General features: G+C 32.7%; 3 protein-coding genes and 3 non-coding genes across 6 annotated transcripts; 3 read left to right on the forward strand and 3 right to left on the reverse strand.

Annotated features, from left to right (window-relative positions):
- Positions 1-3,003: 3,003 nt before the first annotated feature.
- Positions 3,004-5,237, reverse strand: LOC118063564 (cationic amino acid transporter 8, vacuolar). Its single transcript, XM_035077625.2, has one exon. The coding sequence runs from the start codon at positions 5,011-5,013 to the stop codon at positions 3,199-3,201; it is 1,815 nt and encodes a 604-aa protein (XP_034933516.1). The 5' UTR covers positions 5,014-5,237; the 3' UTR covers positions 3,004-3,198.
- Positions 5,238-23,682: 18,445 nt separating this feature from the next.
- LOC118063565 (heavy metal-associated isoprenylated plant protein 47) lies at positions 23,683-24,775 on the reverse strand. Its single transcript, XM_035077626.2, has 3 exons — positions 24,673-24,775; positions 24,511-24,589; positions 23,683-24,177 (listed from the first exon to the last, which is right to left on the reverse strand). Exons 1-3 carry the CDS (start codon positions 24,676-24,678, stop codon positions 23,915-23,917), a joined length of 348 nt encoding a protein of 115 aa, XP_034933517.1. The 5' UTR covers positions 24,679-24,775; the 3' UTR covers positions 23,683-23,914.
- Positions 24,776-34,977: 10,202 nt separating this feature from the next.
- LOC118063566 (heavy metal-associated isoprenylated plant protein 47) lies at positions 34,978-36,096 on the reverse strand. The gene is made up of 3 exons (XM_035077627.2): positions 35,985-36,096; positions 35,802-35,880; positions 34,978-35,481 (listed from the first exon to the last, which is right to left on the reverse strand). The coding sequence occupies exons 1-3, from the start codon at positions 35,988-35,990 to the stop codon at positions 35,210-35,212; spliced, it is 357 nt and encodes a 118-aa protein (XP_034933518.1). The 5' UTR covers positions 35,991-36,096; the 3' UTR covers positions 34,978-35,209.
- Positions 36,097-68,578: 32,482 nt separating this feature from the next.
- Positions 68,579-68,653, forward strand: LOC118027508 (small nucleolar RNA snoR64a). Its single transcript, XR_004683832.1, has one exon. It is a non-coding gene; the product is annotated as a small nucleolar RNA snoR64a (small nucleolar RNA).
- A 69-nt stretch (positions 68,654-68,722) lies between these two features.
- On the forward strand, positions 68,723-68,812 carry LOC118027509 (small nucleolar RNA snoR20a). The gene has a single exon (XR_004683833.1). It is a non-coding gene; the product is annotated as a small nucleolar RNA snoR20a (small nucleolar RNA).
- Positions 68,813-68,896: 84 nt separating this feature from the next.
- On the forward strand, positions 68,897-68,981 carry LOC118027510 (small nucleolar RNA R38). Its single transcript, XR_004683834.1, has one exon. It is a non-coding gene; the product is annotated as a small nucleolar RNA R38 (small nucleolar RNA).
- Positions 68,982-72,089: the final 3,108 nt, after the last annotated feature.

A 72,089-nucleotide genomic window follows, 5' to 3' on the forward strand; every position in this document is an offset into this window, starting at 1 on the left:
TTCATCTAGCCACTACTTGATAAGTTAGATCTCTTGTAGGGTAATAAAATTTATTTTTTGACATTCCAAGATCAAATTATGTTGAGAAAGTCATAGAAAAAAGTTGTATATCTCCTGTTAGCTTTCTCCTAAGACTAAGATTGCTTAATTTAGATAATTGTAGAGAAAGTTATGCATAATCTACAGATGCTTATAAAATTTATGGTAAAGAAATTCTTTATTCTTATAATAGCTATTTTTTGAAACAAAATTAATGGATAATTAATTATACTAATTAACATAATTAATTCTCCTTGTTTTGTATTAATTACTTATAAATAAATATTATACATATAAATGAATATCATACTTAAACTAAAAACCTGTTAAAACATTGAAATCTGACAAAGCTAAAAATTATTGTTATTAATAATTAATATTCTATTTTTAAAGTTTTAAACAAGCACAATGGAATCAATCTTCCAAGATTTTAATAACACTATTTTTAAAGGATGGATTTCTTTTAAAAGTATATGAACCACAGAAACATGGGAACTCAAAAGCTATAACCTAAACACCATGTAAAAAGTACATATTTGTTTTATTATTATGCTCTTCGTCCCTAGTTAAATTATCAATAAATTTTTTGTCGGTGATCTATTTTCATAGGCGTGTTTTTTTTATTAGGATACTGTTTTTCAATTTCCATTATAAAAAAAACGAGACACGTAATTTACTCCCTTTTGTATTCTTAGAGAACATATGATAAATATGTTTAATATCTACAATACTGTATATTTTCAAGGTTTCTAGAATGATGAAGAAAACCCTCTGATTGACCGGGAAAAAAGAAGAAGCTAGCATATAGAAGAAGATTGCGTCATGCTTAACAAAACTTGATCCAGAAACAGAAAATACTTCAGCTCAGCACTGAGTCTTACAATATAATCTACCAGTAAAAAGAAGACTTGAAATACTTTGCGAGATATAACCTACCAGTACCATACCTTTCCTTCAAAAATCAAATGTACTCAACTACTTTCAAAACAGTAAAAAGAAGACTTGCAATATAATCTAGTTATTTCATATAAACGGTATGTTATGCTCACAATCCTGGTAATTTAAGAGCAATGATTCATGCAGTTGAGCAGCTAAGAGCCAAATGATCATGAGAATAAGATGAAATGATATCGATGCTAAAATTTTCAAATGCTGAGGTAATTCCAGCAAACAAGTCAAAATATTCACAATCGACTTTTGGTCAGAGCAAGTAATCCTACAAACATCAAAGAATAAACTGAAACAAGCATTTGGAAAGTAAAAACAACATAGAATTCAAGAGATTCAGCTGACAAACATTCTGAAGTCCTTTCTATCGGAAGCCAAAAAGACAACAGATACAGTTTATGGAAGAAAGTCCTTTAAAAACATTCCAGGCCAACATGACAAAAATGATGAAACTATGTTAAACCCAGTTGCCTAAAAGTAATAGCATGAATTCATTCAATGAGATTATCAACAAAATTAATCTAACATGTGCATACAGCTTTAGTAGACTTCAAATTTTATGTAACATGAGCTAGAGACTTTCAATGCAGCTATAGCATTATAATGAAAACAATCCCTTAAAAAAATACCAATGAATGAGGGACCACATCAACCATTTTTTTTTTTCTGATTTTTTTTACTTGCATGAAGAGGATGACTGACAGATAAGAATGGAGATCACTCTGTAAATGTTCAGAACAGATAAGGCATAGAAAAGCTAATTCTTTTTGGTGGCCGTCTACAAGTAGATGTTACTTGATATGGAAGCTCAAGGCTAAGACCTGCATCCTACATTATAGGTCCTCGTTGCATCACAACTAGTATTATTGCAATACAGTAGGCATCCCCAGCTCTCTAGCATCCAAAAGGCAGCAGAGATCATCCTGTGGAACACCTCAGCACTGAGTCTAGAATCAATGGCTAAATTCAAGCATAGATCCCAGTACATGTGATAAAACAGATGTCAAATGACCTACTAAATCTCAAAAAATCACAGAAAGTGAAATTCCCAGCAGCATAATACAGGAGAAAAGGAGACAATATACCAGTTCAGGTCTCCTATTAAAAATCACAAAGAATGTGAAATTCCCAGCACAATACAGGAGTGAAAGAGACTACATACCAGTTCAGGTCTCCTATTAAAAATCTTGTAATTTATGAATTTTATTTTCCCCGAATAAAGGTCCAATGTCATCTACACAGGGTTTTACCATCTAGTAGTAAGGTTCAGTTTGATATGAACAATGTTTATTAATGCAAAGGACAAAGTAAAAGACTCGATACGACCATTTCAATTAATGTCAAGACTGAAGAAGAGTGGCAATGTACTAAAGATCCTATAACATTCCGGATATTATTGCAAAGCATTTCAACAGTTCATCTCAAATGGCCTTGGAGATTAAAAGTAGCAAACATTAAAACAGAGATGCTGAATGGGGTGAATTGGGAAAGACCCTTACCAAAAGAATTCCTCTGAATTGAACTTTCAGAAATCAAACCGGAAACCAGTCTATATCTTTGGAAACTTGAACTTTCCAATCAGCAAACACCCATCAGCTAGAGATAACTTGGTTCTGAAGTTGCCCCTTAGAAATTTCAAAAAAAGGAAAGCTCAAGAAACAAGGTCATGTCATTAAACAAGCCACTTGCAGTTTATGAAGCTCCAATCATAAGATTGAGAGATTCTGCCTTCAGGCCACAGATAACTATGCAGAAACCAGAACCACATTTCAAGTTTCCTCTAAAGCCTATGCCCTATTGGTGTACTTTTGCTGAACTTTTTGAGCTGCAAACCACACGTGGTTAATCTTGAGTCTGTATTTGCATAAATGGATGAGCAGATCTGTATTGATGGATTAATGAATACTCAAGGACCCCTGGATTTATGCTGGATTGTACATAAATTAGTTTCAATGAGATGTTTATTAGCATAATTTATTGAATATCAAGTTGCAAGAAAAACAGTCAACGAAGAAATTCAATGAACAATCAATTTATTTGAACATAGTACTTTCCAAACACAAATTTGTCTATGTTCCTGATTCTCTTAAACCATATTGTTTACTTTATAAGATGCTAAATATTCATTAAATATCTGAGCCAATAATATGAACATTATCATCATAGATAACAACATCAATTTGTTAAACATGCAGTAGAAATACATACACCTCATCTACCCTCTTCAGCCTCTGTTTCTTTTGGGTTCTGATGAGCCACATCATAAGTTGCATGGACACCAACCATCAGGTAGTATAATATCATCACCGCACTGCAAATAATGAACCTCAGGAACGCTTGATAATCCAATGATCCAAGTAGAAACACATTCATTGCAATTGACAATGACGGCAACCATGGGACAAGAGGAACACCCCAAACTTTAGGAACACGGTGCTTGTGCAGCAAAGAGATCCCCAAAGTACCTGAACACCAAATAACAGAAGCCACCACATAACCAATCCACCCTCTCACACCTGAATTCCAAAGTGCAGTAACTCCAATTGAAGAACCAACAATAGTGAACAGGGACACAAAAAATGTAACTGAATCATTCTTTGATGTAACATCTTTCACATAATATCGCCTCACAAGCAATGCAACAGCCAATAACATGAAAATAAGTAGCGTACAAATAGAAAATACACTCGATAACACATCCAAACTGGAGAAAAATGCTACAATAGCACTAAGAATAGTTGTTAGAAGAGTAGCATTGATAGGTGTTCCAGTTTTGGGATGAACCCGAGCAAACCAAGGAGGAATCATATGGGATCTCGCTATTTGAGTAGTGTATCTTCCTTGTCCAAGTGATCCAACCATTAAGCTTGTAGTCATTCCCTTGAGTGCACAAATACTCACTAAATACGAGGCCCAATTCATGCCAATTTGAGCAAAAGCAACTGAATACGCAGCATTTGGATCAATCTCTGTATATTTGACCATCCCTGTCAATGCCAAAGCCATCAAGCAATAAACCACAGTGATTATAGACATTGAACCAACCAAGCCAATTGGTATATCCTTTGACGGGTTCTTGGTCTCTTCAGCCATAGTAGCAACCATATCAAACCCAGTGTAGGCCCAATACACAACAGCTGCAGATACAAAAACACCCTCTGCCCCTTTCGGAAAATAGGGTACCAAATTTGAGCTCTTGAAATGAATAAACCCAACAACAATAATAAAAGCAATGATAAAAGCAGTAGCAATAGAGGCAATCCAATTCAAGAAAGAAGTCCTTTTTGTCCCACTCATCGCTATAGAATTAGCCACCAAGAGGACTACAACTGCTAATGGATCTAAAAGATTAAACCCATCAGCGAAAGAGTCAATTTTAATTCTCAAAAAGTCAGGGTTTTTAGAATTAATCATGCTTGCAAAATATGAAGACCAAGACCTCCCTAACCCCGCAGCACCAATAACTGCCTCTAAAAGTATATTCCCAGCAGCAAGATATGCAATAAAATCACCTAACTCAACGCGAAGATAAGAGAAAGAACCTCCAGCAGCAGGAATCTCAACAGCAAACTCAGTGTAACAAAAAACAGAAAGCAAAGCAGAAAACCCTGAGAGTGCATAAGAAAGTACAATAGCTGGACCTGCATTATCACGAGCTTCTTGTCCTGTAATAACAAAGATACCAGAGCCCACAACAGAGCCGAAGCTCATCCACATGAGGTCCCACCAAGTGAGACATTTTTGCATAGGATTTTCACTCTCTCTTCGTAGAGTAACGAGCTCATGGGTTTCAGTTGAACGAGAGAGAAGACGGTCTTTCAAACGAGGGCAGATCTGAAACAGTGCTGTCCTGTAAGAGGACAAATCTTTGAAGGATGGTTCTGGGAAAAAATCTTGCTTGCTACATCTCCAGTAACTCTTTCTTGGCGAGTCTTGAACATCCATTGAAGTTATTGTTGGGTTCGAATTGTTATGGGGATATAGCAATGGCTGGTTTGTTTCTGTTGATGGTAGAATTTGAGTCATAATTATAGTTCAGCGTCAGTAGGAGTTGGAATACAATAGAAAAGGCATCGCCAGTTTCTCTGATAGAGTAGGAGTGTGGTCCGAATGGTTTTTTCTTCGCCTGGCTCGTCGGAATTGGAATTAGAATTGATTTGAGGGAGGTGTGTTGTTTCGTAGTGTGTTTGGTAGAGAAGCCATGGGAAACACGAAAGGCCACCTCGAAGTAAAATCAAAAGCTTATGGAGTTAATTATAAGTTAGCCCCACTAATTTTATAAAACAAATTAATTAATTAGTCTCTTAACCATGCTTAATTCAATATTACTTTATTTCAAAAAAATTATTATTTTCTTTCATATCATTTACTTTGTTTTTCCTTTTTTAAAAAAGAAAAAAAAATTAAAAAATAACATGAATGGACAAAAAATAATTAATTAGTTTTCAAAACTAGATGAACTAATTTATATTTTACTTAAAACTTATGCTAATGAACATTCATGGTACATTATATATATATAAAAAAAACACTCTGAATTTTGCATTAAAAAACTAGGAAAAAGACAACAAAAAATAAAAATTGAGTTGTGTTTGATAGTGACAAGGGATATAAGACACAATAAAATACAAAAAGAAGAATAAAATTATTTTGCCATTGATGTTGATGTGTATTACATGTATTACCATTAAACTTGCAATGTTTTAAATAATAATATAGATTGTTATTTTCACTTTATTTTATAATAAGCATTAATTCTTCTTACTGACTTAAAATAATAAAATTTCTCCAGGCATCCAAACTATGTAAAAAAAAAAAAATGTAAGCGTCTTAAAAAAGCGAATTCATTGCTAAAAAGATAATATAATTATATTATGAATTACTCTATAATTAAATTATTTCTATAAATATATTTAATATTAAATAAATAATTAAATCATTTATATGTTAATTGAAGAAGCAACATCCCAAGACAAAGGCGAACAATCCTAGGTCTGAAACACGTTTCTTTCTTACGCAAGGATAGCTCAGTGTCAACTGCAGCTATTTTGACATTAATTGATGCCATAGGTTATTTTAATTGCTGCATATTAACTGGAAAAATGATTTATGTGTTGCTTAATATCAATTAGTGATGAAAATGGTGAAGCAGCATCGTGTTCATCTGAACCATGATTCATGTTTTCCAGTTCCTATGCAATTCCTCTAGAACGACCTTCTGTTATTGAACTTTCTTCATAATACAAAAAGGTTTTGGACTCATTGTCAATAATTACTGAAAAATGTGATATGTGATGCCTTTTAACGTTATTTACGGCCTACATTCCTATTGGTTCAGAATCAACCATGTCCTTCTGATAGATCCCAACAAATATTAAATTGTTTCTCTCTCTGGGAGAGAAAAGGAGCACAATTTCGATGAACATTTTTCTCATACGTCATTGATAAATTCTGGATGCTTAAATAAGCAAAGCTACGTATAAGAATGCTGAAAATAAAGGGAAATTAGTAGCTGACAACGGGAACTTCCACTACCAGAAAACCAGTGAAAACTAGCGGAATTACTGATAGACTGTTTTCATTGATAATTTTTACCGACGGAAATAATTCAGTCTCTCATTCTATTAATATATACTGACAAAAAATATATGTCAGTGATACAGTCAGTATATATAGACGGATTGTTTCTGTCGGTATATACCGACTGTATCACTGACGGATTATATAGTTTTTTTAAAAGTTGTAACGGTGCGATGATGTGGATTTTTTTCAAATGATTTTACCAATAGAATGACCGAGGTATTCAAACTGAGATCTTCGTATAATGACGTGACACATTCACCGACAGAATCACGAACGCGTATATCGACATAACGTGTACGTTAGTGATTCTATTGGTAAAAACCAATATATACTATGTCGACACTCTCTTTCTCTATTTCCCCTTCTTCTTCCCCATCCCACCTCTCCCCTCCCAAACTACAGCTAACCACCCATCCCACCTCTCCCCCTCTTCTCAACACAAGCTAGCACTCAAGTTTCTTATACTTTTGTACGTGGTCAGAACAATATCCATTCTTGTGGATTTTATTATTTTTTTGTAAGTAAATCTATCATTTTTAGTTTTAACATTTAAATGTGAATTTTATTGTTTTTTTAGTATATGTTTTTTGTTAACGTATGTACTTGTTTGATTGTCATTTGTCAAAGAAACTTGTAGTATGAATGTATAATTTTGTAGTTGTTATAGTTTGTTTTAGATTTTGTCAAATTATATTTGTTTGTAAATTGTTGAAACTTTATTTGAATTACACCGAATTAGATGTGTTGTGATGAAATAAATAATAATTTATTTAACGGGTCCGTTTTAATTTTTATCAATTCTATTAGGAAGTTGTGATTTCCGTAAATTTATATATGTATAAATTTGTATGGACGTTGATAGTTGATAGTTGATAATGAATATTTAACATAAGTGTTTTTTTAGTTTGTTGGATAATGTTGGGGCAAACCAATATTTTTGTTATGTTTATTTATGTAACATAGTTAGTTAATACATATTGTCGTCATAATTTTATAGAGGTTCAATAGAAGTCATGGATGATCGTTCATGAATGTATCAGGACTCACCCCAAGGATTGTAGAGGATGGATTATTGTAACGGGGTTCAGGGTTTTATTAATTTCACAACATCTATCTCGAGGAATTTTACCAATGGCAGTATTAGGTGTTCATGCAAGAAGTGTAAAAATAAAAAGTTTTTGCATCAAGATGTTGTAATGATGCATCTTCTAACCAAAAGGTTCATGGAGGATTACCTATGTTGGTATGCACACGGGTAACTATTTGTTTCCAATAAGAGCATGGTAAAAAAGGTGGTTGGGTCAACTTCTAGTGCTAGCAACATGCATGAAGTTGGAAATGACAACAATAATCCTTACAGGAATATGGTTATGGATGCAATGAGAATGAGTGAAGGTCATGTCAGTAAATGTCCAATCGTAGAAGAAGAACCTAATTCAGATGTAGCAAGGTTTTTTGATATGTTGAAAGATTCTGATGAACCATTATGGAATGGCTACACGAACCACAATAAATTATCGGTCGTAGCACAGGTGTTCACCATCAAGTCAAATCACGAGTTAAGTGAGGCCAGTTATGACAAGATTATCGAATGAGCGAGAAGCATTTTACCTGAAGGGAACAAGCTAAAAGAGAACTTCTATGTTACCAAGTTCATGATAAAACCCTTCGATTTAGGATACCAAAAATTGATATATGCCCTAACTTCTGCATGTTATACTACCTTGAAAATATTGAGCTAACCAAATGCATGACATGTTGGCATTTTCGTTACAAACCCAGAACTGGTAGAGGGAAGACTCTCGTGACATGTAAAAACCTTAGATACTTCTCAATCACACCTAGACTATAAAGGTTATTCATGTCACCAATGACTGCTGAGCATATGATATGACACCAATCACATCATATGTTCCAGCATAAAAAACTTAGATACTTCCTAATCACACCTAGACTAACGAAAACCAATCATTTCTTTAGAGATATATGTTCCAGCAAGTTGAATGTTGATCACATTGAGAGGCTTGAAATGAATATCGTCAAGACAATATGCAAACTTGAGATGGCCTCCATCATTTTTTGACTCAATGGAGCATCTACTCGTACATTTGCCATTTGAGGTAAAAGTTGGAGGACCGGTCCAATTCAGATGGATGTATTCATTCGAGAGGTTAGATATTATAGTTGCTATGTAATTCATAATTAAATGTTTTTATTTTTTATTTTTTTAATTGATAATTTTTTATTAATTATATATGTGCATGTACTTGTTCAATCTTAAAAAAAAGGTTGAGAATAAGGCGCATATTGAGGCATTGTCACATCTCATATCTTGTGATCCGTTGTTTGTTTTATGTGATTGACTCGGATATAATAATATCATCTTGATTTAGTAAAATAAAATATAATACAAAGGATGAGGAGAAATGATTAAATTGATCCTAGAGCTACCTAAATTAGTGCCCTGCGAATGGGTAATCAATATAATTAGTTATTATTAGATAAGATTGGTGTACTGATAGGTGGGAAACTATAGAAATTGATGATAAATGAATTAAAAAGAAAATTGTTAGCGTAATGAAAAATATACTAGATCATCTTAATACATGGGTGTTCCCTCTGTATAGTCACTTAAGTTAATAGAAAGATGGAAGAATTTTCTTTTGGATTGTATATAACAATACTTCTAACTTATATATATAAAGTTATGTAGTATTATTTTGTTAAAGCTTTAAGTAGTAATTTGAAATTTAGAATCTTCATTATGCTAATGTATGAATGCAATTATGATGATTAATTAATGGTTATCTCTTAAATCCTATGATTCTTATTATTTTTATAACTTGATAATTGTGTGAATTTTTATCTTAAAAGTTTGGGGTGTTACAGTTTAAGACTTGGAATGATTGGATTGTGTATGAATAATGAATACAAGACGTATGTACAAATGATTTGTTGATAACCTAGGACCTCCCAATATAGGGGAAACTCTGCCAAAATTTTAGTAGAAATTTCAATAAACTTTGTATGAGTTCAACATAGAAAATAAAGTAAAATGAAATTACTATGTTTTTCTTTTTTCTTTCTTTTTTTTTGTTTGATATGTTGGTTTCGGTAATAGGGATGTTACACTAGAAGTCTCCAGATTAGTTTTAAATTGGCATAACAACTCTTCTCTAGACATGAGACTTTGATCGACTTCATGCTCAAAAGCTAAGTCACTATGATAGATGGGAAGTGGAGGAGGCAACGCTGATTAGTACTTAAAAGTGTATTATCAAGGTTTTTTATCGTCATTTTGCACTTGAAGTATCAATAACTCCTAAACGAAAGCATGTTTTATAATAACAAGTCTGATGCTATAAGATACCTTAATTTATGGTAAATGTTCATCTTAATTGCAAGTCTATCACATAAATCAAAGAATTGATTAATGAATTCAACTACTGAAATTGTGTAGACAAAGAGGGTGAAGCTTAGAAAAGTGTTGATGGTTTAGTCCAAACTAGGACACTGTTTGGTAATTGGGTCATATATGGAGCTGTAAATCTCAGATTTAGGTCTGCTTTATATGGATGGAAAGATAAGACATAGGCCTAAAACTTTCATATGGAGTTTAGGATTTAAAAAGGTCATTTTCAAGTTCAAGTTCGAATTTATCTTGCAGCCCAGATACTATTTAGTGTTCAGCCTATCTCTCGAGTTTTAGAAGTTCAAATGACCTCAATGTTTTTTTTCTAGAAAGCTGAGACAACTTCCTAGAACTTTCATGAGTAAAGTTGGTTCAAATTATGACATTAGCAATGACATTTTGTTTAGACAAGAAGATAAGGATTGTCACCAAGTCAAGATGTGGCCACCCACTCAACAATTATTCATCAAATCAATGGTTTTAAATTTTGGCCTATAAAAGGAGGCATTTTCCATGCATTTAGGCATCTTAGTGTTCAGATCAAGATCATGCTCTTACTCTCTTTCTTTATATTTTTTTTGTAATGCTCAAGTTTTATTTTATATTATATTAATATCTTGTTTATGCTTTTCATTTCCTTTCCTTTATTTATATAATTATGTTCTTATCTTGTTTATTTATATTTCTTTCTTTCATTATGTTTAGCTGAATTTATTATGTTAATGTGAAAAGGTTACACTAATGGTGTAAGAATAAGTATAGTATAAACTTAACATGGACTTTAATGTTTGATATTAACATGTTTTATATTTATTATCTTGCTCACTTTTGATACCTTGCTTGTTAAATGGTTCTTCTAGATTTGTGTTGAACAACCCTTGGTACAACAAATACTTGACACTTTCATAGCTCAACTGTATGGTATAATCGACACCTGTGCTATTCAAGGAACTTGATTTGTTGTTAACATAAGTTATCACCATGAATACCTAATAATATTTCCAAGTATTGCCATTACTCGAATAAGATAATTAATGTAATCATGTTAACAATTTATAATCCAATCAGAACCTCCTTTGTGTGTTGTTTCTAGTTGAGTAATAAGAGTTTATACTATACTTGTTTGAGATACCATTAGTAGATCCTCTAACATTGACATTTGTTTTTATCATTGTTTAATCCTCACATTAATCTTACATCTCAAAGTCTTTATTATTATTATTATTATTATTATTAAACGCCTAGAGTGGGGTCATTCTCCTAGATACATGGTAATCGTATTATACCACAGTTTTGCCCACAGAATGTAGGTGCTCTTTTTTTTTGTGGCCATTGGTGAACAAAGTAGTGGAGATATTGCTTTGCATAATGATTGGCCACTTCTGTTTATCTATCGATTTGTGGATGGTAGGTGAAGCTGAGTTTCAATTTAGTACCTGACATTTGGAAGAATCCTTGCCAAAATTGGCTAATAAAGATAGGGTCCCGATCACTAATGATTGATTTGGGAAGACCATGTAATTTGATAAACCCCTTTAAAAAAATTTCCAGCCATGCCTTTAATAGTAAAAAGATGAGTTAAAGTTAAGAAATGTGCAAATTTACTTAACCCGTCGACAACTACTAAAATTGTACCATTGTCATTGGATGTTGGCAAGCTTTCAATTGTCGTTGAATGTTGGCAAGCCTTTAATGAAGTCAAGAGTGATATCATCCCAGACTTGACAAGGAATGGGCAAATGTTGCAGGAGTCTCGCAGGGGAAAGTGTTTCATACTTCATTTTGTGGTAGACTTCATATCACTTAACATAATCATGGACTACTTGGTACATTTGAGGCCAAAAAAATTATTGAGCTAGACTTTTAAATGTCCATAAGACTTCCGAGTGCCCCCTAATTTTTGTGTCATAAGCATCATATATAAGCTTGGTCCGCAGCACCTCATGAGAAGGAATAACCACTCTTTCTTTGAATAATAAGAGTCTTTGGCGTTATGAGTGATGCCCTTCGGTTTAGGCCTTAGCCTTCTAATCTACTAATTGTATATATGAATCCCCTTCGTATGCTCTTTTAATCTCATCTCACATAGTGATAGAGGGCAAATGTAGATGATGAAGAATGATTTGTGAGGCTTGTGTGAAAAGGTGTTTGTAGCTGAGTTCACACAGCTTGGACGATAAGTAATTTCATAGTTATAGCCTATTAATTTGGCTACCCACTTTTATTGCTTGGTTGTTGTTGCACGTTGCTCCAAAAAATACTTGAAGTCACGCTAGTCAGTTAGGCTGAAAAAATTTCTTCCTAGTAAATAAAGATGCTATAAGCGGAAGGCCTCCACAATTGCAATCATTTCTTTAGCATAGATTGACCAAGATTTTTTTGTAACCCCAATGGCTTGACTCATAAATGCAATAGGCTTGTCTTGCTGTGATAACACTATGCCACTTCTGTCTCTCAAGGCATCGGTTACAATGGTGAAGGAATCATTAAAATTAGACATAGCCAAAATGGAAATGGTGGTCATTGCTTGCTTAAGAGCCAAAAAGGTTGTTTCAGCATCGTCATTCCATCCAAACTTTCCCTTTATGAGTAAATAGGTAAGAGGTCATGTGATGATGCCAGAACTTTGAATGAACTTCATATAATACCTTTTCAAGCCTAAAAAACACGCAACTCAGAAATATTATTAGGTTAGCGTCATACGAGCATAGCTGCAATTATTTTTCATCAACCTTTACTCAAGACGTGATGATATGCCCCAAATACTCTAATTCTTGTTGGTCCAAAACACATTTGTTTATCTTAAAGAAAAAATTATGTTGCCTTAAAATCTCTAGGGTTTGTTCAACAACAATCACATGCTTATCCTAAGTAGTACTATATACGAGAATATCATCGAAGAAAACCAAGAAGAATTTTTTAAGGTAATGTCAAAATATAGATATTCGTAATTTTTATAATGGCCTGAAAAGTAGAGGGTGGCATTGTAAATACCAAAAGACATTAGAAGATATTGTAATGGCCATTATAAATATGGAAAGCAGTCGTAAAGATATTGGAAGATTTACTCTTACTTGATGAGATCCAGCCTATAAATCCAATTTTGTAAAATAAGAGGCACCATATAATTCATCGAGCATGTCGTCCACCATTGGGATAAGAAAATGATCTTTGATGGTGGTGATATTAAATGTGTGGTAGTCCATATAAAATTGCCAACTTCCATCTTTTTTCTTCACTAGCAAAACTGGCAAAAAAAAATAAAAAGAGGTTGGTGCTAAGATGAACTAGCCTAGAATTCAACATCTCTTGAACTTGCTTTTCGATTCAACATCCTCACATTAATCAACTCGGTGCCTTCTTTAAGTGTAATGCAGTGATTTACCTCATGTACAGGTGGTACACATGAGGTTTACTGGAACATGTCCCTATACTTGTGTAGTACCTATAGTAAGTCTAGCTATTTTTCTTCGTTAGCTTCCCTCTATGATGTGGTTTCTGTGGTTGAAGGAAAGCTTACTGCAAACAATACATGGTCTCTTCGGTAGTCTTTTATTATTTCTTGTAATATGATCATCCTCCAGCATTTGTTTATTAGTAATGTCCTCACATATCACATTATCCGTATACCCCTCCAAGAGACTGTTGTAAAACATTTATTACAGTTGAAACAAAGACCTTATGCTTTATTCCTTTGCATTTCCTCCAAAGAAAAACGCTTAATGGATCCCGCAAGTGTAGCAAGAGCTACACAAGTGGCTGGTGGAAGAGTTAATGGAGCTCTCACAGGTGGTAACCTCATGAACTTTCTAATGAAACCACATGTCCTTATTCATGTAGCATCCTACGAAGCCACTGTCACTATTGGTTGGCCTTCTCTTCAAGGTCGTAAGCAGCCATGGGCACCTTTTGGTTTTTTGTCGTGCCCTGGTATTCAAAGAATTGTTCCATACAGTTGGAGCATTCGGTTAGGTTATCCCCTGAAAATCAAGGGAATTTCAACTTCTTCAATTTGGAGGAGATGATCTGTCAACCCCATCTTTATCGTCTTAGTGATGTTTGTCATGGTTGGGATTCTCCTGATTTGTAATCAACATATTCGAAAGTCAATTAAAAGCTTCCTCCAAATGGTGGAGTTTGTCATTCATCCTAAACGCCATTCGTTGAAGTCCTTTTTAAACTACACCAAGCCCAGACTCCAAGTGCTCAATACACTTCTTGTTAGTTCCCATTAGTAATCAAGCTCTGATACTAATAATAGGTCCTGACAAATATTACAAATGCTAATGTAAATTGTTTTTTTTTCCCCTTTGGGTGAGAAAAGTACCAAAATTTGGATGAATATTTTTCTCATACTCCATTGATAAATTCTAGCTGCTTAAATTAGCAAAGCCACATACAAGAACGCCAAAAATAAAAGGAAATTAGTAGCTAACAACTTGAACTTCAAACAGGTAAGAAATAGAGCATAACAAATGGAAATAACATGCAACAGAGGAAAACATGTAAAACTCTCAACTGTGATGTGAAACTCTCAACTGTAAAAGACCCAATCCAATCCTGCGATCTTCTCATCTTCTACTTACCCATGATTGCAATGGTCTTCATTCATGTCCACTCCATCCCAAATATTTAGGATTTGACTTTAGGTCTCTCTTTGAATGAACGACATGACCTTCTAACAATACTGTTTATTTATGTTGCTTGATCAATGAGTTGTGAGTAACTCCTTGTTAAGTGAAAATAGAGAAGAAAGAGGCGATATCATATATATTAAATGATCGTCTAGAATTTCATATCAATTGATAGCATCTTCTCGTCTTTTACTTGCCCATGATTGCAACGGTCTTCATTCATGTCCACTCCATCCTAAATATTTGGGATTTGACTTTAGGTCTCTCTTTGAACGAACGAAATGACCTTCTAACAATACTGTTTATTTATGTTGCTTGATCAATGAGTTATGAGTAACTTCTTGTTAAGTGAAAGTAGAGAAGAAAAAGGCGATATCATAGATATTAAATGATCGTCTAGAATTTCATATCAATTGATAGCAAAAGTGGACAGAATGTGATTTCAAATATTGTTGGAAAAGAACACTGATGCATTCTTTTCTACTTTGGATGCACCTGGAAATAGATGCATCCATATTTTGGGTTACCAAGAAAGCATCAACTTCTGTTTTCAAAACAGAAAAAGAAAAAGAAATGTGTATTGCTTTTGTTTTTTGTTTTTATATGTTCTTTGTGATTGAGTTCGACTGACATATATTGGTACAACTTAAAAGATCAACTCTTGAATTGATCCCTACATCCGTTAGCTTTTATATCAGATTCCCATGCTGCAACCTCTAGCCTCGATAACTACTTTCTCTGTTTTTTTTTTTTTTCAATGTTTGCTCAATACTAATATGCTCTATGTGTTGCAGGACTAACGAGTACTCCAAAAAGTGCCTTGGTTGGTTACAAAGTTGTGTTATGCGTGCTGGGATTCTTAGCTGTTAGATTTATTTTGTGCACTCTTTCTCAACTAATCTAACAAGTTTTTGTGTTCATTCTTGCATTCACTTTCATTATTAACATAGATATCTGGAACAATTTGCATATTTGTATCAATACACACATTTGTATATACCATTTGACCATGAAAAAAAATTGTTCAACTCGTCGCTCCTATTTATTTCTGCTACTGTAGCGTTTCTTCTTTGTCCGAGTGAACCAACCAACAAGCTTATAGTCATTTCTTTAAGAGCACAAATACTTTGCCCAATTCATGCCAATTTGAGCAAAACCAACCGAATATACAGCATTTGGCTCAATCTCTGTATACTTTTATTATTATTATTATTATTATTATTATTATTAATGTTGATGTCCAAACTAGCTTGCGAGCACCTCGACTATTTTTACGGGTTCTAAAGTTAATGATTATATAAACCTTTAATAATATCAAAAAAACTCGTTCATCTCTGTATACTTGATCATCCCCGTGAATGCCAAAGCCATCAAGCCATAAATCACACTATTTATAGACATTGAACCCACCAAGCCAATTGGTATATCCCTGTTAGGATATTGCCATTAATGGGCAACAACTTTTTAGGGTTGCCATTTTGCCTACCCTAAGAAGTAGGGTTGCCATTTTCAAAAGGCTATAATGAAAGTTGCACCGACCATTAACAAAAATGGTGCACCCATGTGCTGCCACCATTTATGCCATAATTGATGGCCTCTTGTCTTACCATTCATGCCTATAAATAAAGGCATTATTTGATAGCAAAATGAGAGAGAGAATTAGAGAGTATGTGAAGTGAATAAGAGAGAAAGAGAGAATAACTGCAATGATAGCAGCTACATGTGCAGCAATGTGAGCTGGGAGTTGAGTTTGAGTGAAGTGATCCTCCCTCCTCCTTCATGTATTTGTATTGTATCATTTCTCTATCTTTAATAATATGGACCTCTCCCATGGATGCAAGCGATTTACCAAACCACGTTAAATATTGTGTCGATGTGCTTAACCTCCAATGAACAACTATCAGTACATCACCAGTTGGATTCCCCAACAATCCCTTGACGGGTTCTTGGTCTCTTTAGCCAAGGTAGCAACCATATCAAACCCAGTGTAAACCCATTATACAATGGCCAAAGATACAAAAACACCCTCTACTCTTTGTGGAAAATAAGGTGCCAAATTTGAGCCCTTAAAATGAATAAATCCAACAAGAATAATAAAAACAAACACTAAAGAACTAGCAATGGAGGCAATCCAATTCAATAAAGAAGTCCTTTTCATCCCACTCACCGCTATAAAATTAGCCACACAAAGAACTACAACTGCTAACGGATGCAAAAGATTAAACCCATCAGTAAAAGAATCAACTTTATGGTAGCACTAGTTATATGACCCGTGCGATGCCGCGAGTTAATTTTTTATATATAAAAAATACCAAGAAAAAGCTAAGATCTAAAAGTGTTAGGTCTTTCTGTAACACTATATCTAAGAATCTTGGGTTTAGCTGTAATGCCCAACCTAAAAATAATATTTATAATATAAATAATAATATTAAACTTGTATGACCCAATAGGTCTAGCTGCAATACCAGAGCCAATAGCCTTGGATGCGGGTTTGGCTGCAAGGTCGTGTCATAAAAGTGTGATAATTAAATAAATTAATTAAAAAGAAACAAAAAAACTAATGAAGAAAAAGAAAAAAAATATGAATTAACTAGGTTAACTCTTTAAACCAGGTTAAGTCGTCAAACCTTGGATTTGTGTCATGAAAGTTTGATAACTTAATAGAAAAAAATTGACGAGTTAACCTAGAATTAATTGGGCTAACATATTAAACCAGGTTACCTGTCAAACTTGGGATCCGTGTCATGAAAGTTTGATAACTAAATAGAAACAAATTAAACATTAACAACCTAAATTAAACAAAAAAAAATTAATTAAAAAGATGAAAAAAACAAAAAACAAACAAAAGACTTATGCCTATTACTAATGAGGAAAAAAAAAATCTGAATCAGCTGAGTTAACCCATCAAATCAAGTTAACTTATCAAACCTGGGATTCGCGTCATGAAAGTTTGATAATTAAATAGAAAAAAAAAATCAACGGGTTAAACGAAAAATAATTAACAAACTAAACTAAACAAAAATATTTGATTAAAACGGAAAAAAACAAAAAAAAAATCTAGGTTAATTCGTCAAACCAGGTTAACTCGTAAAACCCAAGAGCCGTGTCATGAAAGTCTGATAACTAAATAAATTTTTTTTTTCACATTAACAAACTAAATTAAACTAAAAAAAATTCATTAAAAGATAAAAACACAAAGAAAAAAGAAAAAAAAAAAACTATAAAGGCATAAAAAACAAAAAAACAGGAAAAAAAAACAAAACAAAACAGTTTAGAGTTTCACTCTGCACTGTGTGCACATTGAAACAATACTGATATATAAAAGGTATGGGGAAAGCCACAATACTTTCCCCACGGTAGTATATGTGGGGATAACATTGAAATTTTCCTGTGTTGGATAAAACTTTACCGTAGCTGGATTTTTGAATTTATAGTTAAATTTGTTAATAAAATATCTAACATAATACTAATGATATGCTAAAAATTGACGTTAAATTTCTATTAGCTTCGTTATTGATGTCTATATATTTTTCTAATATTATACATATACTTATTTACCACAATAACATATCTTTATAAACAAAACAAAAATAATTTATAATTATCATGATTTGTAGGCTAATTTTGGCTAATAAGGTGTCTTGTGGAATTGCGTTCCAAATAATATTTTATAATAATTTAAGTTTTTTTTGCTTAAAAACTACTTTTTTTTAATGTTTTTGGATTGCTTTAATATGATAATGTCAAAATTTATTTTTTTTAAAAATAAAAAATATATTATTTTAATATATGTTTTAAAAAATATATTTTAAAAAAATAATTTTTATTACATTTTTTAAAACCATTTAAATCCTTACCATTTTTAACGTTAAAATTATTTTGAATAGCGTTGTCATTTCTTAGTTACCAATTAAATGAGTAGATTTATGGAAAAAATGCCACTCCAATGCTAACTTTATTAATTTTAATTAAAGTGTCACTTATATACATTTTTAAACATAAAATAACCATCTCTTTTCATAAATAAGTAACTTCATATAATTATTGGTTTGGCTATTAATGGATCGGATTTTAACCCCAATTTAAACCAAGTTTGATGTAATTAAATGAATGTGGTTTACAATTTTTATGGCTTGAATCTGCTAACACATAGATCAAATGTGTATCTATCTTAATTTGGTTTGATAATAATCTGATCCAAAATTAATATCAATATTATTTATAAAAATATAATATATAAAAAACATAAATAAAAAAAATAAGAAAAAAACATGACTATGGATTTAGATTCAGAGTTTTTTTTTTGTTACTCTAAATACTAAATAACACTCTATATTTATGTTTTTTTTTTTTATTATTATTAACATAGTTGTCTGGGCCAGTTTGCGAACACTTCGACTAATCCTACGGATCCTGAAGTTAAGGATCATGTAAGCCTTCAATGGCTTTAAAATTTGTGGAACTCGAACTGGTGACTTCTAAGAAGCAAACTCAAAACCTGACTGGTTGAACTACACTATTCGAGGTTATTTATGTTCTTCTTTTCTCCATATTAATCGCAATTGTTTCAAAATATCACACGATAAGTTTTTTCTTCATCCTTTTAAAATCCCGAAATTAATTTGGTAAAAAACCTTATAAAAATATGACAATAATTCATGAGTTGTTGCTAGTATTATACTTGTATCTATAATTTCTAATTTCTAATATTTTGATCCAATTTGAAATTCTATCCATCTCGAACTTGTTCTTTATAAAATACTATAATGTTTCTTTCATACCAATCACTAGAATGGATATGATATAACGTTGTTTTTTCATCGAAAAATATGGTGTTAGCTTTTGATGGGTCACAGGTCGTAAATTCAAAAGCAAGCTTCACCTTAGAGAAGAATGCATAACTACTAGTCTACCAATGGTTTAAGACTCTGCGTTTTCTTCATGAACATGATTCGAACATATCAAACTTAGTTAATTTGGAGGAATTTAGATTGTATGGAATAAAGAGTCATGACTGTCACGTGTTTATGCAAATACTCATTCCACTAGCTTATTGTGAATTATTGACAAAGAGAATATGGGATGCACTAATGAAAATTAGTCATTTTTTTAGAGATATATGCTCCAGCAAGTTATAGACACAACACATTGAGAGGCTTGAAATGAATATCATCGAGAAAATATACAACTTAAGATGATATTCCCTCCATTGTTTTCTTACTCTATGAAGCATCTACCCATATATTTACTATATGAAGTAAAAGTTGGAGGCCTGATCCAATATAGATAGATGTATCCATTTGAGATGTTAAATATTACAGATGCAATGTATTGTTAATGTATTTTCTTTGTTAATGTTAAATATTTGTTTTTCTATCAGTAGTATTTAATTAAAAAGTCCCCAAGGGGCGTAGTGTGGTGGCAAATGGTTTGAGATCTGCACAGCATGTCTCGAGTTCGAGTCAGGGCATGCACCTCTTGTAAGAGCCTGGGACAGCTGGAGTTTTACTCACTCACCTGGGCCCACAAAGTGCACTTTCCGGGGGGTGAGATTTCCTCGAATCCAAAAAAAAAAAAGTATTTAATTAAAAGCACCGATGGAAATTTTGTCGATAATTATAAATTGAGAAAAATCTTGCACCTCTGTATGAATTATCTGATACAAATAGATAAAAGAAAAAAGTTAAGAAAGCAACAACGCCAATAGATCCTCCCTCCCTCGTCAATACCAATCCACTTCACTGTCTACCACAAAGTTGCCTAGCTTTCGTTTGGAGGCATCAACAGCAACCAACATCTTTTCTGGCCCATGCATCGTTCGCTGGATATATAAGTGCTAGGATATCATCTCTGATATAAAAACCTAGATTAATTAATAGAATTTGAATCCATCTTAATTATATTATATATAAGTGGTAAGTTTAATGTTGAAGTGAATCTCAAAACATTTTAAAATTAAAATATATAATCTATAAACATAAAGTAGTTTAGTTTTGTAGCAAGCATACTAGCGGGTTACTTCGTTTAAGTAGTGATTTATTTTTAAGTTTTATTTTTTCAAATGATAGTTATTATTTGTGATAAGGTTTAAGTATTGATTTATTTTGCAATCTACATAATTTTAGTGTGAGTCTACTTCAATAAAGTTGTATACGAAAACACATATACTGGAGGAAGATTGATGAAAAAAGATGCAATTGTTTGTTGATAGTTGATATGTGGTGTTCATTGTAAGTAGACTTTGAAACCTTTTGTATATTGTTTGGATTAATTTTTTTCATCCATATCTCTAATTTATTTTTCTTTGGTGTAGGAATAATATAGTGTCATCATGCATGCCAAACATGGAAATGACCCTTCAACTCATCAAGAATATGATTTGGATTTGTAATTAGGCTAGAGTAACCGTTGGATTTGATATGAATTGGGTTTATGATATTTTTATGATTACAACTTGAAATATAAGATCAGGTTGTATTGTCTCGATTGTAGGCTCCCCACAATCTGACCTGAGTCAACCATCACCAATAATTGAAGAGTTGGTTAAACAATGAGTTGGTACTTTAAGGGTTGAAATGGAGCAAAATATGAAGAATAAAAATTGTTTTAGGAGAAAATCATAGCATACTTTCCTAGTCAGTATCCTCTCCTCTACAAACCTCTATGAGATTTTCATCCCCCTCAACCCCCATATTCACATGCACCTAGAGCTCGTAATTGATTATTATATTATATAAAATTTGTTCGTCAATTTAAATTAGTTGTTTAATGCCTTTGTGAAATTTTTTGATAGTGTTTTTTCATAAAAACAATTTGTTTAAAGACCGATGAAAATTTCATCAGTAAATGATCTACCTTTTCATTATTAATTGTTTTGGTGAACACTGACGGAAATTTTGTCGATAAATATTAACCTTTTTATTGGAGAATTACATAGAGTTGTTAATTGTTTTAATATACACCTCGATGGAAACCAATAGAATATGTCATCAATGATTCTATCAACGAACATGTTAGTGAGACAAATATATTGTCAATGAATTTGGTGACAGATATTGGTAGACTTCTTTTTTTAGGACTGACAACAATAAGTTTTCGCTATATCCGTCAGTATAAAAATCACCAATGAAATTATTTACATATATGACATCCACAATGAGATATTTTCTGACGACACATTTCTATTGGTACGTAAATCTATCAATGATTTTTATACTGACAAATTTAGTGTGTTTACATCGATAAAATATTTCATCAATGTTTTTGCTATTTTTTTTATTATGATATTTATATTGATATGCTACCTATAATATTAACTAAATTTATGCAAGTGTAAGCATAAAATTTATCCTTCGATAAACTAAATTCACTGACAGTATTAATCGATAGTTAAGAGTATTTTTTTTCTTGAACCATGATGTTAATATCTTTGCATACTATACATGATAAACACTGTATATCAGCTAGCCTTTTTTATTTTTGTTTTTGTTTTCTTAACCTTAAAAGCTAAAAAAATCGACACTGAAACGGACCCCACAAGTACAGTAAATGTTTTCATTTTATGTTATATTTTTTGAATTTTTATTTGAGTCAATAATTCTTTTTTTTTAAGTTGAAAAATAAAACGCTTGGACTGCAGTGTAGTGCGGGTAACAAATGTAAGAAAAATACACGAGAGAAGAAAAAACAAAAGTCACCTTCCGTCGCGCCAATGAAGAAGACCCATTCATATTTTTTCTATCAAAAGCATGAAAGAAAGCACCTATCTGGGCAAAATTGTTTTTCGTAGTCAATGGGATGTAAATTCTCTAAAACTTGTGTTTTGGGTCCAACATGATTTTGATTGTATAGTTCACCTAGTGTTGATTTGTCCTCTACTGCTTTGTTGCTCTGAAATTTCCATTTCACGAGTCATAGAATATTTAGCTCTTTTGTATTTATTACTTTGTTAAATAATGTAGTTATGATTGTTTTTTAAATAATTTTTTATATTAAAATATATATTAATAATATTTTTTATTTTTAAAAATTATTGTTGATATTATCACATCAAAATAATTTAAAAACATTCAAAATATATTAATTTAAAATTAATAAAAATAAAAAATAAAAAATAAATTTAATCTTTTTAAAAATATTTTTAAAATATATAAACAAATATATCTTTGCTCTTCAATGTGACCACTAAGAAATTATTGACTATCACCATTGGAGGTTGCTGGTGCTAGACTCAAAAACATAAACATTTTTCTCCTTAAAAAAGATGTGTCTTGACACTTGGATATCTTACCCTACTTGCTTACAAGGAATTTGTTTTGGAATTTTTTTTTTTGCAGGCACACATTAAAGATATGGTGAATAATTAATGTTTAACATAAACCTCCATTATATCCGAACTTTTTTTATATATAAATAGATATTTTAAATGTTTCGATGGTATAATTTTATTATTCGTTACAAAAAGTTCAATTTCTGAAGATTAAGAAACAAACCATGTATTTTAAGAAAGCCAAACAAATGATTCAGATAATACACAATTTTTTTTTTAAAAATAAATTTTCCAAAAAATAAAAACAAATTATCCCACTATCGGAAACTATCTAATTTCCAACATATATAACCTTCTTCCAGCCCTTTTCTATTAGACATTATTTCAATAATATTCTTCAAAAAAAATCATGTATGAAAATAACCAGTGGATAATTATTTCATTTTTTTTAGAAAATATCCATCGACGATATTACATCAAAAAGGGTAATCTATGTGTTAATAGTGGAAAAAGATAGATGATGGATTTTCTATCAGTAGTATTTAATTAAAAGCACCGATGGAAATTTTGTCGATAATTATAAATCGAGGAAAATCTTGCACCTCTGTATGAATTATCTGATACAGATAAAAGAAAAAAAAAGGAAAGAAAGCAACAACACCAGTTGATCCACTTCACCGTTAACCACAAAGTTGCCTAGCTTCCGTTTGGAAGCATCATCAGCCACCATCCCTTCCGGCCGACGCTTTTTATTTCAAGTGCTAGGATGGATATCATCTCTGATATAAAAACCTAGATTAATTAATAGAATATCAATCCATCTCATTTATATTATATATAATTCCATTTCTGTGAATGATATACAATTCCATTAATATTACGATACTGAAGCTGTAAGCTGAGCACTGCATGCATGCTCGAGCTTTAACTATATATAGAATTCGCAAATCACAGGTTTTAAACTCTTGTAAACAAGAACATATATCTTTGATATATCATAAATAACAAGGAAAATTATACAGATATATCTCAAAGGATGGAACAAGTAGGTGGTTGGGATGGAGAGTAAATGTCTTCGTACACCAGAGGTGCAGGATAGTGATGAGAGTAATTATATGGCCAATACAGCACCTCTTTCTCTTCCTCTTTCTTCTCTTCTTTCTCTTCTTTGACACTCGCTATCATAACATGCCCAAATTTTTTCTTGAGGGCACGGGCTAGCTTAACCGAGTCAACTCCGTCCCCAATCACCACAACTTTGTCTGTCCCTTCTAGTTCCACAGAATTCACACCTGTCCAACATAATAAACTCCGTATCAGAACCTATGTAAGATTTCATAACATGTTACTGTTACAAAGTAAACATTTAGAGAAGTTTATATGACGCGTGTATGAAGGGAAAACAAAGAGAAAGAAAAAGAAAATGAAGAGTTTGCACCATATTAGCTGCATGAAACGACCACGCCTGCTAAAAAAGATTACTAAATGAACCAAAATGTATTTATTCCTTGCAATTTGCGGAGCTCAGTAACAGTATTTCTCTAACATGGTAAGTCTCCTGATCGATCATCGTACAGTTCTGGAAAGCAAAACATGTTCGTTCGAAATTAAGGAATGCTAAATACCGTTTGCGACCGCAGCAATCTTCATAGCCCTCGTTCTGTGTTTGCTGGAGTTCATCGATACCTCCATAACTATTTTTTGCTGCACCATTACGTGAATGTTAATCACATATAGTAAAAGCTTGCATTTCTTATTCTCTGAGTTCTGTAGGAGAAAATACTTACCTTCATTCTCAACAGCAACAGAAACCGAAGGCAGCTAATTTCGGTGAAAGACTCTCTTAGGTTTCAAGTCTATTGTGAAATGGAGGAAGAGGAGATGCTTAACTTGTATTTTATAGGAAAATAAAATACTTCATGAGTCACACTTGGGGCATACGCGGTCCAAACGCTGAACTATTCTAACCCTGCATTGTCACATCAGTTCACTGATTATTTTGTTCCTTAGAAAAGGTAGTTCACATAGCGTTCTTAGTTTAAAAAATTCATAAATATATATATTCATAGGGATCTCTGATAGCCATGTGTATAACGAGTAAAATTATAAAAAAAAATCGCAATTTAGTTTTACAATAATTAAAAATATTAAATATTAAGATAAAGGCAATTCCATAAAAGTAAAAAAAACTTTATAAGACTCAATTTTTAATTAATTAAATATTAAAAGTTAAAATTAAAAAAAAAAAATAAAAAAAAACTCAAAAAAATTCGAGTCAACACAGGTTAATCTTTCAAACCCATGACCTGATTTATAAGACCAGAATCACTCTATAGAAAGCAAGCAAAAAAAAAAAATCATGAAATTCAATTTCTAATATTTAAGTTAATGATAAAAAATGAAATTAAAAAATAATAAATAAAAATAATAAAAAATTAAATTTAATATAAAAAAATTTAGCAACACACCCTAGAATTTTTGACAAAGCAAGGTGAAAAAATTGAGTAGAGGATATATAAAAGAGATAGACAAAAAATGAAAGTATAGTGGCTGGCTGAAGCGACACTATTTTTCTTCCCCAACACTTGTCATCGCATAATAAAGACTCTTTCGAGATGATTCTAGAAGGTAGCCTTTGGAGATTAGTGTCCATCATAAACTCTTCCATAACGCAACGTCCCACTTTACACGCTAAGGTATGCGTTACACATGCCATTTATTTTTACCCAACTTGTTCAATTTAGTCCCTCACCTTGCAAAAAATAAGGTTGAACATTTGTTTTGGTTTCAATTTTGATCTTCAAAATCTTAATTGTTTTAAACTAATGAAATTAAATTTCATTTTGTCAATTGAAACATTCACTATTTTTTCATTACTAGTTTTTTTATACCTAGTTAATAAAAAAAAAACCATCAAATTCAATCTCAATTGTTTTAAACAACCTATTTTTTTCATTGCAAGATCTTTATACTTAGTTAACTTAAAACAAACCATCAAATCCAATCTCATAAAAACTTAATGTGAAAGGATCAATTCGAAAAAAAAATACTAATTAAAAAATCAAAGGGGTTTAATATTTTTCTAATCTTGAAATTCAATCCCAAAGCTTTTATTGTTTTAAATTAATAAAAATCTATTTAACTATGTTATCAAATGAGTGATGAATTTTTTTTCTCAACACCATGATATCCTTATACCTAGGCAATTAAAAAAAATTGTCAAGCCTAATTTTTAATAAACACAATATTAAAGGAATAAATTTTAAAAAATAATAATTCAGGGACCACAAATAAAAAAAATTCAAAGGACCAAAATAATGACAATCATAAAAAAAAAAAAAACTATGGAATACTATTAAAATTGAAACTGATTTCTCTATACTATTATATATAGTGATTTTACCATATCTTTTTAGTTTTTTTTATATAATTAAGTTGCTAGGGTTTTGCCATCCATTTTTTATAATTATTATTGTTGGCCAGATTGCTTCTTTATAAGGAGTTTTTTCTGTAAGGTTTTTCTAATGTCCTTCCTTGGGGTTTTCTCCTCCTCTTTGGAGTCATTGTTAAATATTTTTAAATATTTTTTTTTCTTGAATGTGAATTTTTAATAGGAAAACTTTATGGTAAGAAATTTGAAATATGACAATAATTCATGAGTTGTTGCTAGTATTATACTTGTATTTATAATTTCTAATTTATAATATTTTGATCCAATTTGAAATTCTATCCATCTCGAACTTGTTCTTTATAAAATACTAAAATGTTTCTTTCATACCAATCAAGTTGTGCATAGAGTAGGTATTTTTATTAATTTCCTTTAGCTTTGTTGTAATTATTGTCTAATTTAAATTAATTGTGGCATTAAATTTAAATTTTTAGTAGGAACATTTGATTATGCAGCATGATTTTGAATGTAGCTAACAATTTCTCTTCTAAAAAAATTTAATGATAAGTCTGATGAATGTTTAAAATCTGATACAAATTCATAAGATCCAATTTGAGAATATATCTAGATTTATTATAATCTAATCCAAGTCAAATCAATTGACCACCCTAATTGCTTAATTTGACAACTTAGGAAGGAAATTGGATACAGATGCTTTGTTCTAGTCTTTCTAACATATACATTACAAATAAAACTAAGTAATACACTGCAACGCCTCTCATAGATTTTATCATATTTTAAAACTTTATGTGATCAGGCTAATTTCCTGAGATATAGTTTGAATTTGTAGTGAAAAAATATGACTAAAAAAAAAGGGATCAATCTATAAAATAAAAGAAGATCAAATGGCCAATCTTGAATTCATGCAAAAAAAATACTTTTTGATCCAAAATCTCATTTTGCTTATTTTTTAGTCTCTAAATTTGAGCAAGGAGAGAAAAATTTAATAGAAAAAAAAAAGATAAAGTTGTCAGTTTAAAGATGTTTTGAATTGAAAAATTAGTTTTTTTAGACATTAATGTGTGTTTATTATGTGTTTTCAAGTGAAAATAGTTCTACAATGGTTTTTTATGTCTAAAAATCCCTAGCCTAAATTTTCAACCACCTCTCTAGTTGTTAGAATCTAGGCAATCAAACAATACATATTTTACTATTGTTGATGATACTATGTTTGCTATGTTTTCTAAGCCTAAGTAGATGCCCAATTTATTTATGTGCCCCAACAATCATATGACCTATGTTCTATTTGTAAAAGCCTTTATTTATTTTTGTTTTTTATTTGATTTAATTTAATTTAATTAAAATTAAATAATTAAAGATATATCTAGGGTATAATTTTATTAGATGTTTAGTTTTGATTTAATTATGATAAGATTATAATATTTTTTATAATATTAGCAAGTGCTCTTTTTTGTATAGATTTTCATGATTTTTTATTTTCTTAAATTTTATTTATTTCCTTTCATGCGCATGGTTATTTTTATTATCATATAATTAATTAATAAAAAATAGATTCCAAGAAGTTCCCTTCACCAATGCACAAATAGTGTGTTCTAAATTTTTTTAATACATTAATGTCAAACATAGTTTTTATTTCATTAAAGCATGCTTTAATAATTCTAACAAACTGTTATAAAAAGAATATCCTTATGAAAAAAGGTTCCAAAAAAAAGAATATCAGGAATTATATAGGTGGAAAGAACAAGAAATTCTTGTTTTTTTATCAATAAAACAAAGGGAAAGATAGTCACCACCTAGTATTATGGTCACTAGAAAACCTAATGGTCTACACAAGTCTGGATAAGGGGACTGGTTATGTAAAAGAAAGATGCATCACCCCTAATGTACCTTACTTATAGTAAGCTGGTTTGGTGTTTGTTCTAACACAAACAGAATTGCTGAATGAATGTTTATATTGATATTTTACGGTGATATTTACCGATCGAAACATTTCGTTGGTATATACTTATAAAAACATTTCGTCGATATATACCGAGGGAATCACAAATGAAATATAAAGAATTAAAAAAAAAAAGTAGTGTGACGATGTGAAAGTTTTTGTGGACAGTTTTATCGATGAAATTACTGTGGGATTCAAACCGAGATGTTCGTACAGTGACATGTCTATTTCACCGACATAATGGCCAATGGATTTAAAAAAAAAATTATTTTGTCGGTAATTCCATCGATAATAGTTGATATATAACCTGACCATTGACCCTCCCCTACCTTATTTCTCCTTCTTCTTCCCCCTTGCATCTAAATAAACCCCTTAACTGCATACAACCACCCCCTAAAAAAAAAACATCGTCCCTCATCTTAACACAACTGATCATTCTTTTAGCGTTTATTTGTTTTATTATTTTTTCTCAAACAAACTTGTAGTATGAATTTAAAATTTTGTACTTGTTATGATTTGTTTTAGATTTTGTAAGACTGTATTTGTTTGTAAATTGTTGAAACTTATGTCGAATTACCAACTTAGGTGTGTTGTGATGAAATAAATGATGACTTGTTTAACGGGTTTATTTTAATTTTTGTTAATTTTATTGCCGAGTTGTGTAATTTTTGTAAATTAATGTGTATAATTAATTGTATGTACGTAGATAATTGATAATGAATATTTAAGAGAAGTTTGAAAGTAAGTTGGATAATCTTGAGCTAAACCAATATTTATGTAAATTTATGTAATTAATGTAGTTAATTAATATATGTTGTCATCATTATTTTATAGAGGTTCGAAAGAAGTCATGGATGATCGTTCGTAAATGTATCAAGATTCACCAAAAGGATTGCGGAGGATGGATTATTATAATGGGCTTTAGAGTTTTATTCATTTTGCAAAATCTATTCTGAGAAATATTAATGGAGGCGGTATTTGGTATCCATGCAGAAGGTATAAAAGTAAAAAGTTTCATCTTCCAAATGTTGTAACGATGCATCTTCTACACAAAGGGTTTATGGAGGATTACATGTGTTGGTATGCACACAGAGAACTATTTGTTCATAACAAGAGCATGGTACAAAGGATGGATGAATTAACTTCTAGTGCTAGCAACGTGCATAGAGTTGTAAGTGACAACAATAATCCTTACAGGAATATGGTTATAGATGCAATGAGAATGAATCAAGGTAATGCTAGTCAATGTCCAATCGTAGAAGAAGAACCTAATGCAGACATGGTTAAGTTTTTTGATCTTTTGAAAGATTCTGATGAACCATTATGGGATGACTGCATAAATCACAGTAAATTATTGGTCATTGCATAGGTGTTCACCATCAAGTTGGATTATGAGTTGAGTGAGGCCGGTTATGACATAATTATCGAATTGGCGAAAAACATTTCACCTGAAAGGAACAGGCTGAAAGAGAGCTTTTATGATGCTAAGTCCATCATGAAACCCCTCGGTTTATGATTCTAGAAAATTAATATGTGTCCAAACTTCTGCATATTATGCTACCTTAAAAATATTGAGCTAATCGAATGCATGACGTGTAGAAATTCCCATTACAAACCTAGAACTGGTATGGGAAAGATTCTTATAACATATAAAAAAATTTAGATACTTCTCAATCACACTTAGATTGCAAATGTTATTCATGTCATCAAAAACTGTTGAGCACATGATTTGGCACCAATCACATGATGTGGTGGATAGAGTAATGGTGCATCCTTCTAATGGTGAAGCATGGAAACACTTTAATAGTGTGCATCCTCACTTTTCAGCTAAATTAAGGAACGTACATCTTGGGTTGTGTACAGACAAATTCAACCTATTCAAGTCATTTATTGCTCCTTATTCTTGTTGGCCAATTATACTCACGGTTTACAACTTGCCACCAGAGATGTATATGAGGCTGAAGTTTATGTTTTTAGCCATGGTCATACCCAATCCTACCAGTCTAAGCTTTGATGTGATTTTCCAGCTTATAAAATGATTTCAATCCCACCAAGGACTTTGACTTATGATGTATCGAGAAAATAAATTTTTTTTATGAGGGCAACTTTGATGTGATTTTCCAACTAATAGAATGATTTCTAGTTGGAGCACCAATGGAAAACTAGCATGTTCATACTACATCGAAAATAACAAGGTATTCACGTTAACAAACGGTGGTAAAATATCTTTTTTTTTTTGCACCGACATTTCTTGCCAACAAATCATAGTAGAAAATATTTTTTTGTTGGCATAGTTGAAAACAATGTTGCACCCCCATGTCTTTCTGGTACAGAATTGCATGACATGTTGTTAGAGTATGGTGACATTGTGTTTAGTTTCTAATATGGTAAGCAGAAGTTTTCTAGTTTTGGTTTGACCCACAACTAGGTAAAACGAAGTATTTTATGAGATCTTTCTTATTGAAAGACCAATCTCCTCCGCCATAACCTTAATATCATGCATATATAAAAAAGAATGTGTTTGAGAACATTTTTAATATGGTTATCGACGTAAAGAGAAAGATAAAGGACAACATCAAGTCTAGAATGGATATAACATTGTTTTTTCATCATAAAATATGGTGTTAGTTTTTTATGGGTCACAGGTCGCAAATTCAAAAGCAAGGTTCACCTTAGAGAAGAATGCATAACTACTAGTCTACCAATGGCTTAAGACTTTGCGTTTTCTTCATGAGCATGATTCAAACATATCAAACTTAGTTAATTTGGAGGAATGTAGATTGTATGGAATAAAGAGTCATAACTGTCACGTGTTTATGTAAACACTCATTCCACTAGCTTATTGTGATTTATTGCCAAAGGGAATATGGGATGCACTAACGAAGATTAGTCATTTCTTTAGAGATATATGCTTCGGCAAGTTACAGACACAACACATTGAGAGGCTTGAAATGAATATCATCGAGAAAATATACAAACTTAAGATGATATTCCCTCCATTGTTTTCTTACTGTATGAAGCATCTACCCATACATTTACTATATGAAGTAAAAGTTGGAGGCCCGATCCAATATAGATGGATGTATCCATTCGAGATGTTAAATATTACAGATGCAATGTATTGTTAATGTATTTTCATTGTTAATGTTAAATATTTGTTTTTCTATTAGTAGTATTTAATTAAAAGCACCGATGGAAATTTTGTCGATAATTATAAATTGAGAAAAATCTTGCACCTCTGTACGAATTATCTGATACAAATAGATAAATGAAAAAAAGTAAAGAAAGCAACAACGCCATTAGATCCTGCCTCCCTTGTCAATACCAATCCACTTCACTGTCTACCACAAAGTTGCCTAGCTTTCGTTTGGAGGCATCAACAATAGCCAGCATCTCTTTCGGCCCATGCATCATTCACTGGATATATAAGTGTTAAGATGGATATCATCTCTGATATAAAAACCTAGATTAATTAATAGAATTTGAATCCATCTTAATTATATTATATATAAGTGGTAAGTTTAATGTTAAAGTGAATCTCTAAACATTTTAAAATTAAAATATATAATCTATAAACATAAAGTAGTTTAGTTTTGTAGCAAGCATATTAGCGGGTTACTTCGTTTAAGTAGTGATTTATTTTTAAGTTTTATTTTTTCAAATGATAGTTATTATTTGTGATAAGGTTTAAGTATTGATTTATTTTGCAATCTACACAATTTTAGTGTGAGTCTACTTCAATAAAGTTGTATACAAAACACATATACGAGAGGAAGATTGATGAAAAGAGATGCAATTGTTTGTTGATAGTTGATCTGAGGTGTTCATTGTAAGTAGACTTTGAAACCTTTTGTATATTATTTGGATTAATTTTTTTCATCCAAATCTCTAATTTATTTTTCTTTGGTGTAGGAACAATATAGTATCATCATGCATGCCAAACATGGAAATGACCCTTCAACTCATCAAAAATATGATTTGGATTTGTAATTAGGCTAGAGTAACCGTTGGACCTTATAGAAATTGGGTTTATGATATATCTATGATTACAACTCGAAATATAAGATCAGGTTGTATTGTCTTGATTGTAGGCTCCCCACAATCCGACCTGAGTCAACCATCACCGATCGTTGAAGAGTTGGTTAAATAATGAGTTGGTGCTTTTTAAGGGCTGAAATGGAGCAAAATATGAAGAATAAAAATAGTTGTTGGAGAAGATCATAGCATACTTTCCTAGTCAGTATCCTCTCCTCTACAAACCTCTATGAGATTTTCATCCCCCTCAACCCCCATATTCACATGCACCTGGAGCTCGTAATTGATTATTATATTATATAAAATTTGTTCGTTAATTTAAATTAGTTGTTTAATGCCTTTATGAAATTTTTTGATAGCATTTTTTTCATAAAAACAATTTGTTTAAAGACCGATGAAAAGTTCATCATTAAATGATCTACCTTTTCATTATTAATTGTTTTGATGAACACTGACGGAAATTTTGTCTATAAATATTAACCTTTTTATTGGAGAATTACATAGAGTTGTTAACTGTTTTAATATACACCTTGATGAAAACAAATAGAATATGTCGTCGATGATTCTATCAACGAACATGTTAGTGAGACAAATATATTGTCAAAGAACATATCCATCAAAAATTTGTTAGTAATATTCACTAGTGAATTTGACGACAGATATTGATCGGCTTCTTTTTTAAGGACCGACAACAATAAGTTGTCACTATATCTGTCAGTATAAAAATCACAAATAAAATTACTTACATATATTACATCCACAACGAGATATTTCTGACGACACATTTCTATTGATATGTAAATCTATCAATGATTTTTATACTAACAAATTTAGTGTGTTTACATCGATAAAATATTTCATCAATGTTTTGCTTTTTTATTATTATGATATTTATTGATATGCTACCTATAATATTAACTAAATTTATGTAAGTGTAAGCATAAAATTTATCCTTCGATAAACTAAATTCATTGTCAGTATTAATCGATAGTTAAAAGTTTTTTTTTTCTTGAACCATGATGTTAATATCTTTGCATAGTATACATGATAAACACTGTATATCAGCTAGCCTTTTTTTATTTTTGTTTTTGTTTTCTTAACCTTAAAAGCTAAAAAAGTCAACACTGAAACGGACCCCACAAGTACAGTAAATGTTTTCGTTTTTTGTTATATTTTTTGAATTATTATTTGAATCAATAATTCTTAATATTTTTTAAGGTTTTTTAAGTTGAAAAATAAAACGCTTGGACTGCAGTGTAGTGCGGGTAACAAATCTTAAGAAAATACATGAGAGAAGAAAAAACAAAAGTCACGTTCCCGTCGCGCCAACTGAAGAAGACCCGTTCAATATATTTTCTATCAAAAGCATTAAAGAAAGCACCTAGTTGGGCAAAATTAAATTGTTTTTCGTAGTCAATGGGATGTAAAGTCTCTAAAACTTGTGTTTTGGGTCCGACATGATTTTAATTGTATAGTTCACCTAGTGTTGATTTGTCCTCTACTAGCTTTGTTGCTCTGAAATTTCCATTTGGCGAGTCGACGGTCGAAAATTCTAGCTCTTTTATTATTTATTACTTGTTGAGTCTTTATATTTATTTAATAGTTTAGTTGTGATTATTTTTTTAAATAATATTTTTTGTATTAAAATATATATGTCAATGATATTTTTTATTTTTAAAAATTATTATTAATATAACACATCAAAATAATTTAAAAAACATTCAAAATATATTAATTTAAAATTAATAAAAAATAAAAAAAATTAAAATTTTTAAAAATATTTTTAAAACACATAAACAAATTTATCTTTGCTCTTCTACTTGACCACTAAGAAATTATTGACTATCATCATTGGAGCTTGCTGGTGCCAGACTCAAAAGCATAAACATTTTTCTCCTGTGTCTTGACACTTGGATATCTTACCCTACTTGCTTACAAGGAATTTGTTTTGGATTTTTTTTTTCGCAGGCAAACATTAAAGATATGGTGAGTAATTAATGTTTAACATAAACCTCCATTATATCCGAAGTAACTTTTTTTATATATAAATAGATATTTTAAATGTTTCGATGGTATAATTTTATTATTCGTTACAAAAAGTTCAATTTCTGAAGATTAAGAAACAAACTATGTATTTTAAGAAAACCAACCAAATGATTCAGACAATGCACATTTTTTTTTTTTTAAGAAAAAAACTTCCAAAAAATAAAAACGAATTATCCCACTATAGGAAACTATCTAATTTCCGACATAACCTTCTTCCAGCCCTTTTCTATTAGACATTATTTCAATAATATTCTTCAAAAAAAAAAAAAATCTTGTATGAAAATAACCAGTGGATAATTATTTCATTTTTTTCAGAAAATATCCATCGACGATATTCCATAAAAAAGGGTAATCTATGTGTTAATAGTGGAAAAAGATAGACGATGGACTTTCTATCAATAGTATTTAATTAAAAGCACCGATGGAAATTTTGTCGATAATTATAAATTGAGAAAAATCTTGCACCTCTGTATGAATTATCTGATACAAATAGATAAAAGAAAAAAAAGGAAAGAAAGCAACAACACCAGTTGATCCACTTCACCGTTTACCACAAAGTTGCCTAGCTTCCGTTTGGAAGCATCATCAGCCACCATCCCTTCCGGCCCACGCTTTTTATTTCAAGTGCTAGGATGGATATCATCTCTGATATAAAAACCTAGATTAATTAATAGAATATCAATCCATCTCATTTATATTATATATAATTCCATTTCTGTGAATGATATACAATTCCATTAATATTACGATACTGAAGCTGTAAGCTGAGCACTGCATGCATGCTCGAGCTTTAACTATATATAGAATTCGCAAATCACAGGTTTTAAACTCTTGTAAACAAGAACATATATCTTTGATATATCATAAATAACAAGGAAAATTATACAGATATATCTCAAAGGATGGAACAAGTAGGTGGTAGGGATGGAGAGTAAATGTTTTCGTACACCAGAGGTGCAGGATAGTGATGAGTGTAATTATATGGCCAATACAGCACGTCTTTCTCTTCCTCTTCTTCCTCTTCTTCCTCTTCTTTCTCTTCTTTGACACTCACTATCATAACATGCCCAAATTGTTTCTTGAGGGCACGGGCTAGCTTAACCGAGTCAACTCCATCCCCAATCACCACAACTTTGTCTGTCCCTTCTATCTCCACAGAATTCACACCTGTCCAACATAATAAGCTCCGTATCAGAACCCAAGATTTCATAACATGTTACTGTTACAAAGTAAACATTTAGAGAAGTTTTATATGGAGGGAAAACAACAAAGAAAGAAAAAGAAAATGAAGCGTTTGCACCATGTTAGCTGCATGAAACGACAAAGCCTACTAAAAAAGAATACTCAATGAACCAAAATGTATTTTTTCCTTGCAATTGGCGGAGCCCAGTAACAGTATTTCTCTAACATGGTAAGTCTCCTGATCGATCATCGTACAGTTCTGGAAAGCAAAACATGTTCATTCGAAATTAAGGAATGCTAAATACCGTTTGCGACCGCAGCAATCTTCATAGCCCTCGTTCTGTGTTTGCTGGAGTTCATCGATACCTCCATAACTATTTTTTGCTGCACCATTGAACAACAAACATTCCCGCTTACGTAAATGTTAATCACATATAGTAAAAGCTTGCATTTCTTATTCTCTGAGTTCTGTAGGAGAAAATACTTACCTTCATTCTCAACAGCAACAGAAACCGAAGGCAGTCAATTTCGGTGAAATACTCTCTTAGGTTTCAAGTCTATTGTGAAATGGAGGAAGAGGAGATGTTTAACTTGTATTTTATAGGAAAATAAAATACTTCTTGAGTCACACTTGGGGCATACGCGGTCCAAACGCTGAACTATTCAAACCCTGGATTGTCTCATCAGTGCACTGATTATTTTGTTCCTTGGAAAAGGTAGTTCACATAGAGTTCTTATTTTAAAAAATTCATAAATATATATTCATAGGGATCTCTAATAGCAAGGTGTATAACGCACAAGCTGGCTCAAACACACACGTTAAACTAAAAAAAAAAATATAAAAAGATCATAATTTAGTTTTACGATAATTAAAAATATTAAATATTAAGATTAAAATAATTCTATAAAAGTAAATAAAATTTTATAAAACTCAATTTTTAATTAATTAAATATTAAAAACTAAAATTTAAAAAAATATATAAAAAAAAGACCCGAAAAAATTCGAGTCAACACACGCTAATCTTCTAAATTCATGACCTGATTTATAAGACCAGAATCACCTGATTCTTGCATTATATGCAATTAAGAAAATCAATCAAGATTAGAAATTAAGTCAAAAGATCGCATGACAATCAACCATTCCTGCCTTGCCTAGAAAATATATAGATTCATGAACAAAACAACATTGTTTTGTTTGAATCTTCAAAGCCTACTCTTTCTAAAAAAAAGAAAAAAGAAAAGCATTGTTTCATTTAATTTGAAATGACATGATTTTGGTTTTAATTAGAATTAAGTTTTCTAAATTAAAATCATGCCAAACTTCATCTATATCCATATTTAGCATTTTTTGTGCTTTAGTTCTTGGCCTTTGAATTTTTCTAACTTAGGTCATTTCCACCTCTTATTCCTTAATTTATTTCAATTTAGACTTTGATTGAAATACAACATGCCCTTTGTTATCTTCATTGCTCTCACATGAGTCCTTGGTTCTTTAATTCTTCATTTGTAAGCTGATATGGTATGCAATTTTAATTTTTTTTTCTTCAATTAAGCTCTTATTTGATTTTATAACTTGATTATGTATTTCAAACTCATCCTTAAACTTCCATTTTCTTTAGTTTTAGACAAATTAAAACAATTTAAGTCATTTTCTTCAATTCAGCCCTTAATTAGAACCCAAAAATACCTAAACTTAATTTTTACATGTGATATTCAATTATTGTTTTGATTTCAACCCTATATTATATATATATATATATATATATATATATATATATATTATTTTTCTCTTTTGCACTTTCTTTAACAAAAATGACTAAAATAACAAAAATAATTAAAATTTACTAAATCTACTAAAAACACTTTTTTGATATTTGAAATATATACAAAAAGAAGGGTAAAATATTGGATTTTGACAAAACAAAAAATACCAAAAATATATAGGGCGTGAGATATTTATTGTAACAGTACTAAACACAGTTTATGTGGATTACTATAATGAAATTATCTTTTTGTCCTTGAAAAAAAAAAACCCTTGAAGGTTCAAGGTGCTTTGATCTTTTTCACTAGCTCATTGGTTATTAAGAAATTGTTGGGGGTATGTTAGTCTTTTAAAGAATTTTATACAATAAAAATACATTTTTACCCTCAAGATCAATAAAATTTAGAGTTGTTGATCAAATTATTATTATTTTTTTTTTTACTTTTCATATGGTTTTAAACAGTAAAAATAATTCTTTACCCCCAGGATAAAAACAATTTTGGGATTTTGGTTTTTCCCTTCTTCATGTACAATTAAAATACATTATTGACCTTAAAAATGACAAAAATAAGGTTTGTATATGGGGGTACTTTAGTAATTTCACACGTGGTTTTTTGGTAATAACTATGGTCATATTTTGGTATTTTTTGATGTTAACTTTTTAATTTTTTTATTCAAGAAAGCAGTTGGCGCATGGTCATTACACACTAATGAGTGAGTGGCATTCGCACCATTTAAGCAGCAAGGATAAAGCCACTGGCGCCCAAACCTGACCTTTAGTCATGTCTTTGAAAGCACCGCCATGTTCGTTTCCTCATGGTATAGCACATAGCATCGTATGGTGTTTGGATTGTCTCCAATTGTTGTTTTTTTCCCTTCTTTTCTCACTTCTGCTAAACAAAGTGCATCATTATCCTCTTTGTTTTTGCCTTTTAAATTTCAATTCTCATTCTTTTTATTTTTTATTTAATTCTTATTCCCTTTTATAAAAATTTTGCTTATTTTCAATTTAGTCATTCAATTAATATTTCGCATATGTTTTTTTTTTTTTTCATTTCAATTCTTATTCTTTTTATTTTTAATTTATTTCATTTGACCTTTTGTTAAAGATTTATTTGCTTTCAATTTCATCCTTCAATCAAAGTTCTTTATTTTTTTATTTTTAGTTTTAATCCATATTTTTTTTCTATTTCTTATTTCGTTCTTGTTCATTTTATAAAAGTTTTGTTTGTTTTCAAATTTGTCCTTTAATTATAATTTCTCATATTTTGTTTTTATTTTATTCCTTATTGTTTTGATTTTTAATTTATTTTCTTGGCTCTTTTTGTTAAAGTTTTATTGGCTTTCTATTTTATTTTTCAATCAAAGTTTATGTTGTTTTGTTTTATTTTTTTTTTCAATTTGACCCTCATTCTTTTGATTTGTTTTCCCTTTTGTTAAAGCTATTTTTCAATTCAATTTGACTTTTCGATTGAAAAATTTTGTTTTTCTCTCTAGTTTATTTTTTTTTTCACCTTTATTCTTTTAATTAACTTTTTTATGTTATTTTGTGTAATTGATTTTCTTTCCTAGTTTCATGTTTTGATATTTGATTTGTTAGGAGTTTGACTTTATTTTTTATTTCATTTGTAGACCTTCTGATCTGATGACCTGGGTCACAAATTTGAAAAGTTAACGTCATTCAACATCTTTTTTGTTTTGATAATTTTATCATTCTGCATTAGTTTTTTTTAATATTGATTTTGTGATTATCTTTGATTTCATTTCTATAAGTTTGTATGACTTAGATCACGAGTTTTGCATGTCTTTTTTTAATATAAGTTTTTTTAAAATTGTTTTGCTTATGTTTGATTTTTGAAGATACTATTATAATATATCTATAATTTTTTTATACAAATGAACTTTATTTGTTAAAATAAAAAATATTCATTTTAAAATATTATTTCTTATGTGTTCCGCTTTGCGTAATACTTTTTTAGGATGTGGATTTGCTCATTCAGATTAATTTGTGTTTCTCTTTCTATTATATTTTATCGATTTCAATAAAAAAAATTCAATAAACATAATCAGGAAACATTTTATTTTATATGATTGAATATCTTGATTTATATTTATTTTTTATTTTTTTAATTTCACTTTGATTATTGTTACAATATTTGTTTTTTTGTTTATTGAGATAAGATAGAAAGGGCCCTCAATTTATTTTGGTACGTGTACTTTTATAAATATTTTTAATATAACTTTAAATATTTAAAATTATTAAATTCGTTCTTAAAAATATTTAATCCTAGATCCCGCCAATGCTAAAACATGCAAATTTAGTCTTCTTTTAAGCAGAATTTAATCAGAAATCACAATTCCTTAACCATTGCTCGGAAAGTACTATAAGAAAGAATTTGCTGGGAAAAGTGGCGTTCCCATCACGCGTACTTAATTAATTATACATGACAGCTATATCAAAATAAATTAAAAATAAAAAGGATATTTCTTCTTCTTCTTCTTCTTCTTTTTTTCTCGTCAATGGAGTTTAGTCTCCATATTGATTTGTTACTTATATCTAACATGCTTTCGTCGGTTTGTGATTAGCTCGGCTAGTACATGCTTTCACATCTTTAATCCACTTAAATCACGAGACGACCGTTGAACTGGTCTGGGTCTTTGGCATTTACTTGCCAAGTCTTCACATATTTAAAATACGTGAATGCTGTAGTTATTGTTTTTAAAATAATTTTTATTTAAATATATATTAAAATAATATATTTTTTAATATTTATTTTTAATATTAATATATTTTTAAAAAAATTAAAATAATATATTTTTTTAATATATTTTTTTTAATATTAATATATTTTAAAAAAATTAAAAATATATAAAAAAGTTAATTTAAAATAAAAAAATTAATTTTTTACAAAAACACTTTCTAGGCTCCGTTTGTTTGTAGGAAAGTGGTTTCCTTTTGAAAAGTGAATTCCGGGAAAAAGTGAATTCCGAGAAAGTATTTTCCGATGTTTGGTAGTGTTATGGAAAATGAACTAGAAAATAATTTATTAATGAATTAATTTTTTTTTTCAAGTTTATCTAATATATATAAAATATTTAATCACTTACAATAAAAAAAAAATGAAATCTAAAAAGCATAATGATGAATTTTTTTTATTATATCCTATATTCATACATAGCTTATTTTATAAAATATAATTAAATATATCATATCATATTATAGAGAAATAAGCTTGTGAAATGTACATTCATCATGAGATCAGATCGGACGATCACCGTTCATCCATTTTGATACAAAACACAACGAGGGAACAGAACTGAGACGGAGCCCACCATTATTTATATTTATATAAAGCTCAGCAATGTCTGCTCCTTTTACAGGAAGACCAAAGGAAAGGCAGATAGATGTGGAAAAACAAAGAGAGAGAGAGAGACATGGAGAAAGCAATGTAAGAGAGAGAGAATGAGATAGATATTAAAAATGAACCGATATTTCTTGAAATCCAACAGCTTCAATTCTCCAACTCCTCTCCACCAAATCCCTCAAAATTGAGAACCCACCTCTAAAAACCATCCCTCTTCAAAACCCAGTTCTTATTTTCTCTTAATTTCATCAATTTTTCAATCTTTTTTTTTTGTAACCACTGCATCTCCCTTGTTTCAAGCTCTGTTTTTTTTCAAGTTCTGGTTTTCTGAGCTTCTCTCAGTTTCAATTTCATTAATGTGAATATAGCTTTCTATTTCTGTTGTCTTTATGATCTTGTCTGTTTTGGTTTCTTCTTGAATGGGTTAATTTTGTCCTATTTTTAGCTCAACCAGAACAAATTCAAATTGATAGAATACGATCCCCCAATTCTCTCAAATCTTCTTGCTTTTCAACTGTTTTTGTTTTTGGACAGAGATGCAGAGAGGAGAAAGAAGTGTTTTATCAACGGAGCCAAAGATTAGGAAAGTGTTTTCCTTTTGACAAGGAAAGGAAAACACTTTCCTGCGGGGAAAGTGAATTTTTTTGTTGACTGGAATTGATTTTCCTTTGACTTACTTTCCGCATTGTCACCAAACATGGGAAAATGAGGAAAATAAATTCCTGGAATTCATTTTCCTTGAAACAAATAAGGCATAACTGTAAAATTAAATGATGTGATCCCATTGAAGACCATAAATTAATAAAGTGTGTAACACGGGTGTGTATTTTATCAATTAGGGTCCATATTTTTCGAATAATTTTCACGGGCTTATGCATCTTCAATTAGATCATGGTTAAAACGGTATATTTACAAGAGTTGTTTTTAAAAGTCTTCCTACAAATACAAATTCAAAATGATAATATAATAAATAAACTCACTCAATTCTCTTTCTAGAAATGATAATCAAAGTTGATAATGGTGGGGATTAGTTTTATTTATTACAAGGATTAATTTCTTATCTTTTTAGCTTCCAAAATCCACTATAAAAGAGGTGGAAAAAAAATTACACTATGTTTTTCTAGATTTTACACTCTCTTCCTCATCTTAATTTTTAGTATTTTCTCCTAAATTTTATTATATTATGTGCATTACCAAAAAAAATAGCAAAACATCGATGGAATATTTTATAGGTGTTTAAAGCCTGATTTTGTTGGAAGTACAATTACTGACGGTGTAGTTACTCATTTTTTGGATGCTACACAAACAGAAAATACAAAAAAAAACGAAAAAATACAAAAAAATTTGTAGGAAGAAAAAAAGATATATCAGTGATAAGAGTATGGCCATAAACGCCTAGGAAATTGTTGAAGATTGGCCGAGAAAGATCAAATATACAAGATAAAAAAAAATTTCATGTATTTTTGATTGATAAAGGCCCTATTAACAAAGAAAATTCAAATTGAGTACGAAAATTCAAAATTGGATGTTTAACGACTCAATTAGAATTTTTCAAGGTTTATTTTAATTTATTGAGGGCTTAATTATAAGAAAATTGATTTTTAAAAGTGAATTTAGGTTTTAATTGGAAGACATTAAAGTTTGGGGGTTGAATTGTAATTTTTAGTAGTTAATTTAGACAAATTAGGGGTTTAATTGCATAAATATTAAAGTTTAATATGAACTTGATTGAAGAAATCCAAAACCAATGATCAAGGCGCATAAATATAGTGGCTGAAATTGACCAAATCATGGGTCAAATTGAAGAAATATGAAGTTTGCTTGTCAATTGGGGGTTAAAATGCACAAATTCAGAACTAAGGACCAAAATGAAAAACGCTGCCAACTCAAGGGATGATATTTGAGTTTTGTAAGGGTTAAATTGTATGCAATTAAAAAAAAATCATGTCAATTAAGGATGTATGGGCCATAATTGGAAAAACATAGATTAAATTGAAAATTTGTCACATTCCAAATTAAAAACCTTAATTTCAAGGGTTTTAACCCAAATGAACCTCTTTTCATTTTCTTTCTTGGCAGTTCATAATGATCAGGTTGTCACCTTTCAAAAGCTCATTCTGGAGTTTTAGACTTCCAAATAGCTTGAGGGTTTTTGCAAATGGAAGAGGAACATCCCCTCTATATACCCTATTTTATGAAAGTAGACATTTACATCCAAATGTTTCCATAGAAGTCCCTAACATCTTATCCCTTATCAATCATCACTCAATTTTTATATGTGTGGCTGATCGAGTTGGCACCTTCAAATGAATGACTATGAAGCTACAAACCTCTAAATTGAGTATGAATTAGTCGAAATAAAAGGTATGCGCCCAGATTCAGGTGGCTTTAGGTGACGATAACATCAAAATTGATCTGACAGAGCCTTGAAAGTGGTCAACTCAATCAGCCTCGACAATGCATCTATCTTGCAAAAATCAATTTGGTTTTTTTTTTGTGTAGACATACAAAGGCTCTTAAAAAGGTCTTTATCAAAGGTTCACACCACTCATTTTAAGACCAAAAGGTGAGAAATGGATTCAAGACTTCCTAAAACCGTATAAATACCCTCCTTTAAGCTTGCTTAGGGGCTGGAATAGGAAAAGGGGAAAGAAAAGAAAAAGAAAAGGATAAGAAAAGACAATAAAAATAAGAGTAGTAATAGTATGAAATACAAGACTAGAGGTCCAAGAGTAAAAACCAAGTTTTTCTTAAGCTTTTTAAGCTTATGAGAGGCAAAACATTCCAAAGAAAAGCCAAGAGACCCAAAAGTAGATCCTTTTTGTCCTACTTTTGTTTCTTTTTTTTTTTTTGTTTTGTTTATGTTTAGAAGCATAAAGAGAGACTTGAATGCCTAACAAGCAATGTTGCATTCACTTTTTATTTGCTTTGATTTCTATTTAATGTAGTTATTTTAAAATATGTTTTTATGTTTTTAATGTATTAAAGTTTTTGTTTAAGTTTTTTTTTTAATATATAAATGTTGTGTTAGTTGTGGTTTAGTTGAAGTTATGCATATTAATGCAAGGGTATTTACCCTTAGATTGCTAAGTCTGTTCATACATAAAGATAAATTCATAAACTAATTTTGAATCCATGTTGCATGAACATGTAAGCTGTTTTAAGTTGTTAGTTTCTTGATTTGGTATCTCATGATTCATTTTGATTGTTTGATGTTTTTTGTTAGTTTCTTAGATTTAAACATGTTTGTGTATGATATTATAACTTTTTGGGATAAAAAGAAGAAGAAGCATGCTTTAGAAGCCAAAAATATCATTTTCTAGGCTTGACACCGACTGCCTTTGCTGGAAATTTTCTGGGATTTCTAAGCATGTTCTTCGTGTTCTTGGGCATAACATAGATTTGGACCATGTTTGGTCCATTTCTTTGCATTTAATAATTTTTATGCATGAATAACCAATAATTTAGAGTTTATTTAAACCAATAACATGTTTATAATGATTTTTAATCCTAGTGTTTCTGTTTTGAACTGAAACCCATTTTGGATCAATCGTGATTATTTAACAAAAAGTAAAGCGAATGGACAATTAATTATTGATCCTTGAATGATTTGCAACCTTTCTATGCTTTTAATTTCATAAAATCTAGTATGAATTTGAGTTTACGTTGCTAGGTTCATTCAGATGTTCTTGGTGTTCTTTATTTTTTTTTTTTTTTTTGTGTTTGATCTGTTTTGTTCAAGTATTTTTGAGTTTTTTGGCTGTTTAATTTGTTTTTTTTACTTTGATTTTGTTTTTGGGTTGTTTTTTAGGTCAAACCAGGATTTTTGGTTCAGTTTATGGTTGTGTTAACCCGGTCAGGTTAGATAAAAAAATATTTTCTTTTTTCTTGCATATGGTTGAAAATCCTAAAGTTATTTAAGCATTTTTTTTTAAAAAAAATCTAAAATACTTTGACATGTTCTTAAAAGAAAAATATGACATGGATTTTTCAAGTTTGTAAATTCCCAAAGGATTTTGGCCTACATTTAAAAAAAAAAAAACAAAATTATATTTTTGCTTCTTTTAATACGCAGGATTATGAACTTGTACGTAACATATATTCTTTGTATTAAATGAAAAGACAATTTATTTTTGTTGACATTAGAACAATTAGGTTTTTAATCTGATAAGATAAGAATCTCTTTATTGAAGATGACTTTTCTTAAACATTTGACAAGTTAACGATTAGAAAACACAACTTTTCGTTAATTTATATTAGACAGAAAAACAATGCAGCTTACCTCAGGTAAGGCGTGTTAGGAGTGCTAATACCTTTCCTTTACGCAAACAATCTCATTTCCTAGATTCTAAGACTAGTTAGGATTTCCTTTGACCAAAATACTAGGTGGCGACTCTCCTTTCCTTTTTTATCGATAAAGGATAAGAATTCTTTGTCCTTTCCTCCCACACCGTTCTCGACTATCCTAATCTAGGAGGATGATCGTCGCGACACCGCACACGTGCAACAGATGGAATAATGGACGCAACAGTATCATCGGAAAACACATCGTCAATTATTTCTATTCGGTTAGGAATATAATCGCTGATAGATTTACAAATGAAATTATCGTGCCAAATAACTAATTCTGTCAGTAAATCCATCAATGATTATACCATATTACTGACGTAATTAATCCATCAGAGAATTACATGTGTGTGTGTGTGTGTGTGTTATTAAAAGAATAAATTGATGGTAAATCCATCGGTGATTATATGCATATTACCCATAAAATTAATTTGTCAAAGAATTACATCTATTTGTATGTTGTTGTTACCCGATTTTTGACCTACCTATTTGATAAAATTTTCAAAAAATCCAAAAATAGTGAAAAACAATGAAAATCCAAAAAATATGTTTTAAATATATTTTACATTATTTTTAACATTTTCAATGTCGTCTAAAAAAAAGAATTTAAATTTTTAAAGGTTTTTCGAACGCGTTCGACTTTTCACGCATCATTTTTAAAATAATTGATTTTTCTCATTGAATCGATGTTGATATTGCTCATTTTCAAAAATACAAGAAAAATCAAAATTTACAAAAAAAAAAAAGTTGAAGGACCAATTTTGAGGCCCGGACAACATTTTACCTATAAATATAGGTCCAAACTCAAAACCTGAGGGGGGGTAATTTTGAATATTTTAGAGGAGGCAACACAAAAAAAGAGAAACCCTAAAAGCTTAACTTTTCTTCTCCCTCATCGAAAAAAACAGCCGTCAGCCCCCAATCCCCCCCAGCCACGACCTCTCCCCTTCTCCAAGACAACAGCTTCATTTTCCTTTTCCAGCAGACCCAGAATGCTTCCCAGAATTGTTTTCATGAGTTTTAGGGACTGTTTTGTAATTTTTAAATTATGGAATGTAATTTTTGTTTAGTGCTGATTTTTTTTTGTAATTTTTAATGTGGATGTAAAAAAACAAAAAAAGAAAAAAGAAAAGTATAGTGACAAGGAAATGTGTGATTTGTATTTTGTTTATGAATGTTTTTTTTTTTTGTATGATAAAATTGCAAGAATAAAGAAGAATTTAATATTTTGATTTGCTCATGGATAAAGAATTATGAACTTACACGTAAGTCATATTTCTAAAATTTGATGAAAGAACGGAATTTTTAAAACTTCTTTAATACATCAAGTTCACGAAGCAGCTTACCTCAGGTAGGGTGCGTTAAGAGTGTTAATACCTTCCCTAACCACAACCAGTCCCTTACCCGTGAATCTCTGACAAGGCCAACATCCGGGTTTCTTAGTAGCCCTCATTTAAATACCAGGTGGCAACTTCGAACGAACCAAACCAATCAATCAAACAAGAAACAAAAAATCACCAAGTCGATGCTGCGCGAATTTGATGTGTGACAGAATGACGACTCCACTGGGGACCTTGTGGACTAAGCATTGTTTTGTCTGATTTTTGTGGTTGGTTTTGTGTGTGTTTGTTGTCAAGATGCTTATTTTATTTACACGCTTTAATTTCTGTACATGTTTGTTCATACATTGTATAGAATTGTTTCATGCATCATTCTTCTCATGTGAGAGTTTATACGAGAAAACTTTAGGTTACGTTGGGGATTAGCAGCTTACCTTATGACTTTTAGTCAAGGTTTAAGTTTGTGTAAACCCCAACTCTTCACTGAGTGCTTAGACTGGTAATGGTTGGTCCATATGCCGTCCCATTATTTGCTGAGCCCCCATATTGCCTTTACGAGGGCGATCATTGGGACAACAAGAGGTCCTTTTTTAGAGCCTGAGTAGTCAACCTACCTTTTGTCTCACATAAAAAGATTAAAACTTGCCTTTAGGATATATGCTCCGTATACATTGTTTTGCATCCGAGTAAGCCCTTATTGAAGCATCTAGAACTCAAGACTTGTGGGTGACACAATGGCAGTCACTTAGGAAATTTTCATTGTAAAGTTTGGATAAGAATCAAGATTCTTGTTTCATCATACAAAAGTTACGATCATATGTCATCCCTTGAAGGGTAAGTTTATCATATAGAACACTCATATGTTTAAACATGCATGCTTGTCAATTTGGAATAAAGGCCCCCCAATTCTATTTTCCTCGCCAGAATCAAGAGTTGTCGACATCTGCTAATGTCAAAAAGGATTCGCTTAAGCCTCCAATCAAGAAACATAGTTTGTGGTAGTAAGGTTCTCTGTTATGCTATGGACTCAGTTGGTGACCTATGCTGAGATGCCATCTAAGAAGTGCTAACACGCTCATCAATAGAGACTGTGGGAAAATATAGGCTTTTGTCTAAATAGTACAACAAGTTGACCTACAAATCTCTTTTCACAAAGCTACACAACCAAAGAACTAACATTGTCTCTGGTTTCCTTATCCAAAGCATGATCAGGAACAAATATCAATTTTCCTTTGTCTCAACTAACGGTTTGAATACCGATACACAAATCTCCTTTGATTTTCTTTCGAAGCACGTGGAGATTGTGTCATCATCAAATCAAGGAATTATGTTTTGTCTCACATATAATAAATCATGTTATTATATGGGCAACCTTTCTATCCAACAATGGCAAAAGATCCCAAATCTAAAGACACGATATGATACCATAGAATCTGGCCTAATGATTGACAGGTTAAAGCCTTTATGATACAAGATTATGAGATTCTTGAAGCCCAAGTTTCGCTCACATAAAGAATTCTATATGTGCCATTGCATCAGAGTCGAGTTGTTTTAATCAGCAACTTGGAAATAGAAGTTGTTGGGTGAAGTGAAGCTGCCTTATGAAGAATCCCTTCGTCGCATGACGAAAGTATCTGTAAATGGCCCTCTTCATTGGCTTACGTGGAAGAGAAACGTCTTTGTATTTTATGTAAAAAGAGAGAGTCATTGTTTATTCCCACTTAGCAATAGTAACAAAGATGTCAGACTTACTGAATACAAAAGAAAGCTCGCCATAACCTGCATCGATAAGGAGAGAAATTTCATGGAAATATGAATCATGAAGGATCATGACAAAAAACAATGGAGAAAGAAGCATTCAATAAACATGGGGGTTTTAATAAGGAAAAAAACCCCACATGAGTCCTTTAGCCTTCTGCAACACTAATGTTGTGCTGATGGGAGAATATTTTCTCGATGTGATATTCTTCAACTTTAAGACTGGCACATTGATATGCTATGATTGGGGGAGGGTCTGCTCCATGGATGCTTCCCAATTCAGCTCACCTTTGCCACCAAGGAAAAAGCACAGTTAGTTCATTACCTCCAAGGCATAGTTCTCTAAATGGAATAATCCAAATGAGATGTGAAGAATTGCAAGAAATTCAAAGATGAAGTCAGAAGGTTGGTAAGCAAGACATAGCCAGATTTTGTGAAGAATGATATCAACGATCATATCACCAATGAATGATAACAGAACATGTATAACCGATGAAGAAGCTGTTTAGAAATGTCATGTTATCAATTTTGTTGCCCATCATATTGTTTTGGGATCACATCTCACTTTTTAATGGATTGTGCTTTATTCTTAATCTTATTATTGTCTTGAAATAAAGAAATGTTTCTTTCAAATTTTATCTTAGCAAAATATTTTGATTGAACTCTAACACGCAAAATTAAAGTCTTTTGATTCCAGAAAAGACTTGATGTTCATTAAAATAACAAGAGATGACCGAACTAATCTTGAGCTCACACCTTACAAATTGAACCATACATCGTATAACTAGTTTTTAACAGTGTGCATAATGACGTGTAGTGGATTCAGTAGTTATGGACTTGGGAATCATGATGTTTAAAAGTCCCAACCTTTACATTAGACGAGGTCAAAATTTATCGGTTCTAACCGACCTTGCTTGAAATGAGAAAAGACCATCTTTGATATCCCTTCACTTTCTAAAGATTATATCCCTTATAGTCCCATTTTTAGCTAGATAGAATATTTTTTCATTAAAAAACCCTGACTTGGATCACACCCCACATTAGGGGCAAATGAGAGATATTTTGAAGACATTGATGTAATTAATGGATAAAGGAAAAGGCTTAGAACAAAAGTCCAATGATTGAGAGAGTGCTAGAAGAAAACACATAGACTGGGGGCAAATAAGAAAATTATGAGGAAGGCTGAGAAAAAAAAGAAGAAAAAGACTAAGGTATAGGAAGGAGAACGCCTATCGAGTCTATGAAGAGCAAAAAAAATTTCAATCAAGGAAAGGCAACACAAAAGTCAATACCAGAAAAACAAAAAAAAAAAGACTAAGGTATAAACGTAACTTTTGGTTTCTATTATAAAGCCTCCAATGTCATAAGATGATTGAGGTTAGTTATTCATCAAGGAAAGGTGGATTTGCATTATGAATTATGTTAAGAGAAGTCTGATTTTTGAGGTTAACAAGGTTATATGTCGTTTCCTCTACAAAGATAACAATAGAAAACGAGTTGATGAATAATTGATGTTGATCATAGGTCTTTGAAACCCTCAAACACCTTTTGAGCCTTTGAAATTCCTTTCTTTCATAGCCATGAATCATAGCATGCATTACGTGCTTTTAAAAGCCCTTTTTAATCAAGCAAGCAATTTGAACCAATAAATGACGCTTTTAAAACTTGAAAAGCTTTTCCATAAGGGTCGTGATTTCATGAATTAAGCTATTGGTTATTATGCATGCTGATAAAATAAGTGATAAGAAGAGAAACAACCTTTCTTGATAAAGCCTAAGTTTTGACTTGAGCATCTTGTTTTTTTGAAATTCACAAAAAAAAAAAAGATCACCTCATTATAGACCATCAAAAGATATACCCAAAAACAAAGTCTAAAAAAGGATACAAAGACCCATGAAAAAAAAGTGAAAAGAACAAAGCCATTTTAGTCTTACGATGGGTCAATTTCTGTTTTTAAAATGCATGACAATCAAAGGAATGTATATTTCGAATAACGTGTGTTGGGTCTTTGATAAAAAAAGCTTGATTTTCAAAAGGTCTTTTCAAAAGAGGACATCTTTGATTTCATTTCAACAAACTAGACTTTATATAGACATGATCTTTAAAATATGAGAGTTGATTCCAAAACAAGGAAGATTATCAGACACAAAAGAACATCGATTGAGTCTCCAAAATCCTTGATAGAAATGACATTGAAGTCCTCGACACTCCTTAAGAAGTTGAGCAGCTGAGGGCAATACAATGGACCCTGAAAAGGAAAAACAAGCAGTATTCAGATCAGCTATGAGGCAATGAAAGATGATTAAATGATGAATCAGTGAACTGAAGACAGTAATGTTCAAAGAAAGATAATCAATGAACAAGCACATTCAGATCATACTAGGGGCAATGTCGTTCCAAAATAGTCCATGCTCTAGTGAATCCTGTTGGCAATGGAGAAACAAGGATGTACCTGAAGGACACTTTCATATCATCAGCTTTCGAAACATGGCTAGCGATCGATGAGGATACACGAATGAATGTAATTGAATGGCAAAAAGATGCATACCACCAAGACTGACTATGGAACAATGCTGCACTTGAAGGACAATCTCATATTGTCATTCTTTGAAACATGGTTATCGACAGATGTTATCACACAACTATATTGAATGAATGTCGTAAAGGCACCCACCCGGAAGACTGATTGTGGGGGCAATTTGTTTTGAAGCTAAAGGTGCACCTTTTCACAGTCTGATTATGGGTGATAAAAGCAAAATCATTGATGAGGTCCAGACATTTCTTTTCACAGTCTGATTAGAAGAGTTGAGAGGAATCTATTGAGAAGAACACTAAACATACAACTATAAGCCTTTGTACTGCAAACTGTGAGATGCTTGTCTGGATGATTGGATAGTTTCCAAGAAGACTGATGATAACATATACTTGAAGAGTATTGTTTCAACTGAGGGCAAGTCTATGACTGATTGGAAATCTAAAATAAGGTTAAACACTAGAAAACCTCTTGACGGGTGGCGGCAAAACACGCACAACCAATCAAAGGACAATTCTTGATTTATTGCAGGAAAAATCTTCAATGTAGTCCAGTAAGATTGGGGATAAAAAAAGAATTATTGATTTGAAAAACAACGAAGAATCATGGTTTTGACCCTGGAACGGGAGGAAGATGAGATAAACCCTAACATTAGGGAAATCTCAAAGAAATAAGAAAATCAACGAAGAAGAGTCTTCAATTCGAACCCTATCATCTTGAAGAAGGAATATATTTTTTTGGTTAAAGGAGATTGCTATAAGGAATCTCAAGTTAACCACAACATGAAGATTTTAGCTTTGGTTGAAGGGAGTCGCCAGATGGGATTCCAGGTTGACTGAGCTATGCACAGATTTTGGCTCTAGTTGAAGGGGATCGGCGAAGGGATCTCAGTTCAGCCTAACCACATAGATTTTGGTTCTGGTTGAAGGGGATTGGTGAAGAGATCTCAGTTTAGCCCAACCACAAAGATTTTGGTTTTGGTTAAAGGAGATCGGCGAAGGGATCTTAGTTTAGCCTAGCCATGAAGAGATTTTGGTTTTGGTTAAAGGGGATCGATGAAGGGATCTCAGTTTAGTCTAACCACATAGACTTTGGTTCTGGTTAAAGGGGATCGGTGAAGGGATCTCAGTTTAGCCTCACCACACACAGACTTTGGTTTTGGTTAAAGGGGATCGGAGAAGGGATCTTAGTTTAGCCTAACCACACACAGACTTTGCTTATGGTTAACCACACATAGATTTTGCTTCTGGTTAAAGGGGATCGACGAAGGGATCTCAGTTTAGTCTAACTACAAAGGACTTTGGTTCTGGTTAAAGAGGATCAGCGAAAGGATCTTAATTTAGCTTAACTACAAAGGACTTTGGTTCTGTTTAAAGGGGATCGGCGAATGGATCGCAGTTTAGCTTAACCATACACATGATTTTGGTTCTGGTTAAAGGGGATTGGCGAAGGGATCTCAGTTTAGCCTAATCATGCAAAATTTAGCTTTGGTTAAAGGAAATTGTTTGATGGGATTTCAGGTTGATCGAGCTACACACCGATTTTTGTTCTTGTTGGATCACCAGATAGGATCTCAGGTAAACCCAATCAAAAGGGCAAGTCGCCCGTGAAAATAGACTAGTGTGAGTGTGTGGGCAGGTTGCCCCTGAAAATAGACCACTTTGAGTATGTGTGGAAAGGTCGCCCGTTAAAATAGACTAGTGTGGGTGAGTGGGTCGGTTGCCCCTGAAAACAGACCATTTGAATGTGTCGGCTGGTCGCCCCTGGAAAATAAACCACTTTTCTTTAAAAAGGGTAGGTCACCCAAGATAATGAGATCATTTCTTTCTTTCTTTACAAAGCTTACTATGCAAAACATTAAGGAGTTTTGCTTCGTAAGCATTGTAAAGAGAGGACATCTGTTGTTACCCGATTTTTGACCCACCTATTTGATAAAATTTTTGAAAAATTTGAAAATAGCAAAAAACAATGAAAATCCAAAAAAAAATATATTTTTAATATATTTTGCATCGTTTTTAGCACTTTCAACGTCATCTAAAAAAAGGAGAATTTAAATTTTTAAAGGTTTTTCGAACGCGTTCGACTTTTCACGCGTCATTTTTAAAATAATTGATTTTTCTCATTAAATCGACGTTGATATTGCTCGTTTTCAAAAAAACAAGAAAAATCAAAACTTACTAAAAAAAAGAAGAAGTTGAGGGACCAATTTTAAGGCCCGGGCAACATTTTACCTATAAATATAGGTCCAAATCTCAAAACCTAAGGAGGGTAATTTTGAATATTTAGGGGGAGGCAACACAAAAAAGGAGAAACCCTAAAAGCTTAACTTTTCTTCTCCCTCACCGAAAAAAGTAGTCACCAGCCCCCACCCCCCCCATTTTTTATTTTTTCTCTCTCTTCTCCCTCAACTAGCCATAGCCGATCTTCCCCACCCTCACAAATCAGCCTTCACCGTACCCCACAGACCACAACCAAGATTGTCGCCTCCCCCTCAGCCACGGCCTCTCCCCTTCTCCAAGACAGCAGCTCCATTTTCCTTTTCCAGCAACACATTCGAACACCCCCCACGCACCAGACCTTCTCCCTCCCAGCGGCGCTTCTCTCAGCCACCGAGAACACCGCCTTCCAGCCCGCAGCTGACAGATCTTCCCTCTTCCACCAGCCGTAGGCCACGGTCTCCCTCATCATCACAGATGTGACAAAGCTTCCCCCAGCGGCTGCTAAACAGCAGCAGCCAGCAACTTCTTTGTCTCCTTCAACCAGTGTCGTCGACCGGTCAACTGCCTCCCCTCTCCACCGCAGCTCCAGCAGTCACAGACGACAGCTGCGACCAGATCAACCATCGGCAGAAGAAAAAAATGAACCAAGATAAGACAAAACAAAGATATTTAAAAAGATCTCAAAAAAAAAAAAAACTAAAACCGACTGCTTTTTGTATGTTTTTCTTATTGTTGTAGGTGACGGTGACCCTCACCGCCAACAGAGGAACACAGGGAAGAAGAAGACGTTCCTGATCCATTGGTTTTCGGTCTTCATCGGTTGTGGCGCATGGAGCAACGCACCGCTACTATTCAGGCAGACCCAGAATACTTCCCAGAATTGTTTTCCAGAGTTTTAGGGACTATTTTGTAATTTTTAAATTATGCAATGTAATTTTTGTTTAGTTTTGAATTTTTTTTATATAATTTGTAATGTGGATGTAAAAAAACAAAATAAAGAAAGAAAAGTATAGTGAAAAAGGAAATGTGTAATTTGTATTTTGTTTATGAATTTTTTTTGTATGATAAAATTGCAAGAATAAAGAAGTATTTAATATTTTGATTTGCTCATGGATAAAGAATTATGAACTTACACATAAGTCGTATTTCTAAAATTTGATGAAAGAACAGAATTTTTAAAACTTCTTTAATACATCAAGTTCACGAAGCAGCTTACCTCAGGTAGGGTGCGTTAGGGGTGCTAATACCTTCCCTAACCACAACCAGTCCCTTACCCGTGAATCTCTGACAAGACCAACATCCGGGTTTCCTAGTAGCCCTCATTTAAATACTAGGTGGCGACTCCGAACAAACCAAACCAATCAATCAAACAAGAAACAAAAAATTGCTAAGTCGATGCCTCACGGATTTGACGTGCAACATATGTTACCGACAAAATAAACTGATGGTAAATCTACTAATATTATATGTAATTATTCTTTTAAAAAATTAAAAAAATATAAGTAAATTAACATAAAAAGGAAAATATAAACAGAATTAAATAAAAAAAATGCATTATTAATTAAAAAATAGTACTAAATACAATTTATCTATTTAGGTAAGAAAAGTTAGAGTATGAGGCAAAACTTCACCAGGATCAAGAAAGCGACAAGGTGGAACACAAATACCAATGAGAGTTGCTAATAGGTAATTGACGATATTTAATTTATTCTTCAGTTCAGTTGTCTTAGGCCTAAGTTAGGTCATCTCAGCTTGAACTTGTTCTTGTATGATCACCTAGACGACCAGTGATTCATGACTTAATCCAGATTACAGGGTCCTAATCAAGGTTGTTAAAATCGCAATTTTGACACAGCACGAAAAGCCACATACAAACTCGGATCGTAAAAACGTAAAATCGTAAGAAATTTTAAAATACATTAAAAAAAATTTATGCTTCAAATAAAAATTCATACATAGTTCAAGCACCTTAAAAAACATGCTTCAAATAAAAATTCATACATATTTCAAGTCTTCAAATAAAAATTCATATATAATTTAAATATCTTAAAATACATGGTTAAAATAAAAGTCATACAAAGAGCTAATTGAATGCTTCGATCATAATAATCACCAGCCCACAGAGCATCCAGAATTTGAAGAATTGTATTTAAATCTGCAAAACCATCGCATATCTCCAGACAACGGTACACTATATTTTAATTCCGTGTATAAACTACTTGAAACATACAAGTTTCAGATTCAAATTCTGAGTCCTGTACATCAACCAGAAAGTCAATATAAATTTCAAGCTCAAAATTCCAAAACCTATGATGAGAGAATTCAAAGAAAGACTATGGGGTTAAATCCTCCATCTATTAACTAGATAACATCTTCAAAGAAACCCACTTTTGATGACAACACGCATGGAAAGTTCTCTCTGCACAAGTATTCCCCTACTCTTCATTACAAGCAAAGTGTTCTTAAGAAGCTTAGGCACCGTTTCCTGAAGATTTTCATTCTTCTTCCCTTTCACTTTTACCTTAAGATATTTTTCCATTCGGCTAAGCACTCCTAGCCATAGCTTGCAGAAAGTTGTCAGTTGTGCAAGTTCATTAAGTAACTGTAAAAACACCTTTGACAGGAGTTTTACAGCAATAACAAGTGTCCCTTCCATATTCCGGTAGTCTTTTTGGTGTCCCTGAGCAATTTCAAGCAAGTCATCTAGCATAGTAAAGATCACCAGATCAAAACATTGTAACCACAGACCATGCGGAAGGTTAATCTCATCCACTCCTGTCAAGCACTTTTGCAATGATAAAAGAGCATGGTTTCTGAAGACTGGAGAGAAGCTGTTGACCGTTGTTGCTGTGTGGACACTGATTCTCAGAAGTGGCTGGTGGCTGGTGCAGAGAACATGACTTGTGAATGTGAAGAGAAGAGAGAAGACTAATTCGGTGAATTTCTTAATTGCATTTGATATGTTAAAGCCAATAGGCAGGCGACACCTGACAGCAACATTGAAGTTTTATTTCCTGCGGGTAAACTCGTTCAATCGGTGGTGAAATCGCGATTTTACGTGATTTCACCAGATTTTAACGATTTTACCCGATTTTACTGATTTTCCGAGTTTTATGAACGATTTAGCACGTAAAGCCTATATTAACTCGTAAAAACATATGATTTTACGAGTTGAATCGCGATTTTAACAACCTTGGTCCTAATGGTCAAGACACTACAACCCGCTTATATATCATCAGCCGCGGTGTTGAAGATTCTATAAACCTGATTTATATCGAGTCCACTGATAAATCCAGCCTCCAACCATAAATCCAGATCAAGTTGTGGATGTGTCGAAGTATCATCCTTGTATTTCTAATGTAATTGGGTGTGTATATGTTTCTTGAAAAAAAAGTCATCAAATATAAAAAAAACAATATCTAAAAAATCTTCAAATCCTACTTACCATGAACTTCTCGGCTCGATTATCAATGAGCTACTACATCTCTTTTCTATTTGTCATCCTTCTGCAAGTGGGTATAAAAGCTTTATTGGTCTTGGATTGTATCCAAGTACCGTAGCCTGCAAAAAAAAAAGCTACTGTTAGTTAAATATTTTCATACAATACAACAATTTTTTTTATAAAAAAAATCCATCTAAGATAGAATCTTACCATTCGCTTTGCATGTGAAACAAACAAAATGGATTTGCTGGTATATATGGTCATGGAACCATGAATCTTCTTGGTTCGGTTCTCCGAACTAGACTATGATCTCCTCAAAAAGCCCTATGATTTCACATGCTAGAGATAAGTGTCACAAATACCCTTTATGATGTACAATGGTTTGAAATCCTTCCATATAGCCACGGCTTCTCATCTTAGAAGACCTTTATCTTTTGCCTATTTCTTTGCTTTTTTTTGGCATTGTACAAAAAATAATGTAACTTGGTTAATAAAAAAATCAAATAAGATAAAGAAAAATAAAATTTTATTATATTTTTTTAAATTATCACAATTTGAATTCAATCTTACCTAATGGCTTTGTGATTGTCCCATACTTTATTGGCCATGTCGTTATCCACCTCCTCACAATAAAATTTTTCCTTGCACATTAATTTTATAAAATAATTAGTTTATTAAATATTAAAAAGATAATTGTTTATGTATATACTAACCTTAAACTTTTCGAACCATGCATCAATCATAAGCTACCATTCAAGATTTTTGGAAACTTGACTTCATTGAAACAAAGACATTTCCATTAATGATTTCATTACCGATGCTATCATGCAATAAATCTCAACATTTATAAACCTGAGTTTCAATTCATTCATTATATTAATTATTCAAACTTTATCCATTATTGTTTAATTTTTTTTATCATGTAGGAAGAAAAATAAACTTATATATTTTGGTCGGGTTTTCTTTGAGCAGTATACTTGCTAATGTAAATATCTTGCTTAAAAGAGACACCCGCTCTGTGAGTCACACTCACACTCGACGAGGTTATATCGAGAGGGGGTGCCCAAGATGCCTCATCATGATCGGCTCTTAGCAAAACCGCCTGCTTATATTAATTAGAAGCGCTGCCTAAAAAACTAGCAACACTCTTGTTCGTCTTTGTCTTTACTAACCTTCTCTTCCTAATCCAAACAAATTTGATAAAAAAAATTAAAAAAAAATTATAACTATATTCTATTTTCAAAAAAGATTTGGTAGCATTTTCTATGCATGGGAGCCTATCCAAAACTTTAAAACCTGTAAATATACATTAATAATAACCCATGCTGCAAATCAATTGATTTTTTTTCTCTTAAATTTTTTAAAATTCTAATTTTTAAAACCACATAATCAAATGTAGGAACTATATTCATTACATTTAATCAAATCATGTTATTTATCTCAACATCAAGCCAAATCATTGACAACTAATTCACCGTAACAATCCTTAACACACCTTTAAAAAACAAATAAAGCCAAATCAACCGAACGAAAGAAAGTAAAACAGGAACTCATAATTTTATATTCATATTACCATCACCGTTAAATCTTACCTAAAACGCATACCACAATTACTTCAAAAAATAGTGAATTCGTTGTTTTTATGTGCATGTGATCAGATAAGAACATAATTCTTAGTATATCTAATAATTTCAACTAACATTTTTTTTTTTTGTTATCATTCATCAATTTTGTTCTTTAACTGTACCAGAATTTTTATTAGCATTTGTTTTACCTACTTTCAATCCATATTATAAGTTGAAATATTCTATTAAATACCTAGGTAACAACTTTAGAATTTAAAAACACTACCAGAAAAACGCTAAATACCAACGGACATACCGACGGAATTTTTTCTGTCGGTATTTTTCGGCCGAAATCACCGACGGAAAATATTCGTCGGTAATTCGGTCGGTAATTACCGACGGAAATAGTCCGTCGGTAATTACCGACCGAAAATTCAGAATTAATGAAAAAAGGGCGGGCAGTAGCGCGGAGGTTTTGGCGGGTGATTTTTCCGATGGAATAACCGACGGAATTAAAAACTGGGGCCCGTACGCGTGAGGGGACCTATTTACCGTAAAAAAAAAACCGACGGAATCACCGACGGATTTGAAATGCCAGATCCGTACCAGTGACGTGACGGGTGCACCGTTAAAAATACCGACGGAATCACCGATGGATTTGAACAGCAGGTCCGTGCGGTGACGTGTACCGACGGTTTTGCCGACGGATTCACCGACGGTATTAATGTCCGTTGGTAAGTCCGTCGGCAAAAGTTAATATATGGCTCCTCTGCCGACACTCTCTCCCCCATTTCTCCTTCTTCTTCCTACTCCTAACCCTCCCCATCTGCAAAATAACCAGCCCCCCCTCACCCCAAAACAAGATTTTTTCTCATCTCAGCACAACAAGTTGTATTTGTTTTGTGGTCACAGCATCCGTGTTCTGATTTACCGACGGATTTTATCATTTTTTGTAAGTAATTCTATCTTTTAAAATTTTAACATTTAAATGTTAATTTTATTGTTTTTTTAGTATATGTATTATTATTTTTTAGTAGATGTACATGTTTTATTGTTATTTCTCAAACAAACTTGTAGTATATGAATGTATAATTTTATACTTGTTATGGTTTGTTTTAGATTTTGTAAGATTGTATTTGTTTGAAAATTGTTAAAATTTAATTTGTAGAATTACTGAATTACATGTTGTGTTTTGAAATAATTAAGAGCTTGCTTAATTAATGGGTCCTTTTTATAGAGGTTCAATAGAAGTCATGGATGATCGTTCATGGATGTATCTAGATTCACCCCAAGGATTGCGGAGGATGGATTATTGTAACGGGGTTCAGGGTTTTATTAATTTCGCAACATCTATTCCCAGAAATTTTACTAGAGGCGGTATTAGGTGTCCATGCAGGAAGTGTCAAAATAAAAAGTATTTGCATCCAGATGTTGTAATGATGCATCTTCTACACAAAGGGTTTGTGGAGGATTACGAGTGTTGGTATGCACATGGAGAGGTATTTGTTAGTAATAGGAGAATGGGAGAAACGGTGGTTGGGTCAACTTCTAGTGCTAGCAACGTGCATGAAGCGGCAAATGACAACACTAATCCTTACAGAAACATGGTTATGGATGCAATGAGAATGAATCAAGATAATGTCAATCAATGTCCAATCGTAGAAGAAGAACCTAATGCAGAGGCAGCTAGGTTTTTTGATTTGTTGAAAGATTCTGACGAACCATTATGGGATGGCTGCACAAACCACAGTAAATTATCGGCTGTGGCACAGGTGTTCACCATCAAGTCAGATCACGGGTTGAGTGAGGCCGGGTATGACAAAATTATTGATTGGGCAAGAAGCATTTTACCAGAAGGGAACAGGCTCAAAGAGAACTTCTATGCTGCGAAGTCCATGATGAAACCCCTCGGTTTAGGATACCAGAAAATTGACATGTGCCCTAACTTCTGCATGTTATACTACCTTGAAAATGCTGTGATGACCGAGTGCATGACATGCGGGCATTCCCGTTACAAACCCAGAACTGGCAGGGGGAAGACTCTAGTGGCATATAAAAAACTTAGATATTTCCCGATCACACCTAGACTGCAGAGGTTATTTATGTCACCAAGGACTGCTGAGCACATGACATGGCACCAAACACACGATGTCGTTGATGGTGTGATGGTGCATCCTTCTGATGGCGAAGCGTGGAAACGCTTTAACAGTGTTCATCCTGACTTTTCTGCTGAATCAAGGAATGTTCGACATGGGTTGTGTACAGACGGGTTCAACCCATTTGGGTCATTTGCTGCTCCCTATTCTTGTTGGCTGGTCATTCTCACAGTTTATAACTTGCCACCGGGAATGTGTATGAGGCCGGAGTTCATGTTTCTATCTACTATCATACCCGGTCCAAGCAGCCCGGGGCGGAATATAGATGTTTGTCTTCGACCGTTGATAGATGAGCTGGCGCAGTTGTGGTCCTCCGGATCTCTGACTTATGATATATCTAGGAAACAAAATTTCCTTATGAGGGCGGCTTTGATGTGGACTATCAGTGATTTTCCAGCTTATGGAATGCTTTCTGGTTGGAGCACGCATGGGAAACTCGCATGTCCATACTGCATGGAAAACAACAAGGCATTCACGCTAGCAAACGGAGGTAAAGCTTCTTTTTTTTACTGTCACTGTCGCTTCTTGCCACTTAATCACAGGTTCAGAAAGAACAGAAAAGATTTCTTTGTTGGTAGAGTTGAAAAAGATGTTGCATCCCCGCGTCTTTCTGGTGAAGAATTGCATCATGTTGTATCAGAGTACGGTGACATTGTGTTTGGCCTTCAATCAGGTAAGCAAAAGTTTCCTGGTTTTGGTTTGACCCATAATTGGGTAAAGCGAAGTATCTTTTGGGAGCTTCCGTATTGGAAGACTAATCTTCTCCGCCATAACCTTGACGTCATGCACATTGAAAAGAACGTGTTTGAGAATATTTTCAACACCGTCATGGATGTGAAGGGGAAGACAAAGGACAACATGAAGGCTAGATTGGATATAGCTTTATACTGTAACCGTAAAAATATGGAGTTGGTTTATGACGAGTCACGGGTTGCAAAACCAAGGGCAAGCTTCGTGTTAGAGAAAAACGCACAACTGCTAGTCTACAAATGGCTTAAGAGTCTGCGTTTCCCGGATGGACATGCATCGAACATATCAAGGCTTGTTAACATAGAGGACTGCAGATTGTATGGAATGAAGAGCCATGACTGCCACGTGTTTATGCAAACACTCATCCCATTAGCTTTTCGTGATTTGTTGCCAAAGGGAATATGGGATGCACTAACGGAGATCAGTCATTTCTTCAGAGATATATGCTCCAGCAAGATGAATGTTGAGCACATTGAGATGCTTCAAACGAATATCATCGAGACACTATGCAAACTTGAGATGATATTCCCTCCTTTATTTTTTGACTCAATGGAGCATCTCCCTATACATCTATCGTTCGAGGCAAAAGCTGGAGGACCGGTTCAGTATAGATGGATGTACCCATTCGAACGGTGAGATATTACAGTTGCAATGGAATTCATATCTTAAAGTATTTTCTATGTTTTTCTTATTTGAAAATACTTGAATTGTACTTCAATGCAGGTACTTGTTTAATCTAAAAAAAAAGGTTAAGAACAAGGCGCATGTTGAGGCTTCGATATCTGAGGCCTATATTGTTGAAGAGATATCAACATTTATCTCGTACTATTTCGAACCTCATCTGAGAACAAGAATCAATCGCGTTCCACGGCATGACGATGGCGGTGAAGTGCCTTCCAGTGGGAACTTGTCAATATTCTCCAATACTGGACGACCCACACCTAAAAATGCTGTAAGAGGAAGATATTTGTCGGAAATAGAATTCAAACAAGCACACAACTATGTTCTATTTAACTGTGATGAGCTGAGACCATTTATTCAGTAAGTCTATATATGTGTAATAGTAATTAAACTTTGTCAGTAATATATTGTTAATTATATATTGTAATATCATACACTCATTATCACTTGCAGGCAACATCGACAATATTTGCTCTCCAATAACTCGCAGCTGACCGAATCCCAGATCTTTCAATTACAAGATGAACAATTTGCCACATGGTTCAGAACACATGTAAGCACTATCACAAACTCATTCTAACGTATGCATGTCATTACGAGATTCTCGTTCATTTACCGTGTATTGATGTACATTTAATTACATATATTTACAAGGTTTATCAAATGGGAAGGAGTGTGCCCAAGTCATTGTCTTCATTAAGCCTCGGCCCTGAAAGAAAAGTTAAGTGCTACAACGGGTATTTTGTCAATGGATATGTTTTCCATACTGAAGAATACGGGCAAGGAAGAAAGACATACAACTGCGGTGTTTGTGTTAAGGGATCCACAAGTAGCCAGTTAGAAGTTGACTACTATGGTAGATTAGAAGAGGTCGTCGAACTGCAATATCATAGCGAGCAGAATAAAGTGTTTTTATTCAAATGCTATTGGTATGACACGACGGACAGAGGAATCAGAGTTGATCCGCACCATGGTCTGGTCGAAATCAACTCAAAAGCTAGACTCCGCAACATAAACGATGTCTTTGTTTTCGCAAAGCAATGTCAACAAGTTTATTACACATACACCCCTTCATTTAGAAAGGATCGTTCAAGAGTTGATTGGTTGTCCGTTTTAAAAACGAAACCACGGGGTCGTGTCAAGGTTGTTCAGGATGAGAACGAAGACACAAGTGTGCGAGATGAAGTCTTTCAAGTTCGTGAGTTGGTTGAACCATATCGAGTTGCTCCTTCGATTGAATTGGAAGAAAATTCAAATTTTCGAGTTCTCGATGATAGTCTTGTTGATATTGACGGAGAGGAGTTGAATGTTGTTCTCAGCTCTAGCGGACAACCAAATGTCGATGAAGAAGATGATATCCATATTGAAGATTGCGATGAAGATGATGACAATTCAATTGACGAGGAAGAAGAAGAAAATTCCGACTAATTATGAACATGAAGCCCTATGTAAAAACATTTGTCTCATGTAATTTAGATTATTGATGATGTATTTTGTAAAACAAAATATTTACTGTTTAAGCAATGTGGTTATTGTGTTTATGTGATGGACAGTTTATCAGTTAAGTTTCTGCAGGAAGGTAAACAGGCAATACAAAGACAAACTTTCCTGCATAATGCCACAATCACCGACGGCCATGCCGACGGACTCACCGTCCGTCGGTATCTCACAGAGAGTTCGAAAATATTTACAACAAAATGCCACAATCACCGACGTCCATGCCGACGGACTCACCGTCCGTCGGTATCTCACAGAGAGTTCGAAAATATTTACAACAAAATGCCACAATCACCGACGACCATGCCGATGGAATAACATCCGTCGGTATCTCACAGAGAGTTCGAAAATATTTACAACAAAATGCCACAATCACCGACGGCAATACCGACGGACTCACCTTCCGTCGGTATCTCACAGAGAGTTTGAAAATATTTACAACAAAATGCCACAATCACCGACGGCCATGCCGACGGAATAACATCCGTCGACATCTCACAGTAAGCTCGAAAACATAAAACCACCATCGACGGTATTACCGACGGCGTAGCTCCGTCGGTAATTTGTCGGTTACCCATTTTACCGACAGAATTACCGACGGACCGCGCGTTTCCCAAAGTGCGTTAATTAATGCGCCCCTGAACTTGTCAGATTACCAACGGAATCACCGACGGACTTCGAAAATTTTGGAGGGCTTTTAAAAATTCGGGGCGAAATTCGAAAAATACCGACGGAATTTTGACCTTGTACCGACGGATTTGTAACCTGTTACCGACGGATGTTAATTCCGTCGGTGGAGTCCGTCGGTAAAATTGACCTATAAGTTCCACCCCCGCCGCTTCGCCTCATTTTTTCTTCTTCTCCCCGCCGCTTCTTCTCTTCTCCTGCGTTTTTCAGCCTAGATTTTTCATTTTTTTCCCCCTCAATCCTTAAACACTTTCACCTTTAATCTCTAGCAAGATTTGGTGTTGTAAATCTTCATTATATTAAAAGGTATGAGTTTTTTTTCTAATTTATTTTATTTTATTTTATTTTTAGTTTTTTTTATTTTTGTTGTGTTGGTGTTTTTTGTTGCAATGTAGATAAAGTTTTGAATTTGACACATTATTAAGGTATGTATATTTCGTTCCCTTTTTTTTTGAATATTTTTTGAATTTGTTGAATATTTGTTAATTTAATTGTTGAATAATTGAATTTAATTGTTGAATTTATTGAATATTTTTGTTGTTGTGTTGTTAGAATTGTTATTAGGTAATTTAACTTAGAATTAGTTAAAGTTGAATTTTTTGAATATTTTTTGAATTTTTTGAATTTGTTGAATATTTGTTAATTTAATTGTTGAATAATTGAATTTAATTGTTGGATTTATTGAATATTTTTTGTTGTTGTGTTGCTAGAATTGTTATTAGGTAATTTAACTTAGAATTAGTTAAAGTTGAATTTTTTGAATATTTTTTGAATTTGTTGAATATTTGTTAATTTAATTGTTGAATAATTGAATTTAATTGTTGGATTTATTGAATATTTTTTGTTGTTGTGTTGCTAGAATTGTTATTAGGTAATTTAACTTAGAATTAGTTAAAGTTGAATTTTTTGAATATTTTTTTGAATTTGTTGAATATTTGTTAATTTAATTGTTGAATAATTGAATTTAATTGTTGGATTTATTGAATATTTTTTGTTGTTGTGTTACTAGAATTGTTATTAGGTAATTTAACTTAGAATTAGTTAAAGTTGAATTTTTTGAATATTTTTTGAATTTGTTGAATATTTGTTAATTTAATTGTTGAATAATTGAATTTAATTGTTGGATTTATTGAATTTTTTTAAATTTTTTGAATTTGTTGAATTGTTATTGTTAATTTGTTGAAGTATAATTTGTTGAATTTATTGAATTTATTTTTTGTTATATTTTTTATTGTTTTGAATATAATTATTGATTAATTTGTGAATTGTAATTGTTAACGTTGAATTTATCTTAGGATTAATAGTTGAATATGTTGGAATAATTAGTATAGATTGGTTCGATTGGTTGTGGCTATTGTTAATATTTGCAGGTTTGTGGATTTGGGTAGTATCTTTTTTAACTTTTGAATTTTATTTTACAATTATTAATATAAAATTGTTTAGATGCGCAAAATGAAAACCAGAGCTGGTCGTCAAGTCGAATCCAGTTCGTCTAGCAGCAATGATGATGTTTCCTTAGGTGCCTCTCAAGAAGAGGCACCTACACCACCTGCGCCGTCAACCGATGCTGCCTCTTCCAGCGATGTTTCACATCGCAGACGCGGCATGCCTTCAAAGCGGAATTAATTTACCCGCCAGTTCGAGGCACAGTGGAAGGACAATCTTTCAATGTAAGTTTGTTAATGTTTTAGTTTTTTTATATAAAAAAAACAAATTTAAAACATAATTTATGAAGTAATCACAAATTAATTTCATTTCTTTTCAGGTTCACAAACATTGAGGCCGCCCGATTAATATCATCGGCGTTTAAAGCGTCGATGGAGATTCCATTGTTTCAATGGAGTCAGATATCCAGACATCCTGAATGGATGCCTCAAATCAATGCATGGTTTCGTAGATTTGAGGTTCGTGTTAATATATAATTTTCAGCTTATTTCTAATTATAAATTCATGTTATAATTGTAAATAAATTATTAACATTTTAAAAAATTATTTTTTTATATACAGCATCGATTCTGCTGGGACGATGAACATGACAGTGTTGTGAGGAGGGTGTGGGAAAATCACGCGGCAATTAGGTAACATCGAAAACAATACGACTTTTTTTTACATAATTATTTATGTTTTGAAATGTAATTTTTTCGTGCGTGAATTAGGTTGCGTGATTTTTGGTATGACGCCCAGAAAAAAGCAAAAAAAACAGCGAGGGATAAGGGGTTACAAGGCTGGAACGATGTTGCGGTTTGGAGGGATTTCAAACCAATATACATCCCGGAAGATATATGGTCGCACTATCTTCAGCACGTGACATCTGAGCGGTTCACTCGACGCTCACAGTCCGGTGCCGGCAACCGGAATCGGCAAATTCATGGCTCGGTTACAACGCACACCGACGGCTCCGTTCCGTTTGCTGCACATGCAAAACGGATGGTAAGATTAATTTAAATGAAATATATCGTTCAATTAATTTGTTGTTAATACATTTTTTTCATTATATATAGGCTACGTCTCTTGGACGTGAGCCGAGCCCTATGGAGCTGTTTGTGGAGACGCACGTGCGGAGTCATGACCGCCAAAAGGGGACGCAACAGTTCGTTGACAACCGTGCTCAACAGTTTGTGGTGTGTTTGTTTAACCATTTTATTTTGTAAGTTATTATTATGTTTATTGAATTGAATATGATTATTTTTTTTTTTCAGGAGACCTATAATAATCGGTTGAGGGAGAGATACGGGGATGATCCTTCGACCCATCCGGAATTCGATCCGGATTTGTGGATGGAGGCTGGATCGTCAGGTGGACCCGATAAAAATCGGGTTTACGGGCTCTCCAACACTACCGCTGCCAAGTTGCGGTCGACCGGTACTGCTTCAACCGGTGGGAGCTCCCAATCTGTATCGAGCTCCCAATCTAAGGAGTTTGTGGCCTTGCAGCAAAGGTGCGACCACCTATCAGAGGCGTACACACAACTCAAAGAAGAGCAAAGATTGGCGAACGAACAACACAGATTGGCGGACGAACAACGCAGAGCAGAGTCTGAACAACAAAGAGCGGCCTATGAAGAGCTTCGTCAAATGGTCATGAACATGACACAAGGCGGAACATGTGCGCCTAATCCTTTTTGGCCGCCTAACCCCCACCCTCCTCCTCCTCCTCCTCCTCCACCTTTATATTAATTGTTTTTTTTTTAAACACATTCATTTTTGTAATGAATATTATTTAACTTTGAGTTTTTGTTGCTTAATATAAATTTTATTTGCATAATTGGTTTGTATTACTATTAATTTATATTATTTTTTCTAAATAATTAAAAAAAAAATTACACAGGGATTTACCGACGGAATAAATCCGTCGGCATTGGCCAGTGTCTGAGGTATGCCATCCCATCACCGACATACTCACCGACGAAAATAATCCGTCGGTATAAAAATACCGACGAATTTACAGACGGATTTATTCGGTCGGTATGAAATATCACCGACACTTTTGCCGACGGATGTAGTCCGTCGGTATTTACATAACACCGACGGAACATATTCCGTCGGTATATTCCAAGCGAGAAACTTTTTTTTTTGGCGCGCACGGTCCGTCGGTAAAACCGTCGGTAAATGTTTTTTTTGTATTACCGACCGATATAGCGACGGAATGTGGAATCACCGACAAAAGGTATTCCGACGGGATTATGCCGTCGGTAATATAGTCGGTAAATAATTTACCGACGAACGTTCTGTCACACACCGACGGAATATTTCCGTCGGTAAAACTGTGAAATCTTGTAGTGAAATCTATTAAATCTAGATTGTAATGAACAAAATTGACGGTAAATGATTGAATAAAAAACCATAAAACTTGAAATTTTCAATTTTTACATTTTTTTTTCTGAGTTTAAATGGAATTCAAAATTTCTTATATATATATTTTTTTATTTCTTCAACTACTTTCTTTAACTTTTTCATATTTTTTGAGATGGTGTTTGGCAATGTTGGTGCGGCTGCGGTTTAGAAAAAAGCAGTAAAACACCTGTTTGGTTAACCACGAACCACAGTTTAATTTTATGTGGGTCCCATTAGAAATTGCGTTTCAAATGCAAAAAGTGAAAAGCAATTACCTTTTGCTTTTCATGCATTTCTGCTCTCTCTCATCATCGATAATTTCCAATTGTTTTCCCAACTGTTCTCTCTGTCCCTCATCAATTTGCAATAACCCAATTTCCCAACGGTAAAAAAAAAACCAAAATTTCACTGGAAGCAGTTGTTGTAGATCCACGCCCAGTTTCCTTCATTCGGTTTCACCTCTCTCTCACCACCAAACTTTCCCGTTCACCACGGATTACGGTCAACCTCCAAACTTTCTTACGGTTGCAGATCAATTTGATGAACTAAAAAACCCCATTTTCCTTCCCCAAATTGTTCTCCTCTCTCTTCTCTTGCTACAACCCCGTTTCTATTTGCCCTAACCACCAACGCCAGACAAGCTTCTTCCCCTCTGTCCATTCAAACACAACCCGTCACCGATCTGTCCCTCCATTGTTACAATTGCAGGAAAAAACCAAGAGATTGGTCCCGGGAAAGGTCCACGAGCGAGATACTAGGTACTGTCCGTTCCCTTTGTCAATTTTGTTTAACATGTTTCTCAAAATCTAATTTTTGTAATGGGTTTTTGATTTTGCATAACACAGCTGCAACACCGCTAGGGTTTGCAGCACAAAAACACAGAGACTGAGGTAAGTTCCTCCCTCATCTCCATCTTCATTTTTGGTTTTTTAGATGAAAAATTTCATTGCTGCTGCATGCTCAATTACAAATTTTTGATTTGTAAATATTTATAAAAGGGACACTAATGGCTTTCTGAAAAACTCAGCCCTAAACCGCCGTTCACCTTCTCCAAAAACCCCCTCTATCTTCCCCTCTTCTAATTTTTGCATTGCTTTAAACAATTCTTTGAATTTATTTTTTTTCAATCTGGAGAGGCAAATGACGAATATTTTGAATTGTTGAATGCTCAGACTCTTGGGTTCTTATGATTTATATGCAAAGCTATAGGAAGATCTGATGCTCTCTATCTTTCTGCTTTTATGTCTTCAAGTCTCAGCTTTCATGGGTTTTTTTAATTACTGTGTTGTTAGCCAATGATGCAAACACTGATTGAAACTGAAAGCAGGTCTATGGATCTGCCTAAACTGTTGTAAATTCATGAACTAGGACGGTCTGAGGCTTGAATGGTTTTAGTTTTTTTTTTTTTTCAAGATTTTGTTTTCTATCTTCTTGTTTGAAGGCTAAAAACTGGCTCTGGACTCTGTTTTGTGCATGATGAGAAACATAAAAAATAACAGTTATCCCTGGTTGATTCATCTATGCTGATTAATTTTGAATATGACACAAAAACTATAGAGTTCTTTACAAGCTTTTTTTTTTATATATAAATTGTTGTAATCCCATCAGTGGTCTGCTTAACCGGTAAAAAAATTAATTTTATGTGTGTTTGCTTGATTCCTTTACGTTAGCCAGCATATTAGTTTTTATGATCCTCTCTTTTTCGCAAAAATTCCCATGTAATGCTGAACTGTAGATTTATAGTAACTTTTTAAAGCTATTTTGAACAGAAATTTTTCGATCACCTAAAGAGCTAGACTGAGGTAAGTTCCTGCCTTATCTCCATCTTCATTTTCTTTTTTTTAGATGAAAAATTGCATGTCTGTGTACCTGCATGATCAATTACCGTGTGTTCTGCAATTGACAATTATCGTAATGAGTTCATGTTAGCATGTCGTGTAGGACTACTTTTATTTATAATTGTGCAGTCAAAATTAAAATTTTGAGTTTACTTTTGTGTAATTGCATGCTACGAAAGAAAGCTGGGTTTCTTTGAATGTAGAAATAAATTATGTTCTGTTTGTTTTTTCCCTCTATTTTTTTCTTCCAAACAGCATGATGGCAATGAAGTGTTGCTTGATCATTCAAATATTATGGTTGAAACTGAGTTTTCTGAATAGTTGAAAATTAATGGGTTGCGATTAGATTTCATTACAAATTAACATGAACATTCTCATTCAAATACATGCATGGTTAATGTTTGTTGCTAACCACACAGCTTTTGTAAATGCTGAATATTGAGTGCTTTATTATTGTTTTAGTCCACGGTTTATTTATGTGCCACCATTTAATTGATATCATTTATTGATTTCAAACTTTTGTTAAATGTGTTAAAAGATATCATGGAAGGTCTTGAATCTTTTGTTAAGGCTGCTTGGACAAAGGAAATATTGCATATATTTTGTGATATATGCATTAAGGCAATTGATATGAGAATGAGACCTAATACTCATTTCGATAAAACGGGGTGGAAATTTCTTATAACATCATTCAAAGAACAAATTAGGCATGCATTCACTAAAACACAATTGAAAAACAAATGGGATGGATGCAAAAAGGATTGGAGGATATGGAATAAGCTGGTTTCTGAAACTGGTGTTGGCTGGAATAGTGAATTAGGCACAATTACAGCTAGTGATGAGTGGTGGAAACAAAAAATTTAGGTACATTCCTTGTCATCCTAACAATTTCTTTTATTATTGTCAAATTCTAGCCCTAAAATTTTACTAGTCTTGATCCTTCATTACTTTATTTAATTTATATGCAGGAAATTAAAGGAGCCAAAAAATTCAGACATGTCGGTATTGAGCCGTCTTTGAAGAATAAATTTGGCCAAATGTATTCCAACATTGTCGCAACTAGAGCATTTGCATGGGCTCCTTCATCAGGTGTATCTGCTGCCAGTGGTGTTGATCCTGGTACAAGCAATGCCGACATTGCTGATGATGGTTTGGAAGATGGCAGTGGTGATTCGGAGGAAGATGTGATTCCAGATTTCCAAACTGACATGGCTCGAATGGTTGGAGGGATAAATATGTCTAGCAGCAACAATACAAAAAGCAGAGGCAAAAGAAAAGAACGAGATCATTGTGATGTGCGAGGTAGAAAAAAGAAAACATTTGGAATTGGTGTTCAGCTACTAACAAGGTGCAATCATCTACTTGAGAGTATGTCGACTAAGAGTGATTAGACGTCTGTTAATATAGATCATAAAGGTTGTAGTATTCCCGAGGTGATGGCTAAGCTGCACTCAATTCCTGGAGTTTCAATTGAAGATGAGTTTCATGACTTCGTTACGGAGTATCTCAGTCTAAGAAGGAAAAGAGAAATGTGGTCCAGTATGGGCGATAAGTAACAAAAGTTGAGATGGTTGCAGCGAATGTATGAACGAACTAAACGTGCTTAGCTGACATGGTATGATTTAAGTATCTTATTTGTTAATCAATTAAGTATGTTCAAGTGCTTATGATATTTATACATGTTTATTTTATTGTTGTAGAGTAATGGGATGCCGGTTTTTAAAAGAGTAGTTTCCATTTGCCGAAGTTTGTTCGAGGCATTGTATTTGCGGTAATTTATGTACTGTTATATTTATTAAACTGCTTTACGGGAGTTAACAGACTTGTATGAGAAATTGTTGGTTGTAATGTTGTATTTTATCAACGAATTACAATGTTCAATGGTTAATGTTAAATGGTTGACCTTTTAATGGAATTGGTTGTTAATTTACCTTAACTGTTTTGTTAACTGTATATTTGTATTTGCTGCCGTGAGGTCTGCTGGGAATAATAATACATGCTGTTGTGTTTCTTTCCTTAGCTGTACTTTTTTCAATTTGTTAGCAACTATGAGATTAGGCATGAAAGGAGAAACCAAGAGATAAGCTTTGTATGAGATGGAGAGAGGGTTGAGAGTAAGAATGAAGAATCAATAGGCAGCATTTATGTGTGCTGAAGGAGGGAATATTTGATGACATTTGCTACATTGTTTACCCCTTTAGGATTCATTGTCCAAATGGGAGAGGGGGGATAAAAATGAACCAAGGCAAATAAAAATGACAGATTGTTGTTTATAATTTACCTTTACTATTGATCCTTCTTTCTTTGCTGCCATGAGGTTTCATAATTCATGTTGTTGTGTATCTTTCATTTGCTGTAATTTTTTCAATTGGTTAGCCAGAGATTGACGTGTTGCAGGTGGTTCTTTCCTTGGCTGTAATTGTTTCCATTAGGTAGCTATTGTTAGCTTGTGAGGTCTGAAAAAGCAACCCCTTTTGCAGTTACTGTTTGTGTTTTTTTCATTTTTGCCGTGAGGTCTGATGGGACTAATGTTGTTGCTTTTTCTTCCTTTTCTTTGTTGCTAGTCTTCCTGCTGGTTCAGTGACATGTAGCTCTGTTTTTATTCCTTTTAACATGTCAGGATGGTGTACATATATGAGCTGTAAAAGTAACATTATATGCTACTTTTACAGCACATGCATACATGTGAATGTACTTATTTTGAAAGCTGAAAAATTGTAAAATATACGTAAAGAGGATTGAAATTTTCTATATAAAGAGGAATGTTTGCATCATATTTTTCAATGAAATAGCTTTCTTCATAACAAGCTTCTCAAACCT

Source organism: Populus alba, chromosome 1 (genome assembly GCF_005239225.2).
Source record: "Populus alba chromosome 1, ASM523922v2, whole genome shotgun sequence".
NCBI lineage: Eukaryota > Viridiplantae > Streptophyta > Magnoliopsida > Malpighiales > Salicaceae > Populus > Populus alba.

Coding starts and splice junctions, on each gene's coding strand:
- LOC118063564 (XM_035077625.2), bottom strand. CDS start 5,013: ATGACTCAAATTCTACCATCAACAGAAACAAACCAGCCATTGCTATAT.
- LOC118063565 (XM_035077626.2), bottom strand. Junction 24,178..24,510: donor GATTGCTGCGGTCGCAAACG/GTATTTAGCATT, acceptor TATGTTGGACAG/GTGTGAATTCTGTGGAACTA.
- LOC118063566 (XM_035077627.2), bottom strand. Junction 35,482..35,801: donor GATTGCTGCGGTCGCAAACG/GTATTTAGCATT, acceptor TATGTTGGACAG/GTGTGAATTCTGTGGAGATA.